General features: G+C 32.5%; 5 protein-coding genes across 9 annotated transcripts; 1 reads left to right on the top strand and 4 right to left on the bottom strand.

Moving 5' to 3' along the window:
• Positions 1-2,751: 2,751 nt before the first annotated feature.
• On the bottom strand, positions 2,752-3,831 carry LOC112095598 (protein FAR1-RELATED SEQUENCE 5-like). The gene has a single exon (XM_024177707.1). It carries the CDS (start codon positions 3,829-3,831, stop codon positions 2,752-2,754), a length of 1,080 nt encoding a protein of 359 aa, XP_024033475.1.
• A 3,461-nt stretch (positions 3,832-7,292) lies between these two features.
• LOC18055433 (2-oxoglutarate-Fe(II) type oxidoreductase) lies at positions 7,293-10,945 on the top strand. 2 transcript variants are annotated; one of them, XM_006451213.2, is made up of 11 exons: positions 7,293-7,474; positions 7,609-7,804; positions 7,913-8,011; positions 8,167-8,218; positions 8,445-8,566; positions 8,661-8,761; positions 8,845-8,903; positions 9,335-9,391; positions 9,530-9,575; positions 10,189-10,268; positions 10,481-10,945. In XM_006451213.2, the coding sequence occupies exons 1-11, from the start codon at positions 7,367-7,369 to the stop codon at positions 10,569-10,571; spliced, it is 1,011 nt and encodes a 336-aa protein (XP_006451276.1). In that variant the 5' UTR covers positions 7,293-7,366; the 3' UTR covers positions 10,572-10,945. The 2 variants fall into 2 exon arrangements, with proteins under 2 accessions (XP_006451276.1, XP_024034138.1); XM_024178370.1 differs by having other exon boundaries at positions 7,390-7,474; positions 7,640-7,804.
• Positions 10,946-20,779: 9,834 nt separating this feature from the next.
• LOC18055432 (NADP-dependent malic enzyme) lies at positions 20,780-25,727 on the bottom strand. The gene is made up of 19 exons (XM_006451210.2): positions 25,270-25,727; positions 24,647-24,767; positions 24,476-24,550; positions 24,177-24,328; positions 23,994-24,099; positions 23,820-23,885; positions 23,569-23,664; positions 23,416-23,487; positions 23,243-23,326; positions 23,055-23,153; positions 22,769-22,816; positions 22,583-22,636; positions 22,400-22,498; positions 22,229-22,318; positions 22,041-22,118; positions 21,828-21,902; positions 21,601-21,691; positions 21,165-21,293; positions 20,780-21,075 (listed from the first exon to the last, which is right to left on the bottom strand). The coding sequence occupies exons 1-19, from the start codon at positions 25,419-25,421 to the stop codon at positions 20,987-20,989; spliced, it is 1,776 nt and encodes a 591-aa protein (XP_006451273.1). The 5' UTR covers positions 25,422-25,727; the 3' UTR covers positions 20,780-20,986.
• Positions 25,728-26,693: 966 nt separating this feature from the next.
• On the bottom strand, positions 26,694-38,255 carry LOC18055431 (probable RNA-dependent RNA polymerase 3). 2 transcript variants are annotated; one of them, XM_006451208.2, is made up of 19 exons: positions 37,753-38,255; positions 37,349-37,517; positions 37,110-37,239; positions 36,654-36,728; positions 35,909-36,098; positions 35,559-35,757; positions 35,389-35,476; positions 35,173-35,313; positions 33,502-33,576; positions 33,330-33,401; positions 32,725-32,831; positions 31,999-32,147; positions 31,515-31,740; positions 29,724-29,952; positions 28,753-28,895; positions 28,009-28,174; positions 27,719-27,863; positions 27,469-27,632; positions 26,694-27,366 (listed from the first exon to the last, which is right to left on the bottom strand). In XM_006451208.2, the coding sequence occupies exons 1-19, from the start codon at positions 38,093-38,095 to the stop codon at positions 27,130-27,132; spliced, it is 3,048 nt and encodes a 1,015-aa protein (XP_006451271.1). In that variant the 5' UTR covers positions 38,096-38,255; the 3' UTR covers positions 26,694-27,129. The 2 variants fall into 2 exon arrangements, with proteins under 2 accessions (XP_006451271.1, XP_006451272.1); XM_006451209.2 differs by having other exon boundaries at positions 37,349-37,511; positions 37,753-38,248.
• Positions 38,256-59,031: 20,776 nt separating this feature from the next.
• Positions 59,032-68,360, bottom strand: LOC18055430 (golgin candidate 1). 3 transcript variants are annotated; one of them, XM_024177635.1, is made up of 20 exons: positions 68,016-68,360; positions 67,105-67,185; positions 66,272-66,321; positions 65,507-66,175; positions 64,762-64,839; positions 64,439-64,642; positions 63,925-63,981; positions 63,744-63,818; positions 63,591-63,662; positions 62,685-62,747; positions 62,489-62,587; positions 62,008-62,079; positions 61,769-61,837; positions 61,038-61,085; positions 60,857-60,952; positions 60,658-60,734; positions 60,103-60,160; positions 59,919-60,017; positions 59,763-59,807; positions 59,032-59,581 (listed from the first exon to the last, which is right to left on the bottom strand). In XM_024177635.1, the coding sequence occupies exons 1-20, from the start codon at positions 68,041-68,043 to the stop codon at positions 59,510-59,512; spliced, it is 2,112 nt and encodes a 703-aa protein (XP_024033403.1). In that variant the 5' UTR covers positions 68,044-68,360; the 3' UTR covers positions 59,032-59,509. The 3 variants fall into 3 exon arrangements, with proteins under 3 accessions (XP_024033403.1, XP_024033402.1, XP_006451270.1); XM_024177634.1 differs by having other exon boundaries at positions 62,008-62,085; positions 68,016-68,359; XM_006451207.2 differs by having other exon boundaries at positions 60,103-60,148; positions 62,008-62,085; positions 68,016-68,359.
• Positions 68,361-72,089: the final 3,729 nt, after the last annotated feature.

The raw sequence follows: 72,089 nt of genomic DNA, 5'->3' as shown, positions 1-72,089 counted from the left end.
AGATCTACAACGGACACGATCGACTCTTCTTCATCTACGACGTCGCTGCTTTGGTGGAATGATCTTGTTGTGGCTCTTCAGGCTTCTAAAAGACTTCTAGCTGTTGCTTGCTGCTGCAATTCTAGTGACCATTCGTAAGCATTTTTTTTTTATCTTGTGGCTGATGAAATTTTGAGACTTCTAGCTATTGCTTACTGCTGCAGTTCTAGTGACCCATCGGTAAGCATTTCTTTTTATTTTTTTTAATTTTATCTTGTGGATGATGAAATTTTGAGACTTCTAGTTGAAGAGTCCATTTATGCTCTCTTTGATGGTCACAAATTACCTTTAATTAATTATACCATCAAAATATTCTGGTCCTTGCAACTTGAGATAATTTGCATGTTCAATTCAAGCTTATTTCAATTCTCAGTGCTACCGATTGACAGTTTGAGATCATGATAAATTAGTTAATAAATTTGGGGTAGTTCAGAAATAATAATGAGCTGACCAAACCAAGGTAGTTGAAATTAATTTAAAAAGAAAATGAACAACATAGGGGATTTAAGTTTGGAGTTTAGGCAGTGGTACATATATTTTCTAATAGTACTTTCTGTTGAGTAGAATTGCGGGTTGGTAGATAGAAGATGGATTTGCTCGCACGCAGATACAGAAGCAGTGGAGGCCATATTTGATTAATTATATAATTAATCAGTTAAATTGGATCGTAGTTGTTTGAAATCATTAATTAGATATGTTCGAACCACCGACAAATAACTAAATGTAGTATGGTGAATCTAACATATAGAACAGGATATATATTTGTGTGTGTGAATGTGCACACAAATTAATATACAATATATTGAGAGTTGAAGACTAATCACTTTTTTCTGGAAAAAAAAATCATATTAGAGTACTTTGGGAAGAACATAATAATCAGTTCAATTTCAATCCTAAGTTACGTGACTTATTACATTTATTTTGATTGACTGTTTGAAGCCATTGTTAGATAAAAATTTGGTTATAATAGAGATGGCCGACTGAAAGTCCATAAGATCAATGTAAGTGCAGGGCATGGAAATCAACAAAGTCCATAAAAATTTCATAGTCTTACTTCCCTGTATTGCATATCAATATATATTATCATTAGGAGTTTCTTAGCATAAATGTCTAGAATATTTATTTGTGATAATATTTGATCTGAATTTTTCCAATGTAGAATTCAAATGCCTACTCAAAGCTGTTATGTTGTTTTTAAAGGACGAAAGTCGGGCATATACAATTCTTGGCCTGAATGCCAGATGCAAGTAAATGGATTTAAATGGAATTTTTATCAATCTTATAAATCTTTGTTGGATGCTGAAATAGCCTACAATGATTACAAAAAAAGGCATGAGACATCCAATATGTTAGAAATTACAAAATTTATTATGGAAACACTCGAAAAGGGGGTGCAAACTGAAGTGCTTACATGCGACAAAGCTGTTCAAACTGATAAAGGCAGAAATGATTGTATTATTCTGCCTATATTATCCATTGTATGTTCTATTTTAGGGATAATCGTTGCTATATGTATTTTGCATAAATGAAATTGTACCCTGTGTTATGTATAAATTTAAATAATTTAAATAAAATGATTGTTGTTTATGAATTGTAATGTTAAACTGTAAGAATGAATAACATTTTCCTCTAGACCCTATGCATGTTTAGAGATATTATGTGTATCAAAAGAAACAATAATAATGCAACGATACACAAGTCGCTAAATCTAACATATATCATTGATCCATCACTACAATTACAAATATTTAAAGTCAAATCTAACATAATTTTAAAATTTTAAAGTTCAATTTAACACAAAACATTATTCCATCACTACAATTTCAAACATTTAAAGTCAAATCTAACATAATTTTAAAAATTTAAAGTTCAATTTAACACAACATTATTTCATCACTACAATTTAAAGCCAAAATACAAGTCAAGTATCATGATTGTTATCTTCATTACGCTGCTGCTGCTGTAGTAACTGTTGGAAATTCTCAGTTTGAGATCCTTGATAAGTCATCGAAGGAGAAGAATAATGCAACTGCGAAGTATACGGTGGGACTGGTTGCTATAATACATAAAAATAACCATCATATTACATTACAGAAATATTAAAATATATGTATTCATTAACGACTTATAAACAACAACTTACTGTGTGTCAATTATAAGGAAATGACTGATAAATATTGCTTCCACCGAATTGGGATTGGTACATAGGTACCTAATCAAATAATAAAATATATGTAAAATTCATATAAAAATCTTAAAACTAAAATTTAAATAATTTAATTCTTACATTATAATAGCCCATAGTGCCGCATTGGTTGAGATTTTCGTAAATAGTACTTCCTTCTTGTAGCGTCTACATATGTGCAATCTTATACTTAATTACATATCCTCGAAATAAAAAAAAATTAAAAGAAAAAATTCACAAAATTTACCGTGGCTATGTTGCTCCCTTGTGTGGAGATTTCATTAGGCACATGATAAAATGATGGGGCATTTTCTTGTAAATCCTATAAGATTATTAAAGATAATTTAACTAAGACCAAATTAATTAGAAAATAGATCTTTGTTTTTAATCATACCTTATTTTTTTGTGAGAACTTGTTCTTTTGAACAGATTTCTTACGAATCGAAGATTCTTTCCTTATGCAAGGTGGACGACCTTTACGACGTGTCACTACTGGATCATTCAGTGCAAGTTGAACATTGTTGCTGCTACAACTTAGTTCGCCAATAATAGATTCTTTCCACACTCTCACTATTAATTTGTTTGTTGCTGCTACAACTTGCTCCACCAGTATTAGTTTTTCCCACATTTTCACAGCGAATTTGCTTGGGCAGATCCTTTATTGCTTTCTCAATCCAATCCAACATCGTTTTATAGATATTTTCATCATCAGAGGCTATGTCTGCAACGTCACTGAAAGCGTTACACATTTTTTCATATCTTTCTTGCTGAATGGTCAAATTCTGCACACCATAACAAACTTTCAGCTTACTATAGCATCTCCTCACATCTTTCCTCCACCTTGATAAAATGTATCTTTCTGGAAGTAATTCAACTGAGTTACGTATCAGCACTGCAAGGGCATGCCTGCAAAGAATCCCCCTAAACTGGAATTTTGAACATATACAATTAACTTGACACTCAGCTTCTTCAAAAACAACCTCAAAGAAGCCTCTCTGACCTTGCCCAAATGATTCAATTATTTGATATATTAATCCCACAGAATCCGAGATATCACAATACATCAGAGCAGTCAATTCTTCTTGAAATTCTTTAAACTTGGAAATGGTGTACACCTCTTCAACTTGCCTTTTCATCTCATATCTTGATACACATGGTGTCCTTTTATTGAAACACTTGGCATCTGCTTGCCATTCTAATTCAGTTTTCCTCCTCAATGCATTTTCATATTGCTTTACAAACTGTTTCAGATTTGTTTTTGAGTTAACAAACCCATAAAAAAATGCATTCATACTCTCACTTCGCTGAGTTGTTGACATTTCTGCCCAAAAATAGCCTTTTAAATAGCATGGGACCCAACGATGCCTCTCCTCGTACAAACCATTTAACCAATCATTATCCCATAAATCATATTCTGTAATCATGCAATGCCAAGCTTCCTCAAACGCATCAGAACTCAGTGAATTATAAACAGCAGAAAGTAGGGAGGATATAATACCTTCACGTTCTTTAAAAGCCCCTAACTTCTCAGGCACCTTTTTCATTATGTGCCATAAACACCATCGATGCCTAGTAGTAGGAAAAACGTTTTCAATTGCCTTTTGCATTGCCCTGTCTTGATCTGTATGATACTAAGGGAGGAGAATCAGACATGCATGATAGTCACGCCTCAAATAACCACGTAAATGTCTCTGTATCCTCGCATGAAATCAATCCGCATCCCAACAAAATAGATTGTCCATGGTAATTAACTCCAACAAAGGGTGCGAATGGCATGTCATATTTGTTGGTCATATATGTAATGTCAAATGTGATGACATCTCCAAAATATTTGTAAGCTACCCTACTCCTTGAATTTGCCCAAAACACATTCTTTAATCGATCCTCTGCATCCAAATCAATGCTAAAAAAAAATCCATTACATTCTACTTACTTTTTCTGGAAGTACTTTAAAAGCGTCATAACATCTCCTTCCTCAAGCTGTAATCGCCTTGTTTTGTCAACAAAATTTCTACAATCTTTTTCTAAGAATGACACATTTTCATACCCACTAGCTCCAACAACAATAGAATTAAAATTTTGGGCAATTCTAATTCCTGCACAATCATTCATTTCAATTCGCTTTTTAGTGCTAGCACTGATTCTGCAATTGCATTGGAAATACCTAGCTTTGTCTGGACTCAATCCATGGTTGTGTTGAAGATTTAAAGTTTGAAGAACCCATTTTCCATCTTCATTTAGACAACCTCCAATTTTTACATCACAACCATTTTTCACATTCGGTTTCGACTTCAATGCATTAGCAGATTTACTTTCTGACTTGCCGCTACGTCCACATGCAAATGTCACCTATTTTACAATTCCATCGATCTCCTTCTTAGTACTTCAAACCTTCACAGGAAACCCCTCTTGTTTACCATAAGCTTTGTAAAATGCAAACATTTCTTCATGATTATCAAATAACATTCTAAGAGCTGGCTCACATTTGTTCGGTTCCACAATTTCATCTACATTGTTAGCTCTTGTTTCTTGCAACTCTTCAAATGCATGCTCATTTTCCAAATACTCCATTTCTACAAAATAATTAACATTTGTATTAAGAAACTTATATAACATTTTTGTCCAGTAACGAAAATTCCTAACAAATTAAATATATAAAACACATCCACAAATTTTTATAATTTATTCCAGTATCTTCAGCAATTTAAATTAAAAAAATCCTAACAATTTAAATATATAAAACACATCCATAAATTTTTATAATTTATTCCATTATCTTCGGCAATTTAAATTAAAAAAAATCCTAACAATTTAAATATATAAAACACATCCACAAATTTTTATAATTTATTCCATTATTTTCAGCAATTTAAATTAAAAAAAATCCTAACATATATAAAACACATTCAGAAATTGTTATAATTTATTCCATTATTTACAGCCATTTAAATTAAGAAAAATCCTAACATATATAAAACACATTAAAAAATTGTTATAATTTATTGCATTATTTCCAGCCATTTAAATTTAAAAAATCCTAACATATATAAAACACATTAAAAAATTGTTATAATTTATTCCATTATTTCTAGCCATTTAAATTTAAAAAAATCATAACAATTCATAACAATTTAAATATATAAAAAGCAAAAATCTATGAATTTTTACAATTTAAATTAAATATTCTAACCATTTAAATATATAGAACACAACAAAAATTTTATTTGAATGTAATGAGAGTCACCAACTTACCAATTAATCAGTATCAATTTTATCAAAGCCTCTGTTTGCAGATCCAAATCTAACTTCTTCCTTGTAATAAGCGAGATGCAGAGAGGGAACTGATTTTTCTTGTTAAATGCATATGGCTCACGTTGAGTAAATGAGAGGTGAGAGATGGAGAGAGAGGGGACAACAAGAAAAATTAATTGTAAAAAAGTCATCTCTTTTTGTTACTTTTGTGGCTTTCTTTCGATTATTTTATTTTTTAAATGAAAAAAGTAATAGACAAAAGATGGTGAATGGAGTTGAAAGCAACAGACAAAGGGACCTACGTTTCTGTCGTCCCTTTGTCGTCGCAGAGTTCAAATAGCAGAACTCTTAATTAAAACAAAATAAAGCAAAAATAAATTGAGGGGGACCTATTGTGCCTTACCTTATAAATAGACAGGAGCTACAACAAAAAATATATATACACACACATTCACATACACGTATTTATGTATATATATCTATATCTATATACCTATATATATAAAATTAAACTCTTGTTTGCTTTTAAAAATATTTTACCACCCGTATTAGATATCTATAAGGTAAAATAATTGATATTTTAAGAATTGCTATAGCTCCTTCTGTATATTAGCATTCTATTTATGAATTATTTAGTGTTATTGGACTTCATTTTATCAGAGATGCTAGTTCTTCCAAATTATTAGATAAAGAGTGTTCTGTTATTTATTTGGAAACTCTAGAAAATCTTGAAGCTTTGATAACCTGTATATTTTTTATCGAATAATTTTGATTAGACGATGTGAATCATGTGGTATTGAAGAGAATTAATGTGGTTCAAGCGGTTGCATTATTTTTTTTCTTGAAAATAGATGGGTGAGAAAGCCCAAAATTTTTTTTTAAAAAAATTCTTCCATCCTCTAGAATTCAAATTTAGTTAGTTAAATATTTAAAATTGCTAGAAAAAATCATTGCCAAACCACTGGGAGCATAGCCTGAATTTTATATAAATCATGGAGTCAATAATTAACTACTTAGGGATGACAAAATTCTCCATGGGTTTGAGACCGCATCTCAAATGGAATAAATTTTAGATAATTTTTGGAGAATGTGAGAAAAATAATCTCTAAATTCTTAATGGGGTGAGATTTGGTTTTATAATTATCACCCCCACACCCACCTCAATCCTCATTATATATAAGTATTTTTAAATTTTTTAAATTTTTTTTACTTGATATAAATATACTATAACTAAAAGAAAACCCTCCAATATAATTCTTATTCAACCTTAAAACATTGTTATATTTTCTTTCTCTCTTAAGGTGGTGCTGGCTTTAAATATTTTTAATTTTAATATCATTTCAAGATATTGTTTCAAATTTTTAAAGATTTTTAAAAATAATTTATAAATGATAATGATTTTAATTAATTCTTTAATTTTTAATTTATTGAAATTATATATTTACACTTCTATAAAATAAATAAATGAAAAATATGATGGGAATAAGAAAATTATTCCTTATATGGAAATTTCCTATCTTCTCCCATTAAATTGACAGGGGAATAAGATGGGGGAATAAAGGTATAGTTTTTAATAGGATGGAAATAGGAAAGCCATTCGTAGCATGACCAGAATTTTTTATAGATCATGTGGTCAACAATGACTACCCAAAAATTCCACTCATTAGTCAATTCACAAATTTTAGGCTTTTCTATAATTTAAAAAAAATTAAAAAAAAATAATTTTGTCCCCACCACGTCACATGAAACGACGCCATTTCTTCCACGGCACTTTCACTATTATAAATACCGAACTCAAAATTCGAAAGTCGTGGCCCTCATCGTTAAGTCTCTTTGTTGCCTTGTTTTTGCTTTGCCCCTGGAAAAAACACGCTCCAAAAGAACAGAAAAATGGAAAATTATGGGCGGAGCAAAAATGGCGCGGAAGCGCAAACAGTCCTCAATTGCATCGATCTCTCGAGCCCAGACATTCAACAATCCGTTTCTCTTTTGAAACAGGTTCTTTTCACTTCAATCAACAACCAAAAACAAAAACAAAAATCGTTAATTGTTATGCTTCATTTAATTCGTTTGTGATTTTCTATTTATGTTACTTTGACACGTGGCATGATGTGAGTAACTGATTGGTTCAGGCATGCTTAGACTGTGGCTTCTTCTATGTAGTAAACCATGGGATAAGTCAAGAATTCATGGAGGAGGTTTTTAGTCAGAGCAAGAGGTTTTTTAAGATGCCGTTAAATGAGAAAATGAAGGTTTTAAGGAACGAAAAGCACAGAGGTTACACTCCTGTTCTTGATGAGCTTCTTGATCCTGATACTCAAGTTCGCGGTTAGTTGTTTTTATTTAATTTTTTTTTTCCCTTCCAATTGGCCTTATAAAGTTTGCTTCGTTGTAAGTAAAAAAGGTTCTGATTGTTTTGTTGGTGTGCTTATTTAGGAGATTACAAGGAGGGTTATTATATAGGCGTTGAAGTACCTGAAGGTGACCCTGAATCTGAGAAGCCATTTTATGGCCCAAATGTTTGGCCTGCACCGGGTGAGTAACTAAATTTACTGACTTAACATGAAATCAAAAGAATAATAATAATAACAATAACAATAATAAATGATGAATTAGATTATTCTGGTATGCTAAATATTTTAATTTTAGTTAATTAATTTATTTATATATTTATTTTGGCTGCCTTTTAGACTGTTTGCCTGGTTGGAGGGAGACAATGGAGAGGTTTCATCGAGAAGCATTGTAAGTCGTTGCAGCCATACCACTTGTAGAATGAAATACTGTTTTGTGATTCAGTTAGTTTTGATTAGGTTATTACTTGGGAAGTTCATTGATTTTTCTATTTAATTTTCTTCGAGAAGATGTGGTCCTCAGGATGGTTCAAATAATAAAAGATGTCTACCATATTTCTCTGTCTCTGTTTTCATATTTTTCAAGTCTGTCTGATCTATTTTGTGTCTGCTCCCAGAGAGGTGGCAAAAGCAGTTGCGAGAATAATAGCGCTCGCACTTGATTTGGATGCTGATTTCTTTGACAAGCCAGAAATGCTTGGCCAAGCTATTGCAACATTGCGGCTACTACACTACGAAGGTGACATTCTAAGTTAAAGGTCAAGGAACGCTGCTGTGTGAACCTGCCACAGTTGCACAACTAACATAACTCAAATATTGTCATCTTTAATTAGGTCAAATTTCTGATCCTTCAAAGGGAATGTACGGTGCTGGGGCGCATTCAGACTATGGTTTGATCACCCTCTTGGCAACAGATGAAGTTGCAGGTCTTCAAGTATGAACAATGCTCTGCATGGTACCGTATTTCTTATTGGTCTGTTATGTTATCAGTTAGTGAAATTTTGGAACTTACTGCAGATATGCAAGGATAGAGATGCTAAACCTCAATTATGGGAGGATGTTGCACCAATGAAGGGGTAAGTGTGCTATCATTTCCAGCTTTGTTGTATCGTGTTGTTTGTTATCTCAAGTATGTGTGGTGTGCGCATGTGCAAGCATTGCATTTGTCGTGGAAAACAAGCAATTCCATAATATGATCTTTTCTTCATTTAGCAAGCTTGCATTATTTAGTTGAATACTGTCTGGAAAAGTTGGGACACTTTTCCTGTTCTAGTATTTTTCTGATCTAGTATTTTTCCTGTTCATTTTCTGTGAGCCATCTTCAGATTGTTCGTAATAGTGAGTGTGGACATTGAAGCTGTTCATAATTTCCAATTTTCCATTTTAATACATTGTGAAATCGTATTGAAATGCAAAGTGTTAAGAATTCTAGATTACAGTATCGTGGTGACGGATTTGGTGAAGGACTTTGTGATTCATATGATTTGTTAATGGTTTATCTTTTCAGAGCATTTATTGTGAATCTTGGTGACATGTTGGAGCGCTGGAGCAACTGTATTTTCAAGTAATGTACAACCCTTAATATTCAAAATTGATTCCTATATTTATAGTAGCTTTACTTAAACTTATGGGGATTGGGGACTATTTCTAAGCTCTAACAGCCATTGAGTAATGAACATTTTTGCTTTGTGTTTGTTCGCAGGTCCACGTTACACAGAGTGTTAGGGACAGGAAGAGAGAGATATTCTGTAAGGCTCCATTTCTTTTTCTTTATTTCTCCCAGATTATTAGGCCACTTAAAAAAATTTTAGATATTCTACAATTTCTAAGTAAAGCATATTGAAATAGCTTTATATCATGCTGTTTTGCTGATTAAGTTTATTTGTTGTTTATTATTTTATTTCGTATATGAACATTTTACACTGTCCTTCTGGGCACTCCATGCACCTTGACTACGTGGAGGTTATATTTTGTAATAGCCGGTTGAAAGCTTCTTTGTTCCAAATTCTAACAAACGATCCCATAATTTCGTATTTAATGATAGAATTAAGTGTACTACCAGAAACGTTTATCAGGTTTCTTAAATCTTAAAGTAAGTAATGAGAATAATGGAAAATTTCATTTAAGAATCATTTTGATTGCTTCAATTTGCTGTAAAAGTGTAGGATACTGATTGTTAATTTAGAGGGTTTATAACTTATTATTGGCATCTTCCAGACCTGCAGCCATTACTCATTTCACGATACTTGCATGTCTATTTTCTAAATATGCTTCTTTAATCTAATTAGAATGTTGAATTTTGCTGCCTTTTGAAAATACCTTTTGAGAAAATTGTCTTTTGTTCTTTCTTTCTTATGACAGATTGCATTCTTTGTGGAACCTAGCCACGATTGTCTTGTTGAGTGTTTACCAACTTGCAAGTCAGATAAAAATCCTCCGAAGTAAGTTGTGATGCCAAAATATTTTGATAGAACTTACAAAGTTCAATTTGATCCCTTTCTCACTGTTATTGATACCTTTTTTAACTGCGTCAAATATTATTTGACGGGTCTTGATAACTTTCTTTTGAGCATCTGCATCATTTTTGTTACCAAGCTGAACATCTATGTTTGCAACTTTCTATTGCTTTCACTAAACCTATGCCCTTTGCCAGGTTTCCTCCAATCAAGTGCGAAACATACTTGTCACAGCGCTATAAGGATACCCATGCTGATCTAAATATGTACAATAAACAGCAAACTTGAATTGCCATAGAATTGGGATATATGTATTGACCCCAAAAAAAAAAAAATAGTACAAAGGTTCTTTTACCTGCAAGTTCGATCGCATTATAGTCAAGACGTTAGTGGGCAAGTGTGCAAATAGCAACCAACACAGGAGGCCTATTTCATATTTGCTGACGCTGACTTGGGGGAAGCCAATGTAATGCTGTTAGTTATTTATTATAAACTCAGAAATGGAGAATAAAAGATGAGCCAAGGCTTTACTTTTATCGGAGCGTGTGGGTTCATTTGTTAACCGATTTTGAGTCATTTTTGTTTCTTTGGAAAGCTTGTTCAGTTTCCGAGTGATAAGATAACAATAAAGCCGCTGGTTTTTAATTCTATAGTTTTAGTCTTGTGCTGTTCTATTTGACCATTTAGCTTTCAATTCAATCTTGCTGTGTGTCTGATTGAAGTCCTGATCTGATCAAGAAACCAAATCCTTCAATTTTGAAGGCCTGATAATCAATCAAACCCTAAAAACTTAATTATCATTCCTAATTACATATCCAACACTAGAGCATCTTCCATCATTCTAGTTACTGAAGATTTACAAGGGATGTAGAAATACAAAGTTTGTTACTTTTAAAGTGCAACCGGTTTTTTTTTTCCTTTATTATTTATTTAAAGAGCGGGTGAAACTTATAAATTCATGTTTTAGCCTCCTACCTTCGAGGGCTTTAGAAAATTAATTCATTGGAAGCAACATTATAATTTTTTTTTTTAATGAAACTAAATATTTAAAGTTTGATATCTATTGATACTAGATAAAATATTCTCGCAATTATTCTTGATGCATTTCCATATTTTGAAAATGGTCAATAATAGTCTCATTATTCATGCTATTAAAATACATCCTTTTCAATATTTGCAACTAAGCAATAATTCCTCCAATGATATTCCATGTGATTTCGCATTAGATTCTCACAATGTTCGTTGCTGAAAACGCTCTTTCTATAATGGTAGTGGCAATAGGTTCTGTTTGATGAAATGAGATAGTAAGGGGAAGAATTTTGATGGAATAAAAGAGGGCCATGTTGATTAAAGGTGATAAGTGAGCTGATAGAGAGGGCTTTCTCTTTTTTTTTCTCTCTTTTTTTTTAATCGGGAAAAGAATAGTGAGCCTTGTGCGTGAGATTTGAGAGATAGGAAAAATTATACTGTCCATATTTTAATTGAGTTCGAAAAATTAATTTACCCCCCACTACAAACAACAATTCATAAAATTGATTCATTATTAAATTTTCTTTACAAAATTGCCCCCATTGAAATATAATTATCCCAAAAATTAACATGAAATTCAAGGAAGGAAAATTATCTCTGAACTACCTTTGTTTTATCATATGCACATCTAATTATCACAAAATTTTATCATGTTCTTTGTATCATCTTTGTTTTTAAATGTGTATCAATCAATCATTTTGACACTAAAAAAATTTTAAAAAATAAAAATATTATAATTACTAGAATACCCATGAATTTAATAAAACAAATAAATATCAAAATCTAGACATTAATTTTTTTATAAATAATAATTTCATTTAAAAATTATTATGTTAATATTTTGTAATTATAATTTCATTTAATTTTTGTAATTAAATTAAGTATAGGGAAGTTTACAAAAATTAACATGAAGAGAAAAGCTCCTTATAATTGTTGTAAACTTGCCTATAATTAAAATTAAGAAACTTCCCTATACTTAATTTAACTACAAAAATTAAATGAACTTATACTTATAAAAAAATTAACATCTTAGATTTTGAGATATATTTATTTTATTAAATTCATGGGTATTCTTGTAATTATAATATTTTTATTTTTTAAAATTTTATAGAATAAAATAATATTTTAATTCATTTTGGAGTAAAGTTGTCATTTGTTAATATCAAAGTAATTAATTGATACAAGTTAAAAAATAAAGGTGGTGCAAAAAAATATGTCAAAATTTAATAGTAATTAGATGTAGCTTGGGGAGATAATTTCCCTTTTAAGGAATTTTTGTTTTCCAAGTGTTGAAAAGTCATGCATGTGTCATCCAAATTCAAGAAGGCATGCAAAATTTCAAAGGGCTACCAAACAATTAAAGAAAAAAAAATGAAAAGTTGGCAAATTTGTCAAATTTGCGAACACCATTGACATATTTGAATGGGTTAGGTGGAATAGTGCTTAGGTTAGGTGGAGTAGTACTACTTCAAGCCTATAAATTGAAGTCATTTTTTCATTTCATTGTATCACAAAATTGTTAAGCTTATAAGTTTCTAAGCTTTTGAGAGAAGTGAGAGAAGTGTGTCTGGAGAATTTATTTTTTCCGCAGAGTGTGAGAGTACTGGGTATATTTGAGTTTCTGGGAAGTGAGATTTCGTTACTCAAATATTTGCACTTTATTAATTTTAAATAAACAATTATTCTTTCTTGCCTCCGTGATTGTATGTTTAATTACCGAACCACGTTAAATAATTGTGTCTTTTATTTTTCTATAATTATTTAGTGCGCTTGATTTCGCATTCCGCGCACAACAAGTGGTATCAGAGCCGACGGTTCATACTTGGGGGATATGGTATTGTGCACGTATACGGAACTATTCACGCACGGTACTGTTCACGAATACGATGGAGACGACCATTTGTACTTGGGAGACAGTCTATTGTAAGTAGTGTGTATTTTTGCATGTCTAAGAAATTTCTATCAACAAGGCAATAAGAGTCTAAGGATTCTGGTTTTTAATTGGAACCGAGTTCCCGTCCAGTCTCCTAAGAACTTTCCTGGTGCATTTATTCACGCAAAATTAACATCATAGAGGCTGGTTTTCAAGTGAAAATAGCTCGTTGAGAAAATGGTAGAATGTAAACCTTCCATAATTGGGGAGAGATCTACCGAGACTATTTCAGGAGACACTTCAGGTGGGAGGCGAGATTTGTTAAATCGCTATTCAGCACATGTTATAGGAGGTCAGAAAATCGATGTTGAAAATTTTGATAGGAAAATCAACTTCGGCATGTGGAGGCACGGAGTTATGTATGCCCTTATTCAAATCGATCTCGATGTTATTCTGAAAAATTAAAAAAAAATACTTGTATGATGAAGAAATTTGGGATCGTATGAACGAGAAAGCCTGTGGTCAGATCAGATTTTTTTTTACCAAGGAGGTGAAATACTTGGTGAAAGATGAGGAGTGTACGATGACTTTGTGGTGTACATTGGAGGAGAAGTATTTGCTGAAATGTTCTGAAAATCGCCTTCGTGCAATGAGCCAAGTATATGGCTTTCGAATGAAGCTTAGGGTGTCAATGCACGATCATGTCTCAAGATTTAAAAAGTTACTTGTTGATTTGAAGAATCTTGATAAAGATATTAAGGATGAAGTCAAGGTTATGATTCTGTTACACTCACCACAAGAGGAATATAGCAATTTTGTGACTACTTTGATATATGAGAAGAGTGCAATCGTCTTCAAAGATATTTGCATAGCATTGACTAGCTTGGAGATTCGGAATAATGATAAAAATTCTGAACGAGAATCGTCTGAAGCTTTGGTGAGCAGAGATTGGGCAATGGAGAAAAAGAAGAAGCGTGGTGGAAAGAATTCTCGATCTAAATCGAGAAACAGAAATATAACTCGAGACGAGTGTGCCTTTTGTCATAAAAAAGGTCATTGGAGGAAAGATTGTCCAAAGACTCAAAAGAGAGATGAGAAGAAACTAGCAGCAGCAAGCATGGCACGGAAAGATGAGGACTCTGATTATTCACTAAGTATTAGTCCTGCAGCATACGTGGCTAGTTCGAGCGAGTTGATACTTGATACTGGAGCAACCTACAATTTGTGTCATATTAAGGAATGGTTTTCAGATTTTCATAATCTAGAATCCGGTGCAGTTGTGATGGGCAATGATCAACCTTGTCGCACAATGGGGATAAGAACAATTCGGTTCAAAATGTTTGATGGAATGATCAGAGAACTCAAAATGGTTAGATTTGTTCCAACTTTAAAGAAAAATCTAATTTCTTTGAGTGCTTTGGAAGTTAAAGGCTACAAGGTTACCATTGAAGATGGCACAATGAAGTTTACAAATGGGGCTATGGTGATTCTGCAATGGGTTCGGCGTCACAATCTGTACTATTTGAAGGGAGGTACAACTGATAAAGCAAATGTTGCTGAGGCGCACAGTGACACCACCAAGCTATGGCATGTACGACTGGAACATGCTGGAGAGAAGTCTTTGCAAACTCTGATGAGACATGGACTCTTAAAACGTACCAAAACCTGTAAATTAAATTTCTGTAAGCATTATGTAGTAGGCGAAAAAACAAGGGTCAAGTTTGGTATGGCTAATCACGATACTTGTGAGATCTTTGAATATGTTTACAGTGATGTATGGGTACCAACCAAGGCTGCATCAATTGGTGGAAGTCATTATTTTGTTACATTTGTTGATGATTTCTCTAGACGTGTGTGGGTGTACACCATGCGACAAAATGAAGAGGTTCTAGAGATTTTCGAATTAATGGAGACTCAAACTAGCAGAAAGATCAAAGTATTACGATCTGATAATAGGGGTGAATATACTTCTGATCCATTCTTGCAAGTATGCCAGAACGAGAGTATTAAAAGACATTTCACGGTGAGACATACACTGCAACAGAACGGCGTGGCTGAGCGTATGAATCGTATTTTATTGGAGAATGTACGGTGTATGTTATCTAATCCTGATTTAGATAAAAAGTTTTGGACTGAAGTTGTGAGCTACGCAAGTCACTTGGTAAACCGGTTGCCTTCTGCTGCAATTGGAGGTAAAACTCCTATGGAAATGTGGTCTGGAAAGCATGCACAAGACTATGATTCCCTTCGTATATTCGGGTGTCCAACTTATTATCATGTCAAAAATGGTAAACTGGATCATCGTGCTAGAAAAGCTATCTTTATGAGATTCAAAGGTGGAGTAAAGGGCTTAAAGCTTTGGGATCTCGAAAACAAAAAGTTTGTGTGTAGCAGAGATGTCACATTTGATGAAGCTTCAATGATGAAAGCTTCAAGTTCTCAGCAGGTGGAGAACAAGACCAAAGAGGTATTGCAGCGGGTGGAGTTTGAAAGGTTCAACTATGGAGGTGACACCTAGAGTTGAAGAAGAGATTGTTTCTTCTGATGTCCCACAAAATGAAGAAACAATTGATGATGTAGATAATGATGATTTTATAGCAACACAGAGGCCAAGAAGAGAGATAAAGAAACTTAGATTGTTTACTAAAGATATGGTGGTAGCCTATGCACTTCCAGTTATTGATGATGACATCCCCAACGCTTTCGGTGAAGCATTACGCAGCAGTGAAAGTGATCAATAGAAGTTAGCCATGGAAGAAGAGATGAAATCTCTCCATCAAAACCAGACTTGGGAACTTGTGGAGTTACCAAAGGGGAAAAGGGCTATTGGCAATAAATGGGTCTACACCAAGAGGCAAGGATCTCCGAATCAATCAACTTCTCGATACAAGGTAAGGCTCGTGGCAAAAGGTTTTGCTCAAAAGGAAGGTATTGACTACAATGAAGTTTTCTCTCCAGTTGTAAAACATACTTTCATTCGTATCCTACTTACCTTAGTTGCAGAATATAAGTTAGAGTTAGCTCAATTGGATGTTAAGACGGCGTTCTTACATGGAGATTTAGAGGAAGAAATCGATATGATTCAACCTTGTGATTTCAGAGTTGCTGGAAAGGAAAATCATGTGTGTAGGTTGATTAAATCTTTGTACCGACTGAAGCAATCGCCAAGGCAGTGGTACAAAAGATTTGATCAATTTATACAAGGGCAGAAATTCACCAGAAGTGAACACGATCATTATGTTTACTTTAAAAGACTACCAGATGGAACTTCCATCTATTTGTTACTCTATGTCGATGATATGCTTATAGCTTCAAAGAATAGAGATGAGATCGAAAGATTAAAGAAGCAGCTGGCTTCTGAGTTCGAGATGAAAGACTTGAGTGATGCACAGAGAATACTTGTAATAGAGATTCGTAGAGACAAGAAGAATGGGTGGAGACTCAAACTGGTGGTAGCCTATGCACTTTCAGTTATTGATGATGACATCCCCAACACTTTCGGTGAAGCATTACGCAGCAGTGAAAGTGATCAATGGAAGTTAGCCATGGAAGAAGAGATGAAATCTCTCCATCAAAACTAGACTTGGGAACTTGTGGAGTTACTAGGGTAATTGACAATAAATGGGTCTACACCAAAAAGCAAGGATCTTCGAATCAAACAACTCCTCGATACAAGGTAAGGCTCGTGGCAAAAGGTTTTGCTCAAAAGGAAGGTATTGACTACAATTAAGTTTTCTCTCCAGTTGTAAAACATACTTCCATTCATATCCTATTTGCCTTAGTTGCAGAATATGAGTTAGAGTTGGCTCAATTGGATGTTAAGATGACGTTCTTACATGGAGATTTAGAGGAGGAAATCTATATGACCCAGACTTATGGTTTCAAAGTTGCTGGAAAGGAAAATCGTGTGTGCAGATTGAGTAAATCTTTATACGGACTGAAACTAATTCTTCGAACGCGTTGAGTTTGGAGAATCATGAACTACGGTTGACTTGATCCTAAATTTGTGGGTACGTAGGCAGTCACAGAGATGCAGCCACTTTGGGGATGATGATTCGTTGGTAGTCAGCTCAGATTTAGACAAATTTCCGCTGAGGTGGAGAATTGTTGAAAAGTCATGCATGTGGCATCCAAATTCAAGAAGGCATACAAAATTTCAAAGGCTACCAAACAATTAAAGAAAAAAAAAATGAAAAGTTGGCAAATTTGTCAAATTTGCCAAATGGACACCATTGACATATTTGCATGGGTTAAGTGGAATAGTACTAATTTCAAGCCTATAAATTGAAGTCATTTCTTCATTTCATTATATCCCAAAATTGTTAAGCTTATAAGTTTCTAAGCTTTTGAGAGAAGTGAGAGAAGTGTATTTAGGAAATTTATCTTTCCTGCAGAGTATGAGAGTACTAGGTATATTTAGATTTCTGGAAAGTGAGATTTCGTTACTCAAATATTTGTACTCTATTAATTGTTAAATAAACACTTATCTTTCTTGCATCCGTGGACGTAGGTTTAATTACTGAACCACGTTAAATAATTGTGTCCTTTATTTTTCTATAATTATTTGGTGCGCTTGATTCCGCACTCCGCACACAACACCAAGTGCGTCAATTGTCTACAATAATCAATAAGTACATCTATCATGTCTACTTCTTTAGGATTTGAACTTGAGTGGCCAATTAAACGAAGTTGTTTAAAACCCACTAAACCAAGCTTTGAGGCAAGTGCAATCGGTATTTATTAGATTAATCCAATAGTTTGTTACATAACTGTACAAATATTGTCATAGACTTTATAATCTTGATGATATATGATCTTTTTCTACCCAATGGTTATGCTAGTTAGAAATATGATCAGGTGCATACCCTCGCTTATGCTATTGTCTCAACGGATTATGTGTCACATGATCATTAGTTAAATTATGGGGTACCAGTTAATAATCAAGTGACACGTGTTTTATCGCACAAAAATAAGGTGCGTGATGGCGTATACCTCACAAGGGTTCATGGTAGTTAATAGTATAGCTTTTGTGTTTGCTACTTGCACGAGTTCGTCGTTATGGCTGTTTCTTTTTGTTGTTTTTTAAATTAAATTTATTTCTTTTAGATTATAGTTTGTTTTGAAAGCACGTTGCTGCCTACTCAACAGAAAAAACGTGATAAGATAATGAAACATAGTGTCTCAGGAAATCACCATAGGAGATAAAATGTTTTTATTTACTTTTTTTTTCTGTTTGATTAAGGATTCTTAAATATGAAACATAATTAGTTTATTTATTTAATAAAATAAATCTCGGTCATATGACTAGATTAAGTTTCATATTTAAGATTTTTTTTTTCAAAAATAAGATTATATATGTTATGTTGGGTTGGTATTGCCAACTAATTTAGTTAGTAAAATTTCTTAAGTGAAAATAAGAGGTTTAAGATTTGAATTTTCTGTGGAATAAGAATTAAGTTTCCATTAGGTTGTAATTTAAAAACAAAAATGATAATAAAACAAACCCACTAACTCGAATAAATTTGACGGATAATTGGATTTTGATGAACTGGCAGACACATGCAAGTATTGAGAGCAGGGATGACAGCAGTACCCCGGTCCCCGTAAACCTGGAGGCCACCGACTAATTTGGGGTCGAAAATGTTAATATAATTTGAATGGCATGCATTCATAAGATTATTTTTTAACATGTTTCTATCCTTTTTAATTAATTTCTTTTGGCCATGATTTGCAACCTAAGATTCCAATTGTATTTATTAATCTGAATATAATTTGAATGGCATGCATGCACAAAAAATATTTTTTAACATGTTTCTATCGATTTTAATTAATTTCTTTTGGTCATGATTTGCAAGCTAAGATGCTAATTGCATTTATTAATCTGAGTACGTGATTTTCAAAAATCTAACTTCCTCGCTAAATTAATCCTAAATGATTATTGAGAGTTATTACAATGGTGATTTTTTTCTTTTTAATATTGCACACTACTATTACGATAAGAAACACGACGTAAATAGTTTTGATCTATGCATCACTCAAAATCTACTTCAATAAAAAGGAAAAATCTATAACAACAACAATAGGGGGCCCGAGTCAATTATACTCAACCCCCTAATATATATTTACACTTAAATTATCACACCCAATATTTTTAAATATAAATTAAAATGAATTGGACTTTGTAAACTAAAATTCAGCCTATAAATATTAGTATTAATTTAATATTTAAATAGCTCACAAACTCATTAATAATTTTTATTAATTTTACAATTACTAATTTCACCACCAGTTCAGCATCCATAAAAAATCCTTAAAACCATTTTTTTTTTTTTTTTTGCATCTGCAGAAGCCAAAAATTATTGATAGTAGCACACAAATGACAAATCTTCCTTACTCCAAATTTATATATTTATTATTTTTGGATTTTTTTTATGTTGCTATTAAATATGCCACCAATCATTTAATATGCTGTCTCCAGCCCTGAGCAATCCAATGTCCAAACAATGATCGCAGTTAGACTATTTTTTCGCTAATTATTAACTAATAAGAAACTCCTAATGGAGTAATAATCCCTCAGGGATGGATCTGGAACAGTGTGAAGGCCTAGGATGCTAAGGCCCCCCAAGTCACAAAATAATTCATTGAAGAAAATGGTCCTCCAATAATTTATCCTGTTTCTCTTTGCAGGGTAAATTTTATGTGGCGATGCTTCCTATTTTAAACTGTCTGATGAGCTTATACTTACAGAAACTTTTATATTTTTGTTTCAGTTAAAGCTGTGACATATATCACCTATGCCTCTATAAATTTCATTTTGTTACATATTCTTTGTAAATTACCAATTTTTTTTTAATTGATTCTAAGGTTGGCAAACTAAGGGTCTGAACTTAGAAAATGCCCAAGTTCTTGATAATCGGCACTGATCCTTTAAAAGCCTATCCAAACTCAGATGGGTCAGGCCTAGGCTTTTCATTAATTTTGAAATAATTTTTTTAATAAAATAAAAATAATTATCTCATACACAATAAAATAATAATTTAATATGTAAAATATTAGTAAGACAATATAATAAATTATAAATACTAATATAAAAAATATATTAATATAATATTTTGAATTTTTTCTTTTTTAAAAATTTATCTATATTTTTTATTTATAAATTAAAAAACTATTTTCTTAGACTTTTAATCAGATCCAATCTATGCAGACTTTATATTTTTCAGCTCATATTCACACCCAAGTTTAACCTAGACTTTTTTACTGACCCTAATTGATTTATGAGAAAACTGATGAAAAGAGGAAGAAATGATAACATTACCATGTTTTCAAATTTTTTAATTATTGGGTATACACAAAATTATCATTATTTAAAATAATTAAATAATTTAAATAAATAAAATCAATTTTTCATTTTAATCCCTACCCCCTTTAGAGATTTTCAAAAAGATTCTCAAACTGCCCTCTAATAAGAATTTTCATGTGTGGGGATAGATTCAGAAATCATGATCCTCTTCCCGAACCCACCCAATTGCCATCCTAATTGGAATTACCGAAAGAGCTTGGAATGAAAATATTTAAGCAATGCAAGATTAAATAATTAGACCGCAGTAAAAATATCACGAGTATCATGAAGAATATTCTTCAACCATGTAGGCAGTGGTCCAACACCTTCATTTGATAAGTACACATATACAGCAATACTTACACAAGTACAAAAGCCACCATAACACACCAAAACAAGTTATTTGACATTATTTTTGCTTAAAGACACTCAGCGGAGACAGAAATTTTGGCAGAACATTTAACGATAGTTTCGGTAGACAGGGGTATACATGCAACTTTCAGCGCACTTCACTAGATTCTGAGGTCGAGGGAGACGCGTAGCCACGCCTACAAACCAGAAAAGTAAAAGGATCAAGTTTCAGAAATTGGGAATTAAGAATTTGCACTGGGGTATATAGGACATGTAAGCCACTCACCTAGTTCATATGCCTTAGCAGCAACATTAGCAGCTATATTGGCTGAAATTTTTCTAATATTAGAAAATGGTGGGTAGATCAATCCCTTCTCAAAGTTCTCTTCTGTCACTTGTTTTGCCAAGGCTTCCGCTGCCGGTGAATAAAACACAACTAGTTTATCAATCACCAAGTAAACAAGCTCTAATGATTTTACACGTTTGCCAAGAGAACACTTACGTTCACGGCTAATTCAAATATTTGTTAATGGATTTTTCCAGTGGACTTGTTCACATTGTAACAAACTGTTCTTAAATGGTGGTGCAATATGCAGTTAATTTCTGTTGCATCCTAATTATTTCAGTCCATTTGACAACAAAAGCCTATTCATATAATTTAGATGTCAGGAAACAGAAAGAGAAAGAAAGTGCGGGCTAAACTTTATATGCCGCCTACTTACAGGCTGCCAGAAGCATGTCGTCATGTACCCGAATTGCTCCAGAGATGACCAAACCCAAACCAAATCCAGGGAAGATGTAAGCATTGTTGGCCTGGATTCACGGGAAAAGCAAAAATGTCAAGCGTTCTAAGTTCAGCTACTATTCAATAACTAGTAATTATTAAAAAATATAACAGAAATATGATTATAGGAATCTTAGCAAATGCAAAATGATTATGATTATAGACCTGGCCAGGAACAAAAACTTTTCCATTGTATTCAAAAGGATCAAATGGACTTCCACTAGCGAAAATTGCACGACCCTTCAAATCAAAAGCAGAAGGAACGTAAATAACAATAGTTAGTTTTTTCTGTGTGTAGAAAAATACAGGTCTACTTAACAAAATAGCATCCCCAACTTAGTTGAAGCCTGGAAAGTGTTGCAGAATTATTGTTTGTACCTTACTCCAAGTGTAAGCTTCTTCAGCTGTACATTCTGACTGTGAGGTTGGGTTGGAGAGAGCCAGGATGAGAGGTTTCTGCCAGCATTAACCACTTTAGGCTCAATTTCTCCCACTTAAAACATACGTTTGAAAAGAGAACAAAAATTAAATTTCCTTATAAGCCAAAGGAGAGCCTGAAACACTACCTCATTGAAGGAGGCCATGGCCTCGATTACTTCTTTTGTAAAAGTTCTTCCAACTCCAGATGATCCAATCAAAATTGTTGGCTTGATTACCTTATGACAAAGAGAGTAAAAGTTTAAGGACCCACAAACACTGAAAAAACTGAACATTAATCAAAGAAACGTCTGTAACACCTTGACAGCATCTAAGAGATTGTTGACAGGCTCATGTTCATGAGCCCAAGGCTTCTTGAAGTGTTGAAGTGAATCTTTCCGGGAGCTGACTATCAGTCCCTGCATGCAAAATAAGAAATGAATACAGAGACTAGCAGATAAACTTTTTGGTCGCCAAAGAATCTCAATCAAGCCTTCTACTACCTTTGAGTCTACAAGACATATCTTCTTCCGGGTCTCTTCCACAGGAGCTTTAGTCTGCAAATGACATATGAAAGCTAATAAATCAATCAAGAATATTCTCAATCATTATAACATAAATTGCTTCTTCCTCCATGTGACCAACTATACAACAAAAGAGATAAACAAAAGACAATAGCAAGTGTATACCTGCTTTGATATCTCAAGCGCAATAAGTTCAGCTATACCAGTCCCAGCCTGCAAGGATGATGCAAGAAGTAACATAAAGTGACTTTACTGTACGACAGGAATGACAAAATTGTATGAATCGGACATTATTTCCAAAATTTAACCATAATGACCGAGATTCTCGAATATAAAATAACTGAACAAAAAATTTCACCTCTTAAAAAAATATATATTCATTTCAAAATTTTCCTTTAAAGATGTTACAATGTTTGGCTTTTAATGAATATCTTTGATGAGCAGTGCTTACCTCCCCAGCTCCAAGAAACAAAAATCTATGCTCGGCCAGTGTGCCACCAATCAACTTCAGTGCTGCAACTACCCCAGCAAGAACAACAGACGCTGTACCCTAAAAAAAATAAAAATAAAAAACAAGGAAAAGGAACATAGTTTATATAAAATCACAAGTTTCAATATTATGCTACCACTACCTCATACCTGTATATCATCATTGAAGACAAGATGAGTTGTGCCATATTTTGCAAGCAACTCAAAAGCATTGTGGTTTGCGAAATCCTCAAACTGCAGCATTTGGTTCCAAAGAACTGGACTTAGGAACAAGCAAAAGAATTTCATAATTTAAAAAACTAGTAGTCTGCTTCATGCCTAACCTGTATAAGAACTTTTTCTCCATAATTTTGCTTGACAGCACTCATGAATTCATCTAGAAGTTCAGCATATTCCTGAAAAGTATTGAAGACTGGCTAAGCAGTCAAGTAAAATTTCAACCTCAAATTACAAATTATGAACCAGACTGCTGAAACCTGTCCGGTTGCCCTCCTCTGTCGTAGACCAATGTAGAATTCATCCTTCAACAATTGCTCATTGTTTGTACCCACATCAACGGTTATGGGCAAACACTACAAAAGGAAGCCAAAAATGAGTTGACTACAATGGGAACAGGATATGATGGCATTAGGTGGACAGATTTAAAACTTATGATGTAGACTCTTAAACAACGTTAAATTCTATTTTTATGTCTATATTTAAGGCCAGATATCCAAGAAATGCTTACTGCTGAGGGACGAATGCCTCCAAGTGCTGTGTACAAAGCCAATTTCCCAACAGGAATTCCCATCCCCTAGAACATTTCAAACATGGTCGTGGCAAACATCACCTTTCCCCTCATAAATTCAATGAAAAAATTTGTTTTGAAAGTAAAACAAGAAGAATGTTTATCGATAATGACCTGACAGCCAAGATCCCCAAGTCCCAAAATGCGCTCACCATCTGTGACAACAATAACCTGAATACTCCTTTCAGGCCAGTTCTTCAAAACCTCAAGAATCTTTCCCCTGTACGGTTATTATATTAAGTCAAAATTTATGCATTACAGGTGCAGGACTGCTAAAAAGAAAGACAGTGACCATACTTCTCTTTCAGACTTATGTATAGACCCTGAGGACGCCTGAAGATACTTCCATATTTCTGGCAAGCTTCACCAACAGTTGGAGTGTAAACGACTGGGAGAAGTTCCTCAACATTATCAATCAGTAGCTTATAGAACAGTCTTTCATTTCTCTCCTGTCAACCCAAAACACAAAAATGATGACAAACTCCTGTTATTTCAAATACTAAGCAGCACAAGTTAATCTAAGCAAATTGTGACAAAAATATACCACCATCAACCCTGAAATAAAGAGAATTTATTAACGCAAGTATATAAGGCACCTCAAGTTCCATCATGGCCACATATTTTTGCAGCGGAACTTCATATTGTCTGATGCTGTTCATCAATTTCTTCTCCTGATTTCCAGCACGTAGAAATTGTTAGCAAGAACAAAATAGTAACAACTATTCTGTAGAGATATAAGAGGTTCTGAACTTAAAAAGGCATGTAACCTGAAGTTGTTGACTTATAACAGCTGGAGGCAAAAGGCCGCGCAAGTAGTGGGCATCCCTCTCTTTCTCAGTGAAAGCAAGCCCTTTGTTATGGCGTGGATCCCTCAACAAACAGTACCCGCTGTAATTTAGATGGAAAAAGTTCAATAGCCGTGAATATTCAATTGCTAAAACATGCGCCCTTACATAACTAGAATGTTGTTATAATTGTTGAAGGTCTGTTTAGTATTGTGGTTGGCAGCCGTAGCTTAAGAGCTCTAAAATATTCCATTCCGTAAATATTTGATGCTGTGTTTAAAAGCTCAGTTCCTTTATCTCAAACTTAATATTTTATAATTACTGTAACTTTTTTTTCCAGAGCAGCTCCGACTTAAAAGCAGCAGCAGCTCAATACTAGGCTCGTATTGTAGGATCCAGTTTCAACTCATAGCAAAAATCTAAAGCCATCTAGTTAATGATCGAATTACTCGAAAGTCTAAAATCAGATTAAGCTTCTGTGAAAAATCAAAGTGATCAAAGTAAATCGCCAAAAGTTTGAAACATGATCTTGAAACTTGACATGAAATTAAAAAGATCACAGCTGAAACAAAATGATGTTAAACGGACAACGAGGAGGTTGACACCTGGCAACAGAGATGGTCCAGGGAGTGACGAGCTGGTCCTCGGTGGCACGATCCTCACCGTAGACGTCTTCAACGCCGCCTTCGACGGTGGATTTCGAGTCGAAGTCGAGAACCGAAGCTCCGTCTCTCATCTCCTTCATGGTGCTCTCCATTCTCACTCTTTTTACTTTTTCTGCTTTTCACAAAAACGAAAACAAACAAACACTCACTCCCTTGACTTTCGCCGTGCTAAATGCCTCATAGAATAGAAACGAGTCCGAACTGTACAGTGTAGATATAAAAAATCTAAGTCGTTGTCAGTTGACTGATTGATTCAAGTGGAGGTTCCGAGTGCGCGCTGTACTGTGATTATTCACGAGGTCGAGTTGTTAAATAAAGAGGAAAATGACAAGACTAGGATGGCTTTTGAGTATATTTTGTTACGAATATGGATGGAGTTTATATTCAGTGAATCGTTGCACATGATAGTAAATTTTAGAATGAGCAATAACAAAGAGAGTGAGACCAACGACTCATTTGTCGTTATTTGTCGGCGGAGTTGCGGGAAGATTATTCTTCATAATAAAAATCCGACAAAATCCTCTATTTATCTTACTGAATTTTATTAAAAGATTAGGCTGTGCCTTATCCTCGCAAGTCAACATCATCGCACTCAATTTTGGCAGCGACTTCTGCTTTGCTTTGAGGACCCAGTAACATGGAGGAGGCATTATTAGGACGGTGGTGAAGTGTTAAATGGAATATACTACTCCTAATACCTCAATCATCATCGTATACACTTTTATAATTAGAAAAAAAAAAAAAAAGAGTCCAAAATAAATCCATCTATCTACTACGATAGGGAAGGCGTTTGAAGTTAAAATGCCACGTTCAAAAATGCACTTAAAACCACGCTTAGTAGAAAAATCCCTTTTGTTGTCAAGGCACCTTATGATGCAACAAGTCTCGACATTGCCGTGGCTTTCAAATCCGACGTCGTCTTCTATAGTGTATGTAGGAAATTTTTTGCCACGAGAATAAGGTGTGGGTAAAAGATTTTAATTATGTGACCTAGCACAGTTTTTGGAGGAGGGTGGTTGTTGTTTGTCGTCGCGGACGTCGTAACCGGCGTGCGCAAGGTGCATGATGTACTTCGGCTTTCGTGGCCGATACTTATCACGCCACCAATACACTTGTGGGTCCGGGTCCAGCTCCACTTCAGATGAAATTACTTCTTCATGTTCATGTTCATGTTCATGTTCGTTACTGTTCCCTTCTAATGCTGCTGCTGCTGCTGCTATTCCAATTCGCCCTATTTAATTTGCTTATGCTGCTTGTTAATGTCAATGTGGTTATGTTTTTAAACTGGCCACAACCCTATGCAACTGAGGAATCCTAAAAGAGAGAGGGGACAAAGTTTCTTGCAATGAAATGGAAATTTGATTCTAATGGCAATGGGAACAAGAAAGACAAGTCCAATTTGTCGTGGGACAGGTCGCAGGTGGAAAGTGTTTCAGAGGATAGCACGTGGAGTTATCTCAATTAATCTATCCCACCTAAGTGATAAACATTTATCAAAATCTCATAAGTTCTCTGTCCCTTGTTAACGCATTACATTGTATTTGAGACAGCTGTTGGACCGAACCTTTGCCTAATTAGTGGACGCTTCGAAATAGACCGGCTGGCGGGTACAATGCAAGAAAACTCTTTTCAAGTCATCAGGGACAAGATTACCTAAAATCAAGCCACATTTTTTACGCATGATATGATAAATACTACATTTACACAATTTTTAATCCCCTTATTACCCTCATTATTTACAAATAGGCGAGATTGATACACGATACGCTACAACGTTTTTTTGCATGACACTATATTCCTTCAACCACAGATCTCTCTCAGAACAGAAGCTGAGCAAAGCATGCTCCTGTCACCTTGTCTCCGTGCATAAAATTTGCGGAGGGCTGAACCTGCAACTCTCCAAGCAAAGCTACAATAACTAACTTGTCTTCGGCTAGCTGCAAGGTCATAAGTAATATTATATATGGCAAGCGCCTCGTTGTAAATCTCCTCTAGAGTCCTTGTGCTCTGTTCAAATTCCGCAGCACCGTATAATATCTAAGACCAAAATGACAGGCTATTAGCCAAGTAAGAGTGAAGAAGGGGAATTTCATGCCAAAAGGGATTTGAGCATGTGCAAAACCTAGGGTTGAAGATTACCTGCTTATATTTTTCTATGACTAGTTCAGCTGCCTCCTCTCTTTCCACAGTACATTTATCAATTGCCTCCTTCATTTCCCACCTGTACTGGTCATAGTAACCTTTCCATTTTGTCATGCATGCTTCCGGGACTCCATCATCAAAACAAGGTAGTTTCCAAATTTCTTCAACAGAAAAAATACATTTCCGTCACTTCATAAATCTTTAAATCATCAAAGAAAGCAGTCAACCTCATGGAGAAGACTATTACCAGTCACTGACCGATCCACTGCTTCATATGATTTCACTGTATTGTATATTGTTCCCAAAACAGATGTGGATTCAAAAGAAACTGATTCGTCTCTCCGCATGTAGCATGGGAACTTTTCTACCTTCAAATCTTCTGGAACTTCAACCTGTTTTCAAGTGGGGAAAAATTGGTTATGCCAATTCTAATTGGGACTCCAATCTCTAAATACAAATACTCTTGGATGGTCAAGGATTATGTATGTAAAATAGTTAGATAGACTTACTGTACTGGAGTAAGTTATAATAACTAACCTTTATACCACTCTTTTTGGGTGCATCCAAAGCATCATAGTATATATTAATCAATCGCAACATGTTTTCCTTCATTGCGGCCTTCTCTTCAGCACTCTCATCTCCTAGTGTCAGAAATCGATCCATGACTGCCTGCCAGCAATCAGCTGCCAAACTCTTGGCATTACTAAGAGTAAGCCAATAGAATTAAAATGTTAGCTTCATTGCCCAAATGTAATATTTACCCACAAGTTTCTTATATAAACCATAACCAAAAATATACAAAAGACCATAGCATTGCGATTCCTGCCTCAGTTGCCCAATAAAAAGAAATTGACAAACATGGAAACAGCATTACTGGGCAAATATAGTAAAATTAAACAAAAATAAAATGCATGGCCTTGAACCAACATTTGGACTGTGTGTAAATGTACAAATTTTGGCTACTCATTATAGAAGTTTCAGAACAAATGACCAATTGAAAATTTTAGAAAAGAAAGTCAAACAATAAAAACTCTGCTTGTAGTATTTAAGACTGGATATTTGTCTATATTTGTTGACATGAGATCAAATGTAATGTCAATAGCTTTTAAGATGTGGTACAGAAGATAGTAGCATCAAGTTAAAATTTATATAAATATGCATAAAACATAGAGAAGATTATGAATAATAAATTCAGCTTAATGCTACTGTTTTCAGAATTAAGCTAAATTTAAACATGATGAAGAAAGAAAATTATTTTCAAGGTAAACAATCAATTCAAACCTTGGGCAAAATCTTGTATTCAAGAAAAGCTTGAAAAGCTCACTCTCCAGTTCCTCAAGCGAAAAGTCGATTGGTCTTTTATTGGCCGAAAGGTTTTTTGAAGTAGACATCCAACGTTCACTCTCTTTGAAGTGTTTCAACAGCTGAAGAGAAATACAGTAATAGATGCTTGAATTAGAAACAATCAAAATCAAATAAACCATCTATGGTATTATCGAAAGAGGACAAAGGACCAAGAACAATTTCTTTACAGCACTATCAAGAAAGAAAAGAAGGAATAGCGGAAGAAAAGGAGCAGGGATTCAAGGATGCTATAGAGATTGATGGCTTTGAGAGTAATCCAAAAAGAATTTCCCAAGGCCTCCACTCCTTTTTTAGGATACAGATGAAAATTTGGTAACTAAGATGTCTTAGCTTCTTCCCCAGACATGCATCCTACTGTTATTCCCTTCAGCAAGTCTTAACGAGTGGAAGGAGACAGGTTACCACTACCTTCCTTGCATATGATACTTCAGAAGGAAACAGATATTCAGAGGTTAAAGAACTGAGCATTCCAACATTTAGGTAGGCCCACCAGGAGAAGGGGCCATCTCTGAAGATAATAAAAATTTTGAAGTTTGAACGTCATGAGGGAGGGGGGGAGAGAATATATGTGACGCAAACAAAGTAAAATCTGCAAGAAATTAGAGGAGAAACAAATTGAGATCATATCCCACCTCTAATGGACCTAAGTGCTGGTATAACAATTGCCCAGGTATTCAACAGCTCGGAACTTTATAAAATAGCACCAAATAATGAAATTCGAAATATAGAGGATACTTTAGTGACTTTAATGGAACAAATACAAAGTTGACATTGCAGTTACAAATGGAAAGGACAAAGCAAACTTCAAATAAAGATAATTTATTAATCACGTAGACATGCATAAACAAAAGCTTTCTGATAAAAATTAATGTGCAATAAAGGCCAACCTCAGGATTTCGAGATACAAAGTACATATCACCATCAAAATCACCCCCTGCTATCTCATCTGCCAAAGAGCGTGGCCCATTACACGGAAAGAATATAGCATATTTGGAAGTTCCTACAAAATCTTCTAATTCTTTCACATAGGTAGCCTTCAGAACATGTATATCTCCGAAATGTAAACCAGGATTCCGATACACTAAAACCTTCTCCCATGACACTTGGCCATCTTTCCTATATATTTCATCAGCATATAACATAAGTATTGCAGAAAAAATTATGCATAACCATTTGTTATTGTTACTCTTAATTAAACCATCACCAATTTCATTTGCATAGGTGAAGGTCAAATCTGTTTTTAGTAATCAATAAAATGACAAACTAAAATGATTATCAACTATACTGGTAAAGCTAGAAACACGGGAGTCATTCAGAAACACACCAAGTACATTAAATGACAGAGAATGTTATTGTCCACTGTGCACCAGTTCCCCAGTTGTGTAATAAGATTATCACAAATGCTTGAGGGTTCGGTACATAGAGAACAACATTTTTTCTATCCCCGAGTCACCTTTGTTGGACAAAAATTAATTAAATCTGTCATCATAAACATATTAATAATCAAGTCTGCAAATACTGAAAAAATGGAAATTGCATAATTAATTGGTATGTGTTACTTCTGACGGCTTGTAGTTTTGATAATATTGATAAAGATATTATGGTTAAACTGTACTCTATATTTTGCTCATCAAAGAAAACTAACATTTGAAATATATATCTTTCCAGTCCAAGTTACAATACCAAAAATCAAAACTTTGTGGGGTGTTGATAGGTAAGTTGTAGTTACTGCTGACATGTTTGTAAAACATACAAGTTCACTTAAATTGATAAGGTAAACATGAAGACAATTTTATGTAACATATGAAGTAGGGCATTATGAAGAGCTGCCCAGGTGCTTTAATGCTTCTTCAAGCACATGTATGATTTTTAGAACTTATGAGTTTTAATGTATACAATGGTGTTTAAGTTGTTCCATTACAATATTTCCCAAATGAGTAGGTTTAATGCCAACAGGTTAAGTAGCTCAAAACTAGCTGATAAACATGATAATATCATTTTCTAGATAACTTACTGAAGGTTACTTGATCTGAAAGTCAGAAAAATAAGCGGGTTTATTGCCTGTAAGAGGTGCACAAGAAGGGATGTGGTTTGATTAAAGAAAGAGAAAGTGGAATTAAAGTTATAGTCATCATGTACTGAACAGTAATCAGATGAAGGTGCAAGTGGAATTAATGCTGTTTAGGGAATCAAGGTAACATATTTATTGGAGCACAGAGCTAATGAAGATAAGATGTTCCAAAGAAAAAAAATAGTGATTAAAAGAGTGTTTTAGCATATCTATATGTTTATTTAAGAGGATCATAAAATGTAGGAAAATGAAAGGAAGAAGAAACATGATAAAAAAGAAAAGGAGAGATCAAAATTCAAGTGCACCAAATAAATAAACTAATCATTTACTAAAGAAATTCCAATTTATTGGTGAAGACTAGAAGGTATTTCAAAACTTTACCACTCTTCCATGTAAGTGTAGACAAGACTGGATAAAGCAAAATAAAGAGATTAGAACCAACCTAAGACCCAAAAACTGTAGTTTGAACTGTAAATTTACTGTTGTGCCAAAAGATGGCCAAGACAGTTCAGGTGCAAAAATTTAAAGCTAATCCAATCATTTATCAAAAATGGCAAAGTGTATATAGTGAAACAAAAATGTGCCAAGGATTAACGAACATACGTACAGAATAATGCAGACTTCATTGCTTTTCAGGATTCCAGTGGGGTCAACTGTCCCCATTAAGTAATAACTTTCAGTGACCGGAAGCTTTCCTGCTTGAAGACTCTTTTTTTCCTCCTTCATTAGTATAGAGAGACGATGTTGCAAATAAGGTTCATCAAGTGAAATGCCAGACAAGATCATTCTGGCAGAAGTGAAATCATAATCCATCCCACCATAGTTAAAGGAAACTGCTTGGGAAGAAAACAACAAATGCAAGGAGTCAGGGGTGGAACCCTAGTAAAGAAGGGCACTATAAGGATGCCAATGGACTAAAAAAAATGTGGGTCAGTGTTTAGAAAGATTGAGGGAAAACTAAAGGTAAGTGGAATAAAAAAATAATAATTGAATTCTTATAGAGATACCAAAACAAGATCAGTAATATGACAGCTTAACAGCAAGATTTAAAAAAGTATGAAAATACCTTATAAAACAATATTTACAGCTACCTTTAAGGGCATTACGTTTATTGGAGAAAACTCCCCGAGCATCATCCAAAGCATTTCTCAATATATCCAAAAAAAAAATTTCTGGGACCCCTCCATAGCTAAGAAGTGCAATTAAATTCCTTGACAGATAAGTCTTTCTGGGTTGATTACTGAAATGTGAAAGGTGAGTTAAAAATGATACATTAAAACAAGAGAAAACCTAAGAAAACGTGCAGGACATCGCACTCACATCAAAGCCAAAGTTGTCGTAATCAAGAAATCAAAAAGATAAATCAACATCTGCCTCCCAAATTATTTAAAATTACTATAAAAAGGGTGGAAAAAAGGAAAAGACAAAATTGAAAAAGATAAAACTGGACCTTCAAAATCTATTAAAACTATTTCCGAAATCATGTTTTTGAAAGCACATTTAAAACCTCCTGACTCATGCCCTATAAGCCCTTTCAACCCCACCCCCCCCCCCCCCCAAAAAAAAGGTCGGAAACCAGGCCGACGGAGTTCTGTTCTCTTAGACATTTCCAGAAAATATTCGCCTTACTAAGCTCTTCTTACTTTATCAAAACTATTTTCCACTCCAAAAATCCTTTTTCCCTCTCTTTCAGTTGAATGACTACCAAGGACCATCTTTTGTTAATACAGAAACAGAAGTAACCTAACCTCTCTCCCCAATGAAATTTCTTCATAATATACACATTTTAAATAAGATGAAACAAGAACAAAGATTACCTTGTTTTGACAACCTCCAATGAGTTAAATGTCTGACCATCGGACAGATCTCGATCTGCCTTAACTTTAATCATTGAGGGTCTAATCTGAATAGTTTGGGGGGGAAGCTAACAAATTCACAAATAAAACATGTAACTAAACATTGTAACCAAAATTTTAAGCTAATGGTAAAGAAACAAAACCAAATCTTTTTCAATTGACTGACAAATTTCAGTTTCCCAAAAAGAAGCTCTGGGAGCTTCAATACTACCCCATCAATAAATTTATCTTGAAGGGGAGAACAAGACAGAAAAATACAAAAGAAATCAACTACTTGATGAGAAGCTTACATGAATTCTCCAAGTACTTGACCTTTAATATTATAAGGCCAACAATACCATCACAATCTACTACTCTCTAACTTAAAAATTGATAATGAAGAATTTTTTTTTTGGTATTGGGAGGGGGGGGGGTGTTTGTATTTTTTTTTTTTGAAAATTGATAATGAAGATTTTTTTTTTTTTGGGATTGGGGGGGGGGGGGGGGTGTTTAAATTAATTGAAAAATGGAAAAAAATAGTTTCAAACACTTCATTCGGCTTTGGAAAAGGGATGGTAGATTTTTACCTTCTTGTTCAAAAGCAGAGTTCCCTTGACAGCAGTACCATTGTAAAAGAGCCTAACCTGCATTAGCAGAGGCTGGAAAACAAGAAAGGAGAAATAAAATGCAGCTGATCCTTTATTAAAAAAAATACATAAATAAAATATTAGAGCACCATAGTCTGAAAGATACACATACTGGCTCCCCATAATGAGATTCTGTTCGTGCCACATCAGAGAAGTTTGCCTCCAATTCTTTTCGATCAATAGATCTCTAATGACAATGAAAACATTATGAGTGAAAAGACAATTCAAGCACGCATAATATCAAAAGATGACAGATATTCAAAACACACCACCCAGAAGTTAAATAGCACATGTTGGTAATGTCATACAACTGTTGGACTCCTGCCCCTATCAACTTAAAACATTTTTGTTGATTTCATAGTACAAAGTGCATTAAACTTCAACAATCCCATTAAAAAATGTGTAAGTAAATGTATTCTTCCATCAATAAAATTCAAGATCTCATTTTTCAGCTTCAGGCAGGTGCACAAGAGGAGATAACAGTTGTTCAAAGTCATCCTTCTCCTTCCTTGTTTCTTTCGGGTGGATGTAACTCACTGTACGATAAAAAGACACAATATACAGCTTAATCGTTGCCAAGAAGAGAATGAAACAACCAAAGAATGTTCTCCCTGACGCAAGAAGAAACACTTAATGCTTGCAATTTACACACACGCAACCACATATATGAATAAACATGAATGACTCCAAATACAAGTAAGTGGCTATGTGTCCATTAACAGAATACCTGATAATTTTGCAAGGTTAAATTTGGCTGGTAATCATAATTTCGCTATCTGAAAGTCCATTAATTGACTGGAGCATGACTAATTTCGAAGTCTACATACAAAATCAACATGAATATAAGAGCCTTTTTCCTAAAATCCTGGAATATTGCAACTCCCACCATGAACTCTTCCCTTAAAACACCTAAAAACAGCATTCTGCATCTGCTGGCCGCACCAGCCACCACCACCGACACAACCACCATGGCAAACATCAATTCCAAGGGTCTAACTCAACAAAGTGAATCACCACCATTATTGCCATTTCTCCACCCCTGCACAACCAATACAACATGTTTTCCCTTATCATCTTCACCAGCAGTACCATCAATTCTTAGAAGGCTAAGTCTCCTTTTTAAAACCTGAAGTATTGAACTTTGAAATGCAGGTTCTTATCCAAGTTTCTATAATCTCAGAAGGATTCCATAACGGACTCCGTTTTCTAGCAGTAACAGATGCCATATAACTGATGCATTCCGACACGCTAGAGCAAGACTCCATCAAGCTTCTATTAATGACGCTTTGTCGGGTTTGAGATGAATATGGTGAGGGAACGAGCGCGTGTATTAACACACGCATGTGTATGTGCAATTGTGTAGTCCCCTAAAATGTATATTAAAAGCATGGTATTCAATTTTTGCAGTTTTAGAGGAATATATTCTCTGATCCACCATCAAAGAATATAACCAGTTAAAAGCCATGTTTTCTCTCTTCTAATTCATATAATAAACCAAAAAAAAAGGCACCTCTGTTGACTCATTTTATCTTCCAGATGCCAATGCAGAACACCAAGAAGTCAACATAAGGGCCCATTCCTAAGAAGTTATGGCAGAATAAATGGTTGGTACCAAAGAGTAGAATAAAGTATAACAAACATTAATGTTTATCAAATTTAGCATCTAAGTAAGCCCACCCAGGATGAGTGTGACCGAATGGCTTGAAATTTAATGATCCTTTCAACTCCCCTTGATGAGTAGTCAGATGCATAATTTAAAGCAAATCAAGCACAAAAGACAAACCTCAGTGCTATCATCATTGGTGCACTTTTCTTTGTAAACATATGTTGGGCATTTTAAAGCCAAATCCTCTGATATAAAACCAGTTCCATCTGTATGTATCAGGGCTTCCCCATCTTTATAGACGACATTACCATCTTTATCCTGCAATTTAGAAGATAAAGAAAAATCTTCAACAATGAAGTCACATTTGGACCTAAACAAAATTGTGGATCATACACGACAAGGTTCATCTTCGATCCTCTCAATATTTATTCTCGAGAAATCAACTTCCAACTTCATAGTCTTGGACAAAATAAGTGATAACCTGAATTCCCAAAAAGGTAGTTAAGTAATTGTACTAAAAAAAATACTTAATAAGGTGCTAGAAAGCAAATTCTTAGTATTACCGAGACATATAGTTGGCCACACTGGAAACAGTCCGAACATGCATAAACATGTATCTGGCTTCATGGACTGTTTTCCCAGATAAAATATATTGATAACCCATATCAATAAAAGCACTGGACTCCATACGAACAAAATAACACTTGACGGGTGATGTACTAGGGTCTTTCTTCTTCTCTTCTTTACCACCATCTTTAAACACTAATTAATAACCACAGTGATATAAACAAAATGATCGTTACAATATTCTAACAACTCTATATTGGAAATGCTGAAACATTACTTGCAGTAAATTGGAATATGAAAACTCAAAAGTTCAATATTCGTAAAATCAGATCAGGGTGAGACTCACCAAAAAAATGGTAACAACGCAAGCCCACAAGGATACCTTCTCTTGCAATTTCATTGTACTTAGAATAAGAATCATTCCAATTGTTTGAACTTCTGTGGCCCCCCAGCTCTTCATCAAACTTGACCAACAAAATGTTGTCATCCCCCAATTCCCTTTGTAAGTGAGTTCTTGTTTGATTAAGATAGGGGCCCTAAATAATTAATAATATTTAGTATTATTAATGACATGTCCAAATTCTAATAGACATTTTTTGGAATAATAATAATAATAATGCAATGAAACATTGTTTACCAATGGCAGCATCAAACTAAAATGCAGAGGATAAGTAATTTATTAGATAATAAATAGTTGAAAGTTAGAAAAGTGATACATAAATAACCAAAGAAGAAGAATCTATGTGCCCACACATCATGCAACCAATAAAAAAACAAGGAACAAGTGGAAGAAAAGCATCTGAACTTTGAAAACTAAAACCTTTTTTTTTCCCAATAAAACAGTTGGAAAAAAGGTCTTATGGTCACAGACATGATTTTGAAATCAAATTCCATAATCAGAATTCAGCTTAATATTTCTACATTCCACATTATGCAATAACACCCCAGGCAGTTTCCAAGAAGCTTGATCAAACTCTAAACCAGCAACTAAAGTTTATTCTACTTAGTAAATGCAAAAGAAATACCTTTCATACAATCAATGTGTGCATTGCTGTTTATATGCACGGATATTATCAAGAAGACATACAAACCTTGAATGTACAATTCCCCTTGGTGGAAATATGACAGTGGTACATATGTGTTTTCCCAGAATCCCATTTGAGAGACTGCAAAAGAAAGGTAATCAGTTATATAGAGGTCAACACCATTCGAAGAGCAAAATGCTGGAAAGCCATCTCTGACTCAGCAAGTCAGTTAACTCATTTTTAAATCTCATACACAACTGGACATAAATTAGATTTTAATCTTGAGTTTAAGTCACTAAGTTAAAAAAAGAAAGCTTTCGATCAAAGCTGCATTTTATTAGAAAAAATTGCTAAGATATCATTTTCAGCAAATAAAATGTGATTCAGGCTACATGTAAAATAATTCACAAGTATGTCATTGTAGATAATATCGGGGAAAATTTTTTTTAAAAAAAGCCAGACATTAAGGTTTCAACATTTTATGAAACAGAATTAATCTCTAATAAAACATATGACGCAAACCATTCGTCGGTCTTCTTGCGAGATATTTTTTCGGCCAAGCTTTTCCCAAACTTCTGATTCAAATCTAGCCATTTGTAAATCTCTCATTCCCCGAATTTCGTCAGCAGTAATCACTTCTTCCAAACTATTTCTATAGAGAAGAAAAAAAAAGATTAAACAAGCTCATAATTTGAGAACCCAGCAAGCAAAGTCATTTACTACAACAGCTACAGCCAAAAGAAATTAAAGCAAGAACTTACTCCCCAATGTAGCTCAAAATAAGAAACGCCTTCCTGAATTCAAGTTCTCCCAGTGCCACATACTGAGGAATTGATGCTCGATGCCTCATTGCATGTGAAATCGAACTCATTGGCGAGCCTCTCGGCTGCTGGTCGGCTACCGGAGACTGCTTCACAACATAATCTGTTCCTGCAACAATGATCAGTAATTACCAAAAGAAGTTGAAAACCTTTTAAAGTAAATTTCACACCTTCTAATCAAAACTGCACAAAAGTATTAAAATGTGTACTTTAAAAGAAGCACTTTTGCAAAAACGACTTTTTACTTAAAAAAATAAAAAAATAAAAAAATAAAATAAAACACCTCCTTCTATAAGGAAACTAAACAAACGCGCCTTCTTAAGCAAAATTAAACAAACCGAGACCTTGAGGAAGATTTAAGAGACGAACGGTGGTGACGGTAACTGGGCTACGATTTTGCTGAGGAGAAGAAGGAGAAAAACACACTCGCTTAAGCGGCGAGCCGTTGTTGTTGCGTTTCTTGACCAAGTAGTTAATGTAGCCGCTGAAACTGTACTTGATTTTGTCGGAGGCGATAGTGCGAAGGACGTCGAGAGCTGCATCTTCGCCGAGGGAAGCGAGACTGCGTCTGGCTCCGTCGTCAGGCGGAAGCTTGTTCTGCTCCGTGTAAATTTTGCTTATAAGTTGTTCTACGGAAAGCGGCAGTGAAACTACTCCTTGTTGACTGACCACCGCCGGGTCGCTCATGATGCTGCTTCGGTCTGAGGAGGTTTGTTTGATGAAGAAGAATTGTAAACAATATTTGTGCAGCGAGATGTTAAAGAGTGCTGTAGTTTTTTAAGCGTAATCGTACCATTTTTCTTTTTTCTTTTTTTTACATGTTTCCCGCTTAAAAAGTGACGGCTCTCACTCACTGATTGATGTGAGCTGACACAGTGGCAGCAGAACTTAAGAGTAAAACTTCATTGTACACGCGCCACGCGCTGTGATTAAACAACATTTTAATTAATAATAATAATATTTATTATTTTGGGTCGGATCTTTTTAAAAACCAGCATTAATTCTGCTGCAGTTTGGAGAATGATGGCCTAATTATCTAATCGTTTGAGTTATATATAATTTACAACCGAAATAGTAAGAAAAATTAAAGAAAATATTTTTCTAAGTAAAGATAATTGTTTTAAATATTTTTCATCATTTTCAATGTAATGCTAAATATTCAAATTAAAAAAAATTAAACTTAAAATAACCTCATTCACTAAGTATATAATTATTTTTTATTTTTAGAAATTCAATTAAATTAATTGTTAAATAATAAAATAATTAACAATCCAATTTTATATTGCACTATACACAAGAAATTTAGTTATAATGCTAACATTACATTAATTGAGTGTTTACGGTTGAGATTAGTACAACGACCATATCCACACTATAATCTAAATACAATTGTAACAGAAGACAACACTAAACTACTCAATAAATTCAATTATGCAAGAAAAAATTTGACAAATTTTTCTATATACAATTCAAAATGTTAGGTAAAACGTATATTTTAATGCCAACAAAATGATATTAAATGAGGCCAACAAGCTTAAAATCAAACGAAAAATTCACACAAAAAAAGCAATTTCTATCCTATGCTATAACAACCAAATTTGCATGTAAAGGCAACCGGCTCGATACTTGTGAGAGAGGTGTACTTACCCTCAAAAATTTTGGGAAATGTTTTAAAATAACCATAAAATTTCAGAATTTCTTAAATTTGACCCCTTAAACTTTTTCCTATCAAAACCAACCAAATATTTTTTTTTTCTCTAAATTGCCCTCCTCATTTCAACCAACCAGCTCTCTCCCTTACCATACCTAGAAGTTTTCTCTCTTGTGTCATCAACATGAAAAGCGAATGGCAAATTCGAATCCACCCGAGTCCATCCAAATCCAAAATGAATCTGACAAATTCAAAAGAGCCCAAAACCCTATGTAACCTAATTTTATCATTTTTTATAATCTAAATGAAATTGATTTGAATGGATTATAGATTATTATAGGTTGTTTAGAGGAATATAGCGAAATAAAATTTAATCAAAATGATGAGTTAGAACTATTGCATATTAGGTGTTCGATGAAATGTCTTTTAGATAGTTGTACTTAATTTTTGTATAATCAAGTGTTGAAAGGTGCAACGGGATATTTGTTGAGTTGTGCGACGTGTTTTTTGTATATTAAGTGCGACAGAGAGTAAATTTGGTGAGGCATGACGGTTGTCACACCAAGAGATAATTTCAATGCAACTGTCTCTTGGTACGACAGGCAAGGCATATTTAGACATTTTATGGAGTTGCAAAACTTTCCATTGAGTGGTGTAATTGTGCATAATAAGTTGCTTAGGCAAGTGGCCCATGGAAAGCGAAATATCAAAGATCAGTTGTGGTTTCAAATCGATGAACATTTGATACGGTTATCAATTAGAGAGAGGTGCCTAGTTACAAGATTTTTCTATGATCCACTGTCATACCCAAAAAAAAAGGGGTACATAGGTTACTTAATAAGTATTTTGATGGTTTGTGTTCGCAAGATAAATCTTGTCTAATTCAGGTCAAAAATTGAGGACTTGGACTTTGAGGTTGTGGATGACATTGATACACTAAAGATTGTGTTGTATTCTTAGCATTTACATACTCCATACAACCATCCGCCGATGTCTCTCATTAATCGTCAAAACAAAATTGAAGCACAATTGAATTCATTAAGCTTGAAAGGTATTTTAAAAAAAAACAAATATGGTTACACACTACAAAACATGATACGGTGAATATATGAGACATTTTATGGTTGTCACACATACTATAGGCAACTTTATGTGTGACAGCTATGCAAAATATGTCGAGTACCTTCCGAAGGGCATTACTTAGCCTACATGTGTTTGTTTTAGGCATATAATATATTGTTTCAAAACTTGGAACAAGATGGTCCAAAGCATATTAGTGTGACATGCACAAGGTGTGATAGGAGACATCTCATTGTGATGGTCTTTTGGTGCTACATGTGCCTGTTACTCTAATATGTTTTAATTCATCTCGTAGCAACCTTTACAATGATATATTATACGTTTAAAACAGACACGTGTAGCCTAATTCATGACTTCCAAAAGATATCCGACACATTTTATATGGTTGTCGCACATGCTTTGATTATGTGCGACAAGGAAGTTCATGTGCGCTGTGTTTATGTGCGACAAATACTTATCACACTACTTGTAACACACGATTTTCTTGTCGCACATAATCTAAGCTTTGTTTTATTTCAAATTTTTATTGCTTTCAATGATTTTTTTTTTTTTGGATATCTCAACTCAAACTAAGTATTATAAGAAATCACATTGTTTTATGATAAAAATAACAACATTGACCACAAAACCCACATCAATTTTGATCTTAAATCTTAAACTTAATACATTAAAAGTTTATATTGTGTAAGAACATATATTGATGATTATATTTTTAGTTATATAGTGATTGTTTGATGGGATTTGATAATTTGTTGAGAGTGACTAAATTTGATGATTTGATGAGAGTGTTGAGATTCTTTTTTTTTTTTAAGATTTTGTAGGAGTGGCATTTATTTGTAAATTTGTTGAAAGTGATGGGACTATTTGATCTAAAAAATTAGCATTTTGCTAGTTATAATAGAAAAATTTTTAAGGGATTAACTTTTAAAAAATTTAAAGTTTTGTGGCTATTTTTAAAAATTTTCCTAAAATTTTAAAATGAGAATTTCTGATCAATGGGAATGCAATACTTCGCAGCCAAGTTAAACAGGTATAAAGCAGGGGACCGTGGAACCTTTAAAAGTCATGTTTAATTTAAATTTGATTTAAACTTTTAAAGAAATAAAAGAAAAGGAAAGAAGAGAAAAAGAAAAGAGAAAAGACGATTTTATGGCTGAGATTAATTTTTTTTTTTAATAATTTTCTCCTCTTTTTATTTCTCTTATTTTCCAATCAATCATCTTTCATAAAGAAGGAATGTCTCGCGTCAATCAAATCAAAGTTTTGTCTGGGAATGCAAATTTTCCAACAAGAATCTCGTGCGGTTGACGTCAAAGAGGGAAAAGTTTCGGATGCCAATTATTTAGAGCGTGACTTATCTTTGCTTTGGAGTTAAAAATGACAATGGAAAATTTGCTTCCGGCATCGGTTGCGTTTACTTAAGTTTATTACATTAAATTATATTAAATTAGACTAAATTTAATATTATTTTATTTTTAGTACAGTACATTATAACTTCAATAAATTAATAATATTGAAATCATAAAAAATTTATTAATTTAGTGAATAATAATATATTAATACATAATTAATAATTTATTAATTTATAAATATAATCACATTCCTAATAGAAATTTTTATAAAATATTGATTAGCGAATTGATTTTGTCGGCGTATATGACACAATTATGATTTGGTCTTGTTGAATGAATCAGTCACTTGATTATTTTTTAGTTATATTACATGACTAGATCACGATTACATAGAAATATATTAAGTCGATATTTCTTATTTCTTTAACATAGTAAATAGAATACAACAATGATTTTTCATTTAAAATATATAAAGAAAATAACAACCATTGATGAAATATGTAAAGTATTATATTAGTATATAAAAAATTATAGACATATCATATATATTTAGTTTTAAATTTGTTAATTAGTAATTTTTGTATTACTTGGGTCCTAGAGAAAAACAAGATTTTTATTTTAAATTTATTATCTAATAAAATTATTCAATTATTAATTTATCACATTGGCCCAAGTTGGGACTGATAAAATTTATTATTTAACCCGGTCTATCAATTCATCAAGTATTAATTTAACAAAGTTCAACTTGTATAAACGATTAGATTGAATTTTAAAAATAATTTGTTATTAAAATTATTTAAAAGTAAAATAGATTGGTTGATCATTTACATATTTAGAGTAAATGAATCTCTTTCCTTTTATGCCTTGCAGTGTTACAATTAATTCTATCTTCCTTTGTTTAATTTTTCTGTTTTGGTATATTTTTTTAAATGGACATTATTTAAATAAAGCTTTTTGTTGGTAGAGCTTTTACTTAAAAAAATTTTAGTTGTTTGATTGTCAACGAGAGCTTTTGTTAAAAATTATAAAATTACTTTAGCAGAAAATTTTTTTAAAATTATGTTATGAAAAGAATAAAATAAAATTATCAAATAAGTAAAGGATATTTTAGATATTGTGATATTTAAAAAAAAAATTATCTCTACCCCCAAGAGCCCACAATTTGAGATTTTGTTAATAGAAACAAAATAACTTATTTAATCTTTAAAAGTTTTATAAAAAATCTAAACAACAAAAATTTAAATAAGAGTTTATAAGATTAAATAAATACTTATGACTATTAGATAAGTCATGACAAATAAAAATTTACTCTATGTATTTATTTAACTATCAATATCATTAATTTGTAAAAGTGATATTTTACTTTTATTTCATTTATCATAAGCAATACTTTAGGACCGGATTTGAGCTTTAAAATATTATCCTCAATTCCTCATGATAAGATTTTACACCATTCAAATAGGGCTCCAAAAATTTATCTTGTGGCGTATGGCCCACGCCGCTTGGCGTGCGCCAGACCCAAGCACAGTACTAAATTTTTTTCTACCACATAAGCCAATTCCACTCGGCTACCAAACATGCCATAAGAAAATTATTAAAGAAAAGACAAGGTCGACACGATAAAAGATGTCCTTTTAGCTTTGGCCTCTGGAAAGAAAAGGTGCAGACTTTTGAATTTGGAAAAGATCGACCTGTTCAACAAGCACTCTTCACGACGCCGGCAGGGACGCAATACTGCGGCACTGCAAACTTGTCACTTTGGACAGGATAAGTGGATAAGCCTCCTTTTTTAATGCAATTTATGCAGAGAAGACAATGCATAATTTATTACAACTACAAAAAGAAATTCCTTTCTATTAAAAAAAAAGGAAAATTTCATTTCACTACCATTAATCCAATAAGAGTTAAAAAAAAAAATATTTGTAATAACTAAGAATGATAAATATTCAGTTGAATACAACTATTATCCATTCATGTATAAATACATAATTTCCTAAAACGATTAATATTAAAAGATCGTTAACATTATTTTTAATATAGAAATAGAATAACAAAACAAAGTTATTACTTTTATTTTTCAATTAACTACAAAAAAAAAATACATTAAAAAATATATATAATCGCCAGCGGACCCTTGCTCCATCACTAGAGATGGCAATACTGATCAAGGGGGGCAATAAAGGGTACTATTGGACTCGAAATTAGATTACTACATAATGATATCTCAATGCTAGGAAATGATGATACATAGGGTCACACATGCCTGCCAAAAAAGGCTACCATCGTAATTACACCACAGAACCACAGCGAGTTACATTACACTACCATCTTTATCCTATTAGGAGACAACCAATTTGGTTGTTTAAGGCAGCAGTGAACCTTGAAACACTACCTAATCATGGCGCTCTTGCAATTGTTAGTTGCATTGGAAGAGGCATGCAGCCCTAGCATAACCTTTTATCTGCCAATGTTACCACCATTTCACAGATTTGAGAATTTCAAATATGTGGATAGTCACTTCTATTTTTCGGCGATGGTGCCATCATTGTTGTTGTTGATGGTGGAAATAAATTTTGGCAATGTTATTTTAGTTTTTCATTTAATTTGTAAAACCTAAATATTAATTACAATATTCGATTTTAGTCTCATACACTTAAGTATTAATAATATTCAAGTTCATAGATGGATATTAGATAAACCAAATCCATAGTATTTTGGATAGATATTATACAATCTATTTGGATTGGATACTTGGATATCCACTTGAATAGATTTGCTTGCTATCCCTAGTTGTCAAATTGATTAATAACTGTATTAAGTTCAGTTTTAAAATTTCTGATATGATAATTTGTTTATAACACAATTCATTATTCAATTAATTATATTAATGGGTTTATATTTTAATCGATAGATATGTGTTGAATTTTTATATTTTTAAAATTATTTATTTATCTTTAAAACAAAATTGATTAGAGTTTAAGAAGATAGCACTCCAAAAATTTATAAAAAAATTATTAAAAATATTTTTTTAATTGAAAATTAAAATTTTGTTAGATAGGTTATACAATTATGATAAGATAATGAATGGGTCAGCTAAAATTAAGATTCTTGACACAATTAATAAATGAGTTTAGGTTTGGATTGACTCAAATTTTGCAACACGATATGAACACAATTCACTAACCTGAATTGCCACCTCTACTATTGTTCATGTGCGGTGTTAATGAGAGAGAAGAAAAAATAGAAAATATTTATTTTTTGTTTGCTTTTAATTAAGAAATATTTAAATTATTTAAAAATAGAGTAGTTGTTTAGATTTATTTTTCTTTTACCCTTCTCTTAGTTAAGTTAACGAGGTATCTTAACTACATGAATATGCACCAATGACTATTTAAAATTTTGGGATAGAGAAACAAATGTCAATTTATATAAGTGCACAATTAAAGTTATTTTTTTATTTAAGGACAAAAACTGAACCAAAAATATGAAAGTCTTTGGTCAAACAAACAAAAATAATTTTGTAGACTTATGAACTAACACTTTTATTATTATTGGTAAATTGATATATTTTTATTACGTGTTCAAATAATTGATAGTATGTTAAATAAATATTATATTATAAAAAAAAATTAATAGAATATGAAATTAAATTCATTATCATATTTTGTATATTCCACTACTTGAGATAGTAAAAAAATTTGTGCTAAAAATAAGAGGTTAATCTTGCTCGCATGGGTGAGAAAAAATTGGTTGCCATTAGATTAAAAAAAATCATATTTACATTTATCATCAATTATGGTTTGTAAATAATATAGATAGTTTAACTATGTATTAAATTGAATAATAAAAAAATGTATTAATATAACATATATTAATGAATGTAAGAATAAATCATTTAATTGTAAACCCATTTCAATAGTGTAAAAAATTTAAAATAATATGGACTTATATGTCAAAATTTTAAAACTTTGGGTACATTTGGTATTATTTTTCAAATGGTATTTTTGAATTTCATTTAGAAAATAAGAAGATTAGTTTTTGGTGAAAATGAAAACGCGTTAGGTAGTTTATCTTGAAACCAACATCTAAAAATGAAAAATAGTAAAATGTGTTTGGTAGTTTGTCTGGAAAATATAAATAGTGAAAATGCATTTAATATAATTTTTATAAAAATTATTTTGGAATAGTTACATTATATGTATACCATTCTAAATTTATCTTTTCATTATTTTAGATATTTTTGCAAAAATTGAATAAACAAGTAAAATAATGTAACAATGAATATTGATATAAAATTGTAAGTAGTATTTTTTTATATTATTACAAAGTTTTATTAAACAAAATATTATATAATAATTTATACAACATCTATAACTATTTCAACAAAAAATAATAATTATTTTACTTTAAAACATTTTAAAATCAAAATTATTGCATAAACAAATCAAAATCTATCATGTATTTATCATGTTAGTTTTATGTTCATAAAAAGTTTTCGAGCTCATAAGTTTTTAATAGTAAAATGTCACAGAAGTCACAAAAGTGTGGTCCCATACGTTTTAATGTATGCGAGATAGAAAACAAAATTCAGAGAACGCAAATATTGCGTTTTGTGCACTTGTTAAGAAAAATTAAAGAATGAAAATATTCCATTCTTTACAATTTCCCATTGTAGTTATCATTTATCAAAAGCCCTTACCAAATGCATTTTTTATTTTATTATTTTTGTAAAATAAAAATGCTCAGTAAAATAGCAATCATATTTTATAATAAAATATTATAACGAATATATTTTATAATAAAATATGATGGATGGATTAGAGGTGCCAATGGGTTGTGCCAGCCATTTAAAAAGGCTCATTCGTGTCGTGGGCTAGAACGGGCACAATTTACTAATTTTGTCACGACAAAAAAAATTGAGATCCGGCACGGCCCACGGGCTGTGGGCCATGTCGGCCCGTCGTTTGGCCTAATAATTTTTTTGTTTGTATTCAATTATAATTTGTTTAATGGCATTAATTTTTAGTTTTAAAAATATAAAAACTCTAATTTGTTAAAAAAATTCAATTTTGATTGTAATTTTCAAATTAATTATATTTAAAGTTACCAAGTTTGATTACAATTAAGATATAATAATAAGAATAAATATTGATATTTGATGAACGATAGAATAATAACATCTTAGAAATTAAAAACACTTAACAACTTAAATTCAAAATATAAATAATATATGACAACAAAATATTTTTAATGAGGTGTGTTAGCACCACCTCTCATCCTTCGATTAAACTCGTTAATACCTTCATATATGATTTGACAGTGATTAATATGACGCTTTAAGGATCCTGTACCATTATAGACTCTATAGTGAAATATGTTTTTGCAATAGTTGCCTTGAAGCTTTCGCACCTTGTCCACTGATTCAATTAATGTAAAATGATCAAAAACTTTTGGGCGAGGACAAGGACTTCGGAATTCATTGCATTGAGGAGGATGGTGCTCATTGCCTTCAGGCTCAAGATAAGGATACTCATTTTGATTGTTATTATCTTTCATTGAAAATTCAAAGTGAATGAGTAATAGGAAGAGTTTAGAACTTTAGTTGAACGAATGAGTAATAGGAATCGAGGTGAACGTATTTATAGTGAATTTAAAAATGTGAGTGTGTGTGTGTGTGTTTAAAACGTGTGGATTATGTTGTGTGTATTTTAGTAGTATGAGTTATGTTGTGCGTATTTTAGTAGTATGAGTTATATTTAGTAATTTAAATATAACCCATTTTTAATAATTTAAAAACTTACATTTTGAAAATGTGTATTATAGTTATAACTTATGTATATAGGGTGTGTTTGGTGAATGTGATTATGGTGTATTATAATACTGTTCACATTAAAATAATACCAAACCCATGTTTGGAACAAAATTGCAAGGGATTGGGATGGGGGGCTAATGCGTTAACTGACACATTAGCTTTGTTTGTTTTTTTTTTTTTTTTGCTTTCGCTTTTAACTTTTGCTTTTTGTTTTATTATTATTATAATACTAAAATAATAAATAAATATATTTTTTAATTTAATATAATATTTTTATTTTATTTTTTTACATTATAATTATTAATATAAATTAATAAATAAATAATTTATCATTCAATAATAGTATTTTTTTTTTATTTTTACATTATAATTTATTAATAAATTTATAACTTATTATAATTAATAAAAATATTTAAATATGAATAAATTTGAATAATATTAATTTAAAATTAACAATAATATAAATAATAACATAAAATATTAATGCAATTTAAATATATTAATATAATATAAAATATTAATATAATATAATATTTAATTTAAATTAATTAAAACAATAATACAGTACAGTGTAGCACCAAGCATTGTACAACATTATTATAATACAGTGTTAATGTAATACAACATAATATAATACACTAATATTAAAATAATATAATACAATATAATATAATACAGTGTGCCAAACACACTCATAGGGTGCGTTTGACACATTGTATTGTATTATGCTGTATTGCATTATTTTAATGCTGATGTATTGTATTATACTGTATTGTATTAGCATTGTATTATAATAATACTATACAATGTTTGGCACTACACTGTACTGTATTAATTTTTTTTAATTAATTTAAATTTTATATTTTATTAAATTAATATTTATATTCTTATTAATTTTAAATTAATATTATTCAAATTTATTTATATTTAAATATTTATTATTAGTTATATTATATTATAAATTTATTAATAAATTATAATATAAAAATAAAAATATAATATAATATTATTGAATAAAAAATTATATATTTATTAATTTATATTAAATTATAATTTAAAAATAAAAATGTTATATAATATTATATTAAATTAAAAAGTTATCTTTATTTTTTATTATTATTATAAGCAAAAACAAAAGTTAAAACAAAAAACAATTGGAAAAGAAAGAAGAAAGAAAAAAAAAAGAAAAGAAACGCAAGCTGCCAAAGAAGGAAAAGAGAAAAAAAAAGAGTAAGTTAATGCGGCAGTTGCCGCATTAACTACAGTGTCTTTATCTCATGTGATATTTGCCCAAACATAATATTGATATTAACTTAATGTAAATAATAATTTAATACCCCCTTAATACTACAACCAAACACACCCATAATGTATTAGGATCACAATACTTCGCGTCTTAATTTTAAATGTTAAAACAAGTGAAAGATGACCAAAAAAGAAAAAGAAAAGTTACTTTTTATTATTTTAACATGTCGTTGTCACTTTATCACATGGCTAATAGTAATTGGCCGTGTGACATTGTGACAATGACAGTTTGAATTCAAATTTTTTGTTTGTTTGTTTAAAAGTAAGTTTGAATAAATGTTAGCCAAGTAAATTTAGCAAAAAAAAGTATTTTACTAATATTACACATTTACACATGCTCTTTTTCTTTTCTTTTCTTTTTTAAATGAAAAAATGAAAAATTGAAGTGAACCCGTGAAATCATCATTTTTTTTCTTTCACATTTCATCAAATCATCATTTCGTCTCCCTCTCTCTTTCTTTTTTATGTCTTTTGCAGCTTCTAGCCGTTACAATAAATTATAGCTATTGCCAAATTTCAATATATATTAAAATCCGATTGAACCGGTTTTCTAACACACATTCTCAACTCATTTTCTTTTATTCTTGAATTCATCTTTTGGTATTACAAAGCATATGGCTCATTCTAGAAATAATGAACTTGATCCAAATTTTAATTTTGTTCAAGTGGGACAAGATGTAGAAATGATGGGGGATCAATATAATCAGTGTTTAAATGAATCTCAAGTCCAAAGTGTCCAAAGTTCATGTGCATCTATTTCTACTACTGTCAGTACTTCTTCAAAGTCTAATAAAAGAGCAAAAACTTCAATTGTTTGGAAATATTTTAAAATTAACGAAGGAGTAAATTCCAAGGACAAAAAAGAAGAAATTGCGTTTTGTGTATTTTGTCATGAGTGCTGCTAAACATCAGGAACCTTGAGAGAACCCTGAGAGAAACAGCAGCACGTTCTCTCACCTTTCCCCCCACCCCCACGTGACTAAGAGAAATCTGTCCCCCATGTGAAAAAGCACTCCCTTTCAAATCATTTTCCTTCTTCCACTCGCTTTCACAGATTCGTTCCAGCACTCCCTTTTAAATCCTTTTCCTTCTTCCACCCGCTTTCACAGATCCGTTCCAACACTCCCTTTCAAATCATTTTCCTTCTTCGCTTTCACAGATCCATTCCAGCCGTTCCAGCACTCCCTTTCAACTCCTTTTCCTTTCTATTTTCAACTCCTTCTCCAGCACTCCCACATGAACTCCAACTCATTTTCTTTTTGTTCACTCCAGCAGCAACTCGCTTCGTCTCAGCCTTCCCGACATTACAGCAGCTTCATCTCCGTCTATCTCCCCATCTTCTTCTCCATCTTCTCTCGCTCCAGATCTAATCAGTGGTCGCAGCTGTCGGTGGTTGAAAACGAGTTTCCTCTCACTCCCTCCCCCCCCCCCCCCCTCTCGCTACGTTTTTCCTCTCACTCACTCCCCCCCTCTCACTCCGTTTTTCCTCTCGCTCCGTTTTTCCTCTCACTCCAGTAGCAGCTTCGTCTCAGCCTTCCCGACGTTACAACAGCTTCGTCTCCATCTCCCCAGCTTCGTCTCCGCCTTCTCTTGATCCAGATCTAATCGGTGGTCGCTGTTGTCGGTGATCGGTGGTCGGTGGTCACTTTCTCCGTTTAGTTGGTAATTATTTTTTGATAATTAATTTATGATAATTGTTGGTAATTTTGTTTGGTAATTATTTTGTTGAGTGATTAATTGTTGGGAATTATTTTGGTAATTGTATTGTTGATAATTATTTTAATAATTAATTTATGCTAATTGTTGGTAATTATATTTGGTAATTATTTTGTGGAGTGATTATTTTGTTGGGAATTATTTTGGTAATTGTATTGTTGATAATTATTTTAATAATTAATTTATGATAATTGTTGGTAATTATGTTTGGTAATTATTTTGTTGGGAATTATTTTGGTAATTGTATTGTTGATAATTATTTTAATAATTAATTTATGATAATTGTTGGTAATTTTGTTTGGTAATTATTTTGTGGAGTGATTATTTTGTTGGGAATTATTTTGGTAATTGTATTGTTGATAATTATTTTAATAATTAATTTATGATAATTGTTGGTAATTATGTTTGGTAATTATTTTGTGGAGTGATTATTTTGTTGGGAATTATTTTCGTAATTGTATTGTTGATAATTATTTTAATAATTAATTTATGATAATTGTTGGTAATTTTGTTTGGTAATTTAAATAAGAGTGATTATGTTGTTGGGAATTACTTTTTGATAATTATTTCGAGAATTACTTTTTGATAATTATTTTTGGATAATTGTTGATAATTTTGTAAATAATTATTTGGTCAAAATTGCCGGTTGGGTATAAGTTTTTGTTGGTAACTACTTGGTGAAAATTGTTTGTTGGTATATGTATTGCACATGTTGAAAATTTTGCTAGTAATAATTTGATGAAAATTGTTGGATTAAGTTTGAAAATAATTTTGTTGGTAATAATTTTTTGTTTTTTGTGGCAGTTAAAGTAGTGTAATTGACAATGTCATCTAGCACAAATGAAAGTCGAAATTCACTGCAAATATGCAATGAATGTGGTGGCCAAATGGAGTTGTTCACATCACATACTACAAAAAATCTAAATCGCAAATTTTGAAAATGTAGAGTATGTAAAAACTTTTAATGGACAGAAGATCGTAAGTTTAGTGATGAGAAAATTGACTTGTTAGTGGAAGAAGTTAGGAAGTTGACATTGGAAATTGAGCGCTTATCCAATAAATTTCAATTGTTGCATAAAGAACTTGAGCATACGCAACTTCGAAGTAAATATGGACCGAATTACTATTTCATTAAAATGTTTATGATTATTGTGTTATGCTTTATATTAAAGTTTTATTTATAAATTGTTTTAATTTGTACAATTATTTATTTTGTATGGTTTGTAGACATATATAATTGTATTGTCCCTCTAAATATAAGATTCAAGTTGTTGTTATAAGTTTTTTATTGCTATTATTGTATTGATTTATGTCATGGAAAATTGCATATAATATCCTCATGGAACTCAATATTAAAAATAATAATAATAAAGATTGAAAATGAAAGAATTAACTCAGCTAAGCAATGATACACACTCCAGAAAACAATGTTCAAGATTTTCCATATAAGAATATCATTTGTAAATAAAGTTTAAAGATACCAACATTATCCAGACACACTAAGTATATGATGACGAACCATTAGTACCACCCAGCATTAAATTGAATTGAATTAGTCGAATTATTGCAAACAAAAAGCAAGATGGCCAAACTACAAGATCCATCTATGATTCAAATCACAACAAACAAATCCTTGAAATTGTCTATACCTGCCCGTACTTAATGGCAACAACAACTACTCCATAAAGATCTATCTATGATTCAAATCACAACAACTACTCCATTATTGTTGGTTCACTTGTCAAGAAGCAATTTAGAAAAAAGCTACTAGACCAACAACAGTTATAGAAAAAAAAACTACGATTGTGCAATTACATGTTCATCATTGTAATTAGTTCGATTTAACCAAATTCAAACATCAATCACATCCATTGTTGTCTTCATTATGTTGTTGATGTAGCAAATGTTAGAAACTTGCACTTCCAGATCCTTCGTACGTCATCGAATGAGAAGGATAATGTGGTTGCAAAGCATACAACGGGAGTGCTTGCTGTAATACATAAAAATTTAAAACCTGATATGAGATTTTAGAAATTAAAAAATATAAGTGTGCACTAACAAATTGCGATTTTTAGATAAAAGCTTACTTGTTGCCAATTATAAGGAAATAGTTGATAAATATTATGCACACCACCTTGGGTTGGGTATATAGGTACCTACACAAATGAAAAAATTATATATGTATAATCGACATTAAAAATTAAAAATTACAATTTCTTCACGAATTACATTATTACATTATAGTAGCCTGAAGTCTTGTATTGGTTGAGATTTGTATTAACAACACTTTATTCCTGTGATGTCTATATATGTTCAACAATATTGTTAGTTATGTATATTCAAAATAAAAGAAAAGTTTAACATAAAAATTCACAAACTTACCACGCCCACGTTGTTCTGCTGTGTAAAGAATTCATTAGGCACTTGATAAGATAATGGTGCATCTTCTTCTAAATCCTATAAATTATAACAACCAATTTAACATAAACATTCAACAAAAAAATTAATAAAAATTTAACATAAAAAATCAACCAACCTTATTTTTTTCTGCAGTTTTTTTCTTTTGGGTCGATTTCTTTCGAATTATAGATTGCTTCCTCAAGCAAGGAGGGCGACCTTTACGGTGAATTGCCCCTGGATCATTGATTACATGTTCAATATTGTTGCTGTTGCAACTTCCTTCACCTATACCAGTCGTTGGTGAAATAGTTGTTTCAACACTTGCACACTGAATTTGCTTGGGCAGGTCTTTCAGTGCCTTATTAATCCAATCCAATACAGATTTGTAACTACTTTCATCATCAACAACTATGTTTGCAACCTCACTGAAAGCATTACATATTTTGTCATATCTCTCCTACTGAATTGACAAATGCTACATATCGTAACTAACTTTCACCTTGCTGTAGGATCTCCTCACATCTCTTCTCCACCTTGCCAAAATGTACATTTCCGGAAGTACTTTAACACCGTTACGTATCAACACTATAAGGGCATGTCTACAAAGAATTCCCCTAAATTGAAACTTTGAACCGATACAGTTAACTTCACCCGTGACTTCTTCAAAAACAACCTAAAAGCTTTTTTTCTTACCTTGTCCAAATGATTCACTGATTTCATTTATTGATCCCATACAATTAATTGTGTCACAATACATCAGTGCAGTAAATTCTTGTTGGAATTCTTTAAACTTAGAAATAGTATACACCTTTTCAACTTGCTTTTCTATCTCATATCTTGATACACAAGGAGTTTTTTTACTGAAACACTTTTTATCTGCTTGCCATTCTAATTCAACTTTCCTTCTCAACGCATTTTCGTACTGCTTCACAAACTGCTTCAAATTTATTTTTGCGTTAACAAATCCATCAAAAAATGCATTTATGCTTTCACTTCATTGAGTTGTTGACATTCCTGCCCAAAAGTAGTCGTTCAAATAACATAGAACCCAACAATACTGCTCCTCATATAAACCGTTCAACCAAACATTATCCCATAAATTATACACAGTCATCATGTCATGCCAAGCTTCATCAAACACATTCAGACTCAATGAATCATAAACAGCAGAAAGTAACGAAGAAATAATACCTTCATATTCTTTAAAAGCTCCTAACTTCTCAGGTACCTTCTTCATTATATGCCACAAACACCATCGATGCCTAGTCGTAGGAAAAACATTTGCGATTGCCTTTTGCATTGCTTTGTCTTGGTCTGTAATGATACCAATGGGAGGAGAATTAGACATGCATGATAGCCACGCCTCAAATAATCACGTAAATGTCTCGGTATCCTTGTGAAATTAATCCGCATCCTAACAAAATAGACTGATCATGATGATTAACTCCGACAAAAAGAGCGAATGGCATGTCATGCATGTTGGTAAGATATGTGGTGTCAAATGTGATGACATCTCCAAAATATTTGTAAGCAGCCATACTCCTCCGATCTGCCCAAAATACATTCCTTAATCGATCATGCTCATCCAAATCAATACTGAAAAAAAAACCATTGCATTCTGCTTACTTGTTCTAGAAGTACTTTAGAATTGCCATAACATCTCATTCTCCAAGCTGTAATCGCCTACCTTTGTCAACAAGATTTCTACAATCTTTTTCTAGAAATGACACGTTTTCATATCCACCAGCTTCAACAACAATAGAATTAAAATTTCTGGCAATGTTAATTCGTGCACAATCATTCATTTCAATACACTTTCTTGCACTTGCACTAATGTTGTGGTTACAAAAAAAATATCTAGCTTTGTCCGAACTCAATCCATGATTGTGTTCAAGGTTTAAAGTTCGAAGAATCCATTTTCCATCTTCATTTACACAACCTCCAATTCTAGCATCACAACCAGTTTTTGCAATAGGTTTTGGCTTCAGCACATCAGTATATTTACTTTCTGACTTGCCACTACGACCACATGCAAACGTCACGTACCTTATAATTCCATCGCTCCCTTTCTTACTAGTTAGCTTCTTAACATGAAGCCCTTCTTGTTTACCATATGCTTTGTAAAATTGCCACATTTCCTCATGACTATCAAATAACATCCCAAGAGTCGACTCATATTTTTTCGATTGTGCATCTTCGACTCCATCTTCATGTTCCAAATTATCCATTTCTACAAAATAATTAATATTCGTTTTAAGCTAAATGTAAGCTCAATTTATACAAACATCATCCAGCAATAATTTAATCCATTAAATTTCTAAAAATTTAAATAAAAAAATGATAAATCAAACACAATTTAAATTAAAAAATTCAATGTGGAAACAAAATTTAAATTAAGAATAAATTATTATAAATTTTTCCAAACACCATCCAGCAATAATTTAATCCATTAAAGTTCTAAAAATTTAAATTAAATAAATTATAAATCGAACACAATTTAAATTAAAAAAAATTCTATGTTCAAACAAAATTTAAATTAAAAAATTCTAAATCAAACACATAATTTAAATAAAAAGAATTCTAAAAAATTCTAAATTAAACACATTATCATTTAATCAGTAAAATGCAGGTACATTTCTATTATTATGATATAACAAAAAATAATAAAAAATAAAAAATTATTCTTTAAGCTGAGATAATTACCAACTGGGTGTTGCTTCAAAATCTAGATCGAGAAATGAACGAGCTGAAGTAATGGCCACTGATTGGATGAGCTGAAGTAATGGCTTGTGATGAGCAAAGAAGTGAACGAGCAAGGAGAGAAAACTTAGCTTTGCTTGGTCATGAGTCGGAGTGAGCTTTGGGGACTAGTGACTTTCACGTGGGGGGCCAGATTTCACTTGGCAAAAGTGACTTGAGTGTGGGGCCAAACGGCAGCTTTTTGTTGACCATTTAAGAAAGTGTCTTGAAAGACAAGAAAAAACTAATAAAAGGGAGTGTTTTTTTTTTTTTTTCACGTGGGGGGCCAAATTTCCCTTAGTCATGTTGGGGGGAGCTGAGAGAACGAAACGGCAGCACAAGCTGCCGTTTCTCTCAGTGTTCTCTCAGCTTTCTCGACCTTTAGCATTTCTCATTTTGTCATAGTTCTTTGTCTTGCAAGTCTAATGGTGGCACCGAACATCTCAAGCACCATTTCGATAAGTGTCGTGCAAAAGACCCACGACAAAGTGAGCTTTCACAACATGGATCTGGGGGGGAGGGAAGATGAGGCCATTTTTATATATTCACAAGGAGAACCGAACTGGTTTGGCACCATACATGGCAGCTGTTGAACAACCGTTGCTATTTTCATAGGACATGCACTTTAAACATTATACGACAAGGTACGCTCAACCTCAATTTAGAAGATTTCCTAGAAATACAATAAAACATGATATGGAGAATGTTTATGCAAAAAAGAAAATGAATTTGGTTTCAATTTTTTTTTATTTTAAAGGTATTATTTTTGTTACTTCTGATTATTGGACGTAATAATATGGGTTATATTTGGGTGACATCGCATTTCATTAATGAAAATTGGAATTTGGAGAAAAAATTGCTATCATTTCGTGAGTTAGATTACCCTCATACTAGAGCTCAGATTTTTAATGCTATTTTGGATATTTTTCGAGAATATAATGTTATTGACAAAATTTTTAATATAACACTTGATAATGCTTTTGCAAATGATGTTTCTGTGAACTCTTTTTTGTGCAATGTTACACTCGCATGTGGTTCACAATTTTTTCATATTAGATATTTTTATCATATTATTAATTTGATTGCTAAAGATGGTTTAGAATTTATGAGTGGCAGTCTCTCTAAAATTAGAGAAGTAATACGCATATTGAAATCACCTTCTAAATATCAAGAATTTTATAAGAACACATTGCCCCTTTATGGATTGAAAAAGAAAAAATTCAAACTTAATATTAAAATTCGTTGGAGCTCCACATATTTGATGTTAGCTTTTTATGAAGATTACATCAATGCCTTTACTAATGTTAATTATAAGTTAGGTGAGGGTAGTACTATTGCTTATGATTGGAATATTACATTTCAATATTTGAATTTTTTGAAAGTGTTCTACGATGCCGTTCTACGATGCCACTCTTGCATGTTCAACAATTTATGAACCATATTTATCTAAAGTGTTTAGTCATTTATATAATAATAGTGATGTTTTAGCCTAGCACAAAAATGATGTATATCATGCAAATGCATGTGAAAAAATGAAAGAGAAATATTGGGAAAATATTTCACATTTGTTTGTTTATGCATCTCTTATAAATCCTGAGTTTAGTCTACATGGAACACAAGCTTTAGTTAAAGGGATAGTTGAAAACTTGGACATAACACTTGATACTAGTATGAGTGAGTATTTAACAGTAATAAAATATATTTTTTTATGGTTATGAACTAAAATATGGATTGAGCTCGAATAGATCACAATCAACACTATTTGAAGCAGCTCCTGTTCGATTTGAAAATGTAGCAATGCGTTTGATCCGAAAAGGTAAGGCCCCAATTAGTAGTGGTACAAGTGATAGTTACATTGTTGAAAATGAACTACAAAAATAGTTTAAGTTTCAAGAGATATTAAATACACGATTTTTAAAAATAGATGTTTTGGCACTTTAAAAAGAAAAGGTCACCATATTTCCTGTGTTATGTATAATGGCCCGTGATTTACTAACTCCTCTAGTCTCAAGTGTAGCTTCGAAGTATACTTTTAGTACAATTAGTAGAGTGTTAAATGACCGTCGATCAAATTTAGCCGAAAAAACATTAAACCGTTTGATGTGTCTTCAAGATTGGGAGGCTGTAGATCGTCGTACATAACAATGTAGACATAATGAATTAGTTAAGGAGATGTCATTTTTGAATATGGAACTAGTTACAATTGATTGTGATACAAATGCTGACAACGATGACGACAATGCTCGTGTTGAAGTTGATGACAATGAAGATGAGGATTAAAATTTATAAATAATTTTAATGTCTGAAATGGTTGGAAAATGTAAATTATAGATAATTCAGTAGGTGCCAACCTAGTTGGGATGTGCTGTAAATTATAGTAATGCAAATTACACCTTATTTTATTTTATGTGTAATTTGAAGCTTTTATCTCATAAAAATAAATTTTATTGATCTCTCAATAATATTATATTTTATTTAATTGAGTAATATTTCTATTTGTGCTTTAAATTATTAATAATGATTAAATCATTCATCATTTAAAATGTAAATTCATTCAATTAAATTTAAATTAACTCATTTAATACATTTATCAATGTGAGAATGTATTAATTTTAAAGAAATAAATGTGAAATTAGAAATTTATATTTTACAATACAATATAAAATTTGAAATTTGTATGCTATTTTTTTATCTTTTGTATGACAAAAAAATTAATAAGTAAAAAATTGAATTTTGGTGTGCCTAGTGGGTCGGCACGATGGGGCCATGCCGTGCCCAAGCATGGCCCACATGCCCAAATAAAGGGAGCCATGCAGTGCCACGTGCCTGTACGGACGTGAGCCGTACTCTTGTGGGCCCATGTTGCGCCCAAACACAGATGGACCGGCAGGATCCGTTGAAAATCTCGGTGGTCTTGTGAGAGGTTGACAAACTACGATTGTTGTTTTATTTAGAAAGTCCCATAACCGTAAGGCTTAACTGGCGAAGAAAACAGTGTATATTTTCACTAATTGGGTAGAAGGTGATGACCCTAATGAATCGACTATGAAAGTGGCTGCTCCTATTGCTTATTATTTTATATTTTACTTTTCTCAACGATATATTTAAGCCACAAAATTAACTTAATTTGATAATTAAGACATGACTTCAAAGACGTTTTATAATAAAATTTTATTATAAAACGTCTTTGAAGTCATGTCTTAATTATCAAATTAAGTTAATTTTGTGGCTTAAATATATCGTGAGAAAAGTAAAATATAATTATAACATAGTTATTAATAATGTAGAGTAGATATAATTTTTAAATAATAATTTTAGTGACAATAACATAATATAACTTTTTTTATCATATACATATGAAACAAAATTAACTTAACTAGTAAATTATAACAGTATTATCCAACTAAATTGCCAAGGCCTCAGTCTAAAATTTGAAATGTGAAGATTGACATTTCTTTTGAAAGGTAAATGTAATTTTTCTAACATAAAAATTGATTAATTTTAGGTTGTACATAAGACTAAACCCCTGACACCGCTCGTTAATTTGACATAAGGAAACCCAATAATGTAGCAAATCCATTTATAAATAAAAGAATATTCCATTCATGATTATTCAAAGTATAAAGGTCTACAATTTTACAATATTTTTTGGGAGTAGTCTCATTTTCAGTTGTCATTTCAGTGACCCCAAAATTCAAAAAAAAAAAAAAAAGGGAAAAAAAAAGATCAAACTAATCACCAGAAAATGTTAATAAACAGCATATGGGCATTGGCATTGAGCTCCTAGATAAGCCATACAACTGAATTTGTACCGTCACCTGAATTCAGTTGACTATTTCTCAGCCGCATCAGTTTCCCCAGGATTGACTATTTCCTCTGGGGATTCTGATATAATGAGGACTGTAAATAGGTTTTCATCTTCTGTAATTTTTACAATTTGAAAGCATTTTTTAAGCCGTATGTGTTTGTTGAAAACTTGAACACATGCCCTTGCAGACACGAAATCAATCATTCAGAAAGCTACAGCACCCTGAGGAGCCGCCCAATCATGGTAAGTTAGAGGTGGTGAGACCCATAGATTCAGCAACTTCTCTTGCAGCAAAATTATCTGCTTGTTCCTGCATGGAGCAAAGCACACGGAGTTGACATAACATAAAATTATGTATACCCAAGCATCTTCAATCTGCTTATGACGCTATGTTTCATTCAAACAAACTAAGACGGTTTCTGATTCACAGTTGACCACTAAATAACAAACCAACCCCTACAACAGTCCAACAAATAGCCAGACAAACGTACCTGAAGACGGTGCAACAAATACATCAAGAAGAGATGTACAAATACCTGCAAATGATTTCTTGTAAAGGTTATCAAACAACTTTATCAAGCAATTTGTATTCTTTCATATAATTTATTTGTAATGAAATATGTATAAACATCGTGAACGATTCTTACAAGGTAGAAAAGCAAAATGATTCGTGCTATTGGGTAGCGCCAAAGAAATCGTGTGGCCCTTACAGCCCCTGAATCCAGAAGTTTTGCTGCCTTTTGCAGCTGCATGAGCAGGTTGAAGTATCAAGTTAAAGAAAAGTGATATGGCAACTGAGATATGAGATATGAGATATGAAAGCAGAGATACCTGCACACTTGCCCCAGCAATGTGACGATGATGCAATGGGAGAGGCCTGCCATTATTTCTATATAAGAAAATATTCATTGAAGATGGTATACATGAAATAGATTGAGATAAAGCCCCAATATACATACACTGAAACTAATGAATGTTAAAAATTTTAGGCCAGAGGATGTGGGAATGGGTGAGTGGTGGCATTTTGATTCGGTTTGATATCAAATTTAATAACTTAAAATATGAAACTTCAAATACAGATGGGAGTTCCCAAAACTGCAATAAGATGCAAATGTACATAACAGTCCGTGAGGTAGCTAAAATAGATGACTAAGTTCAAGATGAGGAAAAGCCATGACTAAACCCAACTCCAATTCATTGGCATTATAATCAGAATATGTAAAGCTGATCCCAAGTGGCAGTGCACTATTGCTTAAGCATCTGCTTAGTTGAGTTCATTGACTAACACTAAGTCATACTTCTACATTGCTTCCAACCTATATATTTCAGAAGAGTTACTGACACCAACATGGAATTATTGCAATAAAAAAATGGATTTTAACATACTCAAGACTCTTCATTTCAGCATCTTCTTCCCAAGATGACCATGATCGACGAGAAACTCTACTTCTCTCTGCCTCTGACTGATCAGGATTAAAGTGATATATTATGAGAAACAAGGATTGGGATCATAAAATATAAAATGTTAATGAAGAATATAGATGACTACTTCTATTGGAGTAGAATGAAGTACACGTTGACAGACCTGTACTTCTTGAAGACGATTCATTTCCTTCTCCAACTGAAATTCTGCAGCAGCCTTTTCACTGGCCATGGTTTCAAGCTGTGTTTGCTTGTAGTACTGCATCATAGTTGTGAATTAGATGGTGCAGAAGTTTAAACATAAAGGTATATCAAGTGGATAAGAAATTTTCAGTTTACATTACCAAAAGATCTGTTAGCTCACGGTAGCGTTTCTCTAGTTCCATATGTTCCTGTTGAAAGGCAGATATAATCAATCAGTTCATTACGCTTCAGTAAAATGTATAACAAAGTGGATAAGAGATCATGCTTCAGTTAAACAATCAAAGACACAAAACTGAACCTCATTCATATATGTATATATATATATATATAGAGAGAGAGAGAGAGAGAGAAGATACTAGTCACTTGATATTAAAAATTTCCTTTTATGATATAAAAACTACAAAATAATTTCTACTTTAGTTGAATCAGCCACTTTGAGAAAGCAATGTCCTTTTTTTCTATCATTCAATTACAACATATGTACTGAGGAATATAAAGAATTTTAATATTATCTACTCGTGATCAGACAACCTCTGCCTTCTGCAAATCTGGAAGGTTTTTTTTCTTCCGCCCTTTTCTTTTTTGTTGGGGGGGGGGGGGGGGGGGGGGGGGGGGGGCGCGCTAACCAATAGAGTTATTAAAAAAAAATGTTAAGGATGTGAGTCAATCTAACTTCTTTGGTGGATCCCAAAAGGATATACTAAATGGGGTTCTTAGCATAGGCAGGTTTTTTTTTTTAGATATTACAAGTATTGACACCCACCAAACTGTAACCACAGATTCAAGGTTGTTGGTTCTCCTAATCCAAGAATTGTTATATCAACAAGGGGAAAATACATAAGCAATGGGCTGAATAAACCAAAGAGGTCACCTCACGTGAATAATGCTCAGCATCCCTCTTCATGGCCGCCATTTCAACTCTCATTTTTTGCACTTCAGCCTGAAAATACACAAACAAAAAGTTCACGTACAGATAAAAACTTATTATTAGTTCAAAGAAACCTCTGCCATGAAAATCTTCATGAATATTAGTATATATTCTCAGGACTTATTACTCTATTATTCAGGGGATTAGTGACAACTCAATTGGAACAAGCAACTAGCACTTGCCTCCAAAGAAGAAAGCTTGTTTTCAGCATCTCTCTGACCCTGACGTGCACGTTCCACTTCATCCTGCCATGCCTGCATCTAAATATTTAAAACTTTTGTGATTATATGTGATTATATGGATGATAAGAAGGATTGCAGCACATTATAATTGATACCTCTGTTGGTACTACTGTACAAAAGACTAATAAGAGCATATTTTAAACTGCTGAACTAAAGTTAGGTTTCAATATACCAATGATTACAAATAGCATATTGAAGGTTGAAGTTCAAATATGACAAATTCTGATTTCTAATAATACGAATTTCCAGAAAGAACGTCAGATCAGAAATAATAGACATTATGCATAAACTAAGGAACCAGGTGAACATCTTCAAATTAGGCAGAATGAATTATAGTTAATTAAGCACCCAAGGTAACATCTACCTGGAAACATCAAAATCAAAACCACAAATGCAAGATGTACAACCTTACAATCTTTACCTGAATTGCTTGATTTGCTTCTTCAGGGGACTTCTTTTGTCCACGCTTAAGACGAGCTTCCATATCTTGTAGTTCTTGTTGTAAAGTTGCACATTCAACCTGATCTCATAGTTCAGGAATTTTAAAACTGCTGATTCAACCCTTTGATAGAAACAGCATTGTACATGAAAAGATTATTAACCACGAGTCTCCATACCTCAAGCATAGCCACTTTCTGCTCAAGCTCCCCAGCCTTGGCTGTCCTCTCATCTGCAATTCTCTGGATATGGAAGTATTTACCAACATTCAATAAAGCATTATATACAATAAGGTCACACTATGAGAAAGGCTTTCTGTTCTACCGAAGAAAGTTAAAACATCATTTTCCAAATTATCCTAGTATTCTGAAAATCCCAAAATTTTAAAAACATTCAATAAACATGTTAATAGAGTGCTAAATATGTTGAATGGAAACAGAGTGGAAGCAAAAATTGATGGCGTATTCATAATCTGATCCTTAGACTGAAGATTGTGCTAATGAATAAGCACTTAACCGGCTTGGTACTAACAGGGCAACAGGCACAAATCTGAACTAAATAATAATTAACAACCTTATCAAGTCAGAAGAGTATATACACTCACAAAACAGGTCTGGTAGGATTTTTCAGGTAATTCAACTCATGGTTACTTGTATTTAAATGCATCGAGAACATTAGTTTTATGAACTGAGAGCAGATGAATCCTACAACATTTACAATCTTAACAGCATATGTATGCTGATAACTGAACTATGACAAGAGAGAATTTTATGCATATTTAAGAGCCTGATGGAAAAAAAATGTACATGTACTGCATATGACGGTTTCTCCAAAAGAAACCTAGTAAATTTTGATGTTAAACAGTCAATCTAATCTTCTCGAAAAGGGAATAGTCAACATTAACTTCCACCCACATTGCATTTAATAAAATTGTGTCCAAAAATATCTATGGATAAAAAGCTCAAGGGCCTAACATTGATAAAGATGGTAAACTATTCAATAAACATATAGACATCACATGCATATTCACTACTAAATTATTCACATTTTGAGATGAGTTGGAACATGATATGTCCTCACATTACCTGTATCCTAGCAAGGGCCATTGATGCCTCAGCAGCTCTATGTTCCAATTCCACTTCCCTTTCCATAGCAGCCTGTTTATTGTATAGATACTGTCATAAAGTGAAGAAACAACTAGGAAGACAATACATAAACAATTTGTGCAACGTATGAACCATTTTGGTAGCATTATGTGCTGCACGCTCTTCTTCTGCTCTCCTTTCTACAGAGGCAAGCTCCTCCCGTAAAGCCTAGTAAAGAAGGATATCCATGCTCAGATAAATCTCATATTAGAAATAATATGTTAAAGGAAATGTCAATGGCAAAAGATGCTACAAGAAAAAACAAGCAATTTACCTGTATCATCCTAGTCTCTGTTAACTCTCTATTTCTCATAATGGATTCCATGTTCATCTAATGAAAAACAATCAAGTTTGTAAAATGTCAAAACCTACACATCAGTAAATAAAAATTCAAGTAAAAATAAATAAATGTAATTTGAGATATAGATTAGTGTTCTTTTTTTATTTAAAGCATTACACAACTGGTTATTATATGTCCTCCCCACTCATGCAAGTGGGAATCGAATCCCGTTTTAACCCAAGAGGTTTTACCAACCAAACTAGCTGGCATCCACAATGATATAAAGTTATTAATAATTCGAACACATCTTAAAATGAGGAAAAAGGAACTCTTAGTTAATGTCAACTCTAAATCTCAGATTCATAGTATCAATGAGCTATTTGAAAGTGATGTATAATGCAGACAATGGCAATCTGATGGAGACTGTCACTTCACATTGAATTCAGCAATCCAAAGAAAAAGGAAAACAAGATCATGCATCAATTGCTGAAATAGGAACGTGGCCAACCTGAAGTGAAGCCAAATTTCCTTCAGATAAAGCAGCCTGTTTCTTAAGTGCATCTATAGAACTGACGAGTGTCTCAATTTCAGAGTTCTTTGCTGCCAAAGCCTCAGCCAGGTTTGACTCCACCTTCGTTACCTCAGTTTTATATACAGATAATTCTTGCTCTAGCTGTTTTATGCGAGCCTCATATGATCTACTCAGCTCTCTCTGTGAACGTGGCATTTTTAGGATTAAAAGAAACATTTCTACAATAGAATTAGTGACATGAACAAATAACTGCACTTGAATGTTCACTCAATTAGTAAGAAACATGGCTGAAAATTTACCTCCGCAACAAGAAGTTCCTCTAGTTGTGCATTTTCAGATTTGTACTCTTGTAGACGAGATGAGAGTCCAGCACAAACCTAGGCATTGATGAAATAAAAGATTAAAAAAGCATCCAAAAAGCAAAATTGTCAAAGCAATGGAAAACATGGAAGGCTCTAGTTTGTTTCATTTGAGGAATAAGTCTGTTACGTCTGAGTTGACACTTTTAGGAGAAGTAATTGCTCTACAAAATATCCTTCAAACAAGGTCATTCCAATTTTTTTGAGTTTCTTGTACATGATGAATAGACTGAACAGCATCTTTTAACATAAAGGAGAAGGAAACAGATCAAGAGTGATCAATGCAGAGAGAAAAATGAAAAAAGAAAAGTCAAATTGTTTTAGAATTTTCAGCCTACTGGGTTGGAGAGAGGAAAAATCCACATCAAATCTACTTGATCTGTTAACAGCAAACTAAAAAAGAGTGAATCAAATGGATCCTAACGAAATAACAGAGACAAATTAAATAGTGATATCTGTCCTAGTATGAATCTATCTTAGTATCCTTCAGTTCCTAAAAAGTAAAAGGTACATATGGGAGATTACATACTTATGCCAGCTGTTCTACAATCATCAAACCCCCACTGGTCAGACAGTAGACTTCCTATCCTAAAAACAGCCCAGGTAGATTATTATTCTTTGCAACATACAGCGCATTCTCCATATTCTCCTGTTATAAAAATCTCAACAAATTCAGAGAGCTTACCCGAGCCAACCTAGCCTCTTTTGACTGACCAGTGGAAATTGTAGTTTTGAGCAACCCTTGAGCCTCATCAAGTTGGTCCTGTTCTTTTGTAGGTGGATCATCAGCTTTAAGAGCTTGTTGCTTCCTCTTATTGGAAAGAGTTTCAACTTTAACATCAGCATCCTTCAATGAACTTTCACTATTAACAGGAGGATCGACAGCTTGAATCTTACTATCAATCTTCAACGGCGCATCAGCATCTGCTGATTTGGTAATTTGGCCAGCATCATCTATACGGTCTTCATTGACAATCCCCATTTCTTTGGGAGGCAATGGTGAAGGAGGATGATTTAAATGAACATCTGAATCATTCTCATTAAGAATCTCACCATTTGGAGTAGCAGTGTCCAAATCGGTAAAAGTTTCAGGGATTTCTACTTGATCAGCATCATGTTTAGACATATCCTTAGATTGCTCTGTTAAGGGAATGCTGGGGGCATCTCTCTCATTAGTCTGCTGCTGCTCACCATTCTTCTGAGTCTTACCAGTAGTTATTGTTTCCTTTTCAACTGCAAGCGTAGCCGTATCTTTATTAGGTGTCACATCTACTGGTGAAGCTTGTGTATTAGCTTGCTCCCTTGCAGTATCATTTATTTTAAGGGATTCGTCCGCAGAGTGTCTCCTTTGAGCCTGCAGCAGCCTATGTGTAAGTTAACGCACATAGATCCAGGTAATCAACATGAATATACTAAAAACTACACTGCTACTAAAAAATATGCTAGCTACCTTTATCCTTGACTTTATCTTCTTTGCTTGAGATCCTTGCCCATTGGAAGCTTATCAATTAAAAAGGAAAAAAGGAGTTCACATTAACACAATTTATATTCGGTGAAGAAATTCAAGGAATTTCGTTTTTGGGTGATACAGAAATAAAAACTTTTCTACGTTGATGATCTAATTCCACAATAAGAAAGACAGACAAGGTCCATTGTTTATCTCAGACTTCATATTCAAACGCAGAATCCCAGTTTTCACTTAGTCACTAAATAAAATTCCTAGGATCTAAGTTCCCACCCCTTCCAAACATTATAATTATACTTTCTCACCTCCACTGGAAGGATCAATTATTATTATTTTAACTTCGAAAGACAGCATTAACTTGGCCTTATTGAAAAATTTGAAATTTTTTCAGGAAATTAAACATAACTTAACCATACAGATGTGAAACGACCATATATAACTTTGCTAAACTGGTCTCATCCGACCCATGGATATTTATTCAAATCTAAGAAGTAACCTAAAAAGTCAAATGGACATCAAAAGAACAACGATCTCCATCACTTCTAAGTCTCAAGCAGTTGAAGCTCTTGAGAATCATTTTTACACCTAAGTGAACAACCACAATTGAGATCTTCATTACAAGTTCTCTATGGCAGACTGCAAGTCTGCAACAACAGACTGTTAGTGCTGCTCCTGTTCAGTACTCCAAGTCAACATACACCGAATTGATGCAACCATGAATTAAAAGTTGGAGTTCAATTCAAAGTCTAGATACCAAACCATTATTTTCCATCAAAAAGTATGTTTAAAAAAATGTCCTAGAAATATATTATTGATACCTGGTGTCTGGAAATCAGATTGCTCATCTGCCAATTCATTAACAACCAGCTTCGCCCTTCGATCTACAACTTCAAACAAATCTGATCCCAGAAAAACACAATGATTAATAATATTGAACTAAAACTTTACAAAATAAAAAATAAAACTACGTGTAGTAGCCAGTTAGTTCAATTGGTAAAATCTCTTGAGTGCAAACAAGAGATCTGAGGTTCGAATCCCGTGTACATAGATAGGGAGAGAATTGAGTTGCCATTAGACTATTAAAAAAAAAATTGATCTCAGGCTCTATATGAAAAGACAATGAGCAAAAACAAAAAGAAAGAATAAAACAATAATGGGGATAAAAGAGGGACACTTGAGCCATATCTTAAGTAAACATTTTATAAAGAGAATTTGTACGTAATAACATCCACCATTCAACTCAAAATTTGAGATACCATCAGAGCACAAATTAAATAGGCACACTTTGCCATTGATAAACAGTATCTACATGTAAAAGGGAAAAAAAAATAGCTCAATACTTTTATAAATTGAAGCTAAAGAGTGGCAGAAGTTATGTCTTTCATTAAGTGCAACAAAATTTCTCATAGCATAGAATAAAACTGACATGGCTCGCTATCATAGAAATCCAACTAGTCATATGGTAAGCAGCTGCTGCAAATTTCTTTGTTTGTTGTCATTTCAGCACTAACATTGCATTCGATAGTAGCTAAGCACATTCCAACTATGTAATCTAAAACAAACCTAGCATTCGTTATTGACATACTTTCCAATCATACTATATTATAATCGAACATTCAGACAACAGATAACCAAAATTTCATAAACAGATCAGACTTCAAAATAACTTTAAAAAAACAAACGAAAATACTAAAAGAAATGAAAGTCGAATTGAATTTAATTTGCAGACCTTCAGCGGCTTTGAGCCACGAAGCCATTGACTGTGAATCTGATGAAATTAGTGCCCTAGAAGATGAGGATCAACGAAGCGTCCATGCACCGGCGAGTGAGATTATCGGAAGATGTCGGTTCAAAGGAGAGTAGCTGAAATCAGGTCGATTTTGATTCAATGCTTAGATCAAAAGCTAATTTCGATTAAAAAAAAAGATTTATTTTCGATTTGGTACGTAAAATGTATCAATCAGACACCGGTTACTTAAGGGAGGTTGCGTTATAAGTTAAACTGATGAAATTAGAGCTGTTTTGCGACTGACGAGATTACGGTATAAAAATGTTTCGCTAATCTGGACCGTCCAAATAGCGATCTTTGGCAATGGAAATGCCCTCTTTAACAAATAAATAATTTGTCAGCTAGAACTGCGTTTGGAATTGAGGCGAAGGTACAATTGCGTAAAAAAATTATAATTATAAAATAAAAATTAATAATATATAATAAATATAAAATTTAAATAGTAATTTTGATAAAATTATTAAAGATATAATAGATTTTTTATCATACAAGTAAAAAATTATATTAAAACAGCTTTCAAGGTACAACAGTTAGTGTTTACTAAATACTTTAGTGTTGTAGCTTTTAAGTTACAGCTGCTCAACCTTAATCCCAAATGCATCCTAAGTCATCTCTCATAGCACATTGTCTTAAGGCCAGTTTGGAAATATTATAATTTTTTAAATAATTGATATTAGTTGTATTATAAGAATCATTGGTTGCAAAAAATTTATTTATATTTATATAATATTTATTTATTGTGTATAGATAATAATTGATAACGAAAATAAATATTTTATATTATTAATTTTATTTTTAATTTATTATCTCAATATAATTAGTAGTAATAATAATAATAATTTCTTTAAAGTTAATAATTTTAGTTCTTAATTAATAAGGATAATTTTAGATTTTTATAAGATATATATATATAATTATATTAAGTGTATAATTGATTCTTATATAAAAAAAAATTAGAAATGGTTTTTTTAAGAAAAAATTATTCAAATAAATTAATAAGAAGTTCTCATTACTATTTTTTGCAAACTCTTTTAAAACAAGATTATCTTGGTTTGATGTCTTGATTAATGTATTTGTGAAATGGCTGTAAGGCATAAATAGGGATGGTAAAATTCAGATCCGGGTTCGGATTTGGCATTTCCAGTTCCAAGCCCAAATACTATATTCTTCGTCATTTTTTATTCTTTTTCATTTAACTATCATTCACAGCTCACTCATCAAACTTTCATCAATCAAGTGTTTTGCAGAAAGTATTGCTTTCTTTAAAATTCCATCTAAAATACATGCATAAATCACAAATACAAGGAACAAAACAACCAGTTAGTGCTAAATTGATAATAGAAATACTATAACAAATTTATTTTGATTCTAATAAATAAGTTTTCTATATCTTTTAGGTATTGAGCAATCCAAAACTAATTTTGAGTACACACCAATGCCTCCACTATAGATGGATATGTTGGAACATTTTCAATAATAAATGTATCTTATGGTAAAGACATGTCCTATTAATTGTGCCTTATAGAAAATGTATCTTTCACTAAAGACATGTCTAATTAAATGATGTCTTGTTGTAAGGACATGAATGTATCTTATGGTAAAGACATGTCCTATTAATTGTGCCTTATAGAAAAGGTACCTTTCACTAAAGACATGTCTAATTAAATGATGTCTTGTTGTAAGGACATGTCCATTTAATTGTGTCTTGTAGAAAAATGTATCTCTTTACTAAATGATATAACTTTTCATGACAACATTTCACTTAGAGATGCATCATTTCATGGTGACATTTCATTTGAAATGGTGATGATTCAATTTGGACCATTGATTAAAATCAAATCTAAATCCAATGGCCATGAATGAAGGGGTATCATGAAAGATGACAACCCAAATGAGGGGGCACAAATATATCTATAAATAGAGGTCATGTTTAAGCCATTTAGACATGAAATGAATGATCCTACACCACTCTTTTCTTAGCATTCCTTTCTAGTCCGGATTTCAACACAAAACACCCATTTCTTTTGTGCATTCACATTCCAATATATTGTTTTCTGCAGGAACAATATATTGTTTCTTAGCAGGCTTGCAACATTCAAGAGTATTCTGGTTTGCTTTCGTCGATGCACAACTCAAGCAAACAAACAAGTGCTTCATTGTATCTTGGAGGCGTATTTGCTTAACCCATGTGCATCACTCAATTGGTGGGGGCAAATAACGTCTTAAGGAAAGCGACATTTGTAACGTGCCTTGAAGCACACAAAATTTCTGCAGTTTCTTCCTACATACAGAGTTAGTTGTAAACACATTACTTTACATAATAAAGTTCCACCATTATTGTTGTATTTCTCTACATTTGCCATTCCCTACAACTCAACCTCCAACAGGATAAAGTATACTGTGATGAGGACTCAAATGTCTACCTCAATGCTAAAAGAGGACTTAGAAGCAACTATTGATACATGAACGACCAAAAAATCTCTCACAATCTTTGCAAGTATAGGATATTGCCTTAATTATTCTTTCACCATGATAAAATATCAAATTGACTAACTAAAGGCAAAGTATTTTCTTTAAGATGAAGTTCTAATTCTGTTTTGGAATGATCATTTTGTGAGTTCTCATTTCCGAATGATGCCTACTCGTTAGCCATTTTATTCAAGTCCAAGTCTAACATAATAGATTTCTTTGCTGTAGCATCTTCAGAATTAGCAGAACCATTAAGCCCCATTTGAATTTCATGGATACTTTACTTCATACTATTGTTCTAAATCAACAAATAACTTACGCACTCTTTTAATTTCATATTCAGCTCTTTCTCGATATACTTTAGGAAATAAAAAGTTAATCAGTAACATTTTACGCCTAGGATCTAATGATTGACACTAAAAAGTGTATATTCAATAAGGATAAAATTTTAATTTTTCACTTATTGTGTCGACTAATGCGCTCATTATTCTTAAATTATTTTAACACTCTCCAAATATATTTATATTAAATTAATGGCAAGTGCTAAGTTACATTCAATGTAACTTACACAATTCATCTCAACCACATAAAATTATGGGACCCGCAATTCATGTGGTTGAGATGAGTTGTGTATGTTACATTAAATGTAACTTAGAGACTCCCTAAATTAATTTGTAATTTTGTAATAATTTAATTTTATATTGTAGATATATTTCAAGAATAAAGAGGAGTTGGAACTGAAAGCAGGCACAAAGAAGAATTACTGGAGCCGAGGTTGCTCGTGATGTAATTAATAAAAGAATTTAAAAAATAAGGAATAGAAGGTGAGTAACCATGCTTTGGTTGCTCGTGATGGTCAAGTGGCCAGGTTGCCACCGAGCCATCACACTTTTCAATAAATATATATATTTAATATAAAATAAAATAAAAATAAAAAATAAAAGAAACGATGCATCCCTTGCTTATAAAAGGCAAGAGGATGCAAGCGACAAGGCAGAGAGCTGTAGACGAGCCGAGGAGAGAAAACAGAGTGAAGCTGAGAGAGTTCTTTCTTTCTTTTCTTGTTTTCTGGTGTAATCAATTTCTTTGTATTTTATTTCAAAAGTTTGTCAAATAAAAAGACTGTTTTGTTTTCTTTCAATATGAGTGGCTAATTTTACTAAGCTAAGGTGAAAGGTGAAGCTCAAGGTTTCAAATTATTAAATTTATTACTTTTTCAAGTGAGTTTTAAGTTTCTTTTATTCTTTTCTGGTTATTTTTATGTCATGTTAATTCATAAATTTTCTTAGATCTGTATGATATTTTAACGTAATATCGACACATTAATACAATTATGGCACATTACGTGCTTCATTCCATATTTATTCGCACACATACTTAGTTAAGAATTAAATGATATAATAATTAACAGGTAAAAGTTAGGCAAAATATAAAAAATGAGAGAGTATTAAAACTATAGTTTGAATATTGAAAGTGGATCTCGTAACCTTATTATAATTTTAATTTGATTCCTAGTAATTTCTTTTCCAACAATTAATTTTTTTT

This window comes from Citrus clementina, unplaced genomic scaffold (genome assembly GCF_000493195.1).
Source record: "Citrus clementina cultivar Clemenules unplaced genomic scaffold, Citrus_clementina_v1.0 scaffold_1, whole genome shotgun sequence".
Lineage (NCBI taxonomy): Eukaryota > Viridiplantae > Streptophyta > Magnoliopsida > Sapindales > Rutaceae > Citrus > Citrus x clementina.
Note: the sequence above shows the minus strand (reverse complement) of the source record. Positions and strands in the feature narration are given on the sequence as shown.

Bases quoted from the DNA above. Each gene is read 5' to 3' on its own strand.
- LOC112095598 (XM_024177707.1), bottom strand. From the start codon at position 3,831: ATGCAAAAGGCAATTGAAAACGTTTTTCCTACTACTAGGCATCGATGG.
- LOC18055433 (XM_006451213.2), top strand. From the start codon at position 7,367: ATGGAAAATTATGGGCGGAGCAAAAATGGCGCGGAAGCGCAAACAGTC. The intron at 7,805-7,912 runs GTTAGTTGTTTT...GTGCTTATTTAG, and splicing joins TCCTGATACTCAAGTTCGCG to GAGATTACAAGGAGGGTTAT. The intron at 8,904-9,334 runs GTAAGTGTGCTA...TTATCTTTTCAG, and splicing joins GATGTTGCACCAATGAAGGG to AGCATTTATTGTGAATCTTG.
- LOC18055432 (XM_006451210.2), bottom strand. From the start codon at position 25,421: ATGGAGAGCACCATGAAGGAGATGAGAGACGGAGCTTCGGTTCTCGAC. The intron at 23,665-23,819 runs GTAAGCATTTCT...TTCCTTTTGTAG, and splicing joins GAGGCATTCGTCCCTCAGCA to TGTTTGCCCATAACCGTTGA. The intron at 21,903-22,040 runs GTACAAACAATA...TTTGATTTGAAG, and splicing joins AAGCTTACACTTGGAGTAAG to GGTCGTGCAATTTTCGCTAG.
- LOC18055431 (XM_006451208.2), bottom strand. From the start codon at position 38,095: ATGAGCGACCCGGCGGTGGTCAGTCAACAAGGAGTAGTTTCACTGCCG. The intron at 37,240-37,348 runs GTAAGTTCTTGC...TCTTCTCTATAG, and splicing joins ATTTTGAGCTACATTGGGGA to AAATAGTTTGGAAGAAGTGA. The intron at 28,175-28,752 runs GTTTGAATTGAT...GCTTACTCTTAG, and splicing joins AATACAAGATTTTGCCCAAG to TAATGCCAAGAGTTTGGCAG.
- LOC18055430 (XM_024177634.1), bottom strand. From the start codon at position 68,043: ATGGCTTCGTGGCTCAAAGCCGCTGAAG. The intron at 63,819-63,924 runs GTAAATTGCTTG...CTTCTTTACTAG, and splicing joins CAGAGACTAGGATGATACAG to GCTTTACGGGAGGAGCTTGC. The intron at 62,086-62,488 runs GTAAAGATTGTA...TTAAATATTTAG, and splicing joins AAGCAAATCAAGCAATTCAG to ATGCAGGCATGGCAGGATGA.